The following is a 60,948-nucleotide window of genomic DNA, read 5'->3' as shown; positions in this document are numbered from 1 at the left end:
ACAGCAATCTGGTAGTATTGTAGTCAAGGTCCTTTTGGTTGCGCGAAGGAAAAACTCCCCTCAGACTGATTTTTAAAAAGCCAAAGTGCATCCTAAGGATACCCGAGGAATTGACGGAGTCCACGGCCGGGATGCAGGACTAGAGCCAGAAACCTTCACCACCTCCAGGCTACAAGGCAGCTGCTCTCACCCACTGGCTCTCGTGTCTGTTATTTCTGCTTGTACAGGTCTCGGCTCGTCCACGTGGCACCGGCTCAGGGGTCCTGACTTGCAAGTGCCCCATACGCGCTATCACCCCAGACAGGGACTGGGATGTCTCCTGCCCTTTGCAAAATTCTTTGGATAAAGAATGTTCTTGGGCCTGTTTGGATCGGGAGAAGATCGACCCTGGTCCGATCAACGGGTGTGCGGGGGAGGGGAGGGACGAGGTCCTTGTGTACAAACGGGCCCCACGGCACGGTAATGAGAGAGGCGCCCACCCGCCGCTTCAGCAGTGCTCAGCTATCAGTACTTAAAACAACAAAGACGTCTGTACTTTTCTATTCATAGCGACCTTCCCCTCCAAATTCTTACTGCACTAGCCAAAGCTTCAGAAACGTAAATTACGTACATTTTACGAAGTTCTACTGAACCCCGAAACCCAAGTAGAAAAGGTCACAGAAAGTTGCTCCCTGTTTTATTGCTCTTCACTGGGCTTGGTTGATGCTTGTTTTTAAAATTTTCATCACATCTTACATGAGTGATGAAGACACGCCCAGTTACAAAAGGTACCCCTTTTTACTAACATCTTCTTTTTTTTTTTTTTTTAACAATTTGCATTGATGTCAACATCATGATAAAGCAGGATGTTCAGTTGATTCACTGAACCTATAAAAACCCTGCCAGGGAATCCTATTTTGTGGGCACACCACACAGAGCCTGGCACTCGAGGTCAGATGATTCCAATCCTAATCTGAAAATAAGCGCAAGGAGCTCGTCTGGCTACCAGTCTCAGGCCACACTTTGCTTGTGTCCTACAGTGGGTGGGGCAGAAAAAGTAACACCGTCTCAAACTTGCTATTCTTTTCCTTATAAGAACCTTACACCTACCGACATCTCTAGCTCAGAAGCACACAACGCACACAAAGACATGACTGGACAGTATCTTAACTGAAAGCACTAGTTTAAATAGCCTAGAGTCTTACAGAAAATGTTATTCCAAACCATGCAGAGGCAGCAAGAGTCACCCAAAACCACAGTTTATTCTATGACCTTTACGTTGCTTTTCTGTTATTTAAAGGTTGAAGCAAAGTGAAACGGATGGAAATATTCTGTTAAAAGAACAAAGTGAGTCAATCACAGCATATGCATCTAATAACACCTCAGGTCTATGCCATATGCTCTAAACACAAGGCTGAGTCCAGGAGTGGCTCATGTTCTGGGTTCTTGAAAAGCAAATGGAAATATTGGGAAGAATCAACACATCTCAACAGAGGAGCCATAAATGCCCTGAAAGCAGAAAGTTGACACAAATTTAAATATAATTCATATATATATTTTAAAATCAAACACAATTAAATAGAATATGGTTTGAGCACATGAACACTTCGCTTCAGAAGAATGACAGAGGTGGTACATAGTACCAAAAAGTCATACGCAGCCTCTCTGCTTCTTCTGTTGATGAAACAGCGCGCGTCTATACAACCAAATATTGCAGTGGGATAAATTCTCTGTTCATTCAAGACTTTCTCAAGGACAGAGGTGATTAATAATTATATATTCATATGTGTATATATGTATTTTTTGCAAAGTCTGAGCAAAAGCAGTAACACCTAAGAGAACGTTCCTTCCCTCCGACAGTCCGTGTGGTGAGGCAGCGCTGGCACCCCCGGCATGGAGTGTGCGGCCGACGGGGCGGCCCCGCCCATGGCAGCGAGGTCCAGACCCCGAAGCCGACCGAGTGGAAGTGCAGGGAGGGGCCTCTCGTTACCCCACAGACAGAAGAAAAAGGCCACAACCTGCACACTTCCCAGCGCAGAGCAAAGAAGAGGAGAGAGTCAGAACTGAGTGCCTCTCTGTCCCCACGCCTGCCCGCCCACCTTCTTTAAAAACTCTACCATCTGGGAATAAACACTTTGTTCAAGGAGCCACAGGGGAAAACTGGAGTGATGGCTGTTGCACATCCCTTTCCACAAGTACTGTGAGGGGAGGTGACGTCACCGGAGCCCAGAATCTCGGAGGAGCAAGTCCTACCACTTGCGGCGCAGAGGCTCGCCCTTCCGGCCGCGGGGGAGCTGGTTTTAAGAGTACTGCGTCTCAGGAGCAATTACACCGTGAACACCACACACTGTCACCAAAGGGGAGGACAACGTCACCAAGACTTGACCCACTTCCAAATTAACGCCTCTGTGCAGACCCCGCTCCCTGGAAGAAAAGCCACCTGCTGGCACCACACCGCCTGGCTCCCGAGGGGCCGACTCCCCTGCCTGCTCAGGAGACCAAGCGAAGCCCCTCTGGTACCCGCCGTCTGATGCTGTTGGGGTGGGTCACCGCCACGGGAGGTGCATCAAATACCGGCCCTACGCCTCTGCGTCTCCCATGGCGTGCGGCCCCCGCCTATCCCAGTGGACTAGCTCTTCCACGCATGGGTTATTGCCATTGGAAAACTAGTAATTCTCTAGTAATGTAAACAACACCACTCTGTCTCTACGACTTTCACTGCGTGATCATCGTGTGCAGACGTGTCTGCGCGACACTCTGCCGACGGTGGAAGTCTAGGATTGTCTGCCATTCTTTCTTGGGAACAACAGTGAGAAGAAGTACAGTGCTCTGTTTTCACTGGCTGTGGGGAAGAATCCAACCAAAGGAAAAAAGTTCTCTTATTCTCCAAAAGCAGATTTCCTTTATCTCAGGTCTTGAGTCATAGCTGATGAAAGAAAGGAAAAGAAAAAGGTAAGGTACATTTCTACAACCAGTGACACATTACCATCACAGATTAAGGAAGAAGGGCACCGACACTTAGCGAGCGCCTACTACATACCAGCGCTCACGACAGCCAGAACCTGACTACAATCATGGGAGGAAAACAGCCCTAATTACCTCCGTTTACAGCTGAGTGAACGGAAGCCTAAGGAGACCGAGCAACCCACCTGAAGGTTATATAACGAGGACTGGCACCCAGACTTGCTTTTATCTTTCCGTTTTGGCAACAGATATTAGAACGAAATATCTACTTTTTGACAGATAATTCTGCTTCTAGGAATAAACTCTAAAGCATACTCATAAGAGAGGGCAAAGACTTACATACACATTCATCAAAGTATTGTTTGTAACAGGGAACGATCCCAAACGACCTAAGTGACCATCCACAGGGGATTCATTAGATGAAGACAGAGCCATAATATGGAATGCGCCAAAGCCTTTAGAAAGAAAACAGAGAGCTTTGATCTTCTGGCCTCCTAAGACCAAGCTTCTGAGGCTGAGTCCTCTTTTCCACTGCACTGGGGAGGAAACAAACATCACAGAAGACATGGTCCCTGCTATTTGTGAGATGGGACATAAACACATGAAACAATTCAGTAATGCTGTGAGGTCATTTACATTAAATGCCCAAGTGCTTTCTATAGACAAATGTAGAGTAGGCGATTCAAAGCAGAGAGGTATCCACAGGGGTTAAAGAGGGGTTGGGTACTCCTTTGTGGGTGCAGGACTTCTCACATTCACACATTCATGGAATGAGAATTACAGGGGATCTTACGAGATTTTCTTGTCCAATTTCTCTGATCTACTGATAAGGAAATGAAGGGACCGGAGAAAATTAACTTGCAAAAGGTCACACATACTGACTAGAAACGGACTCAACGAGGTCTGCCAGCCTACTGCGTTTTCCATACCAATACACTGCTGATTCCTAAAGGACAGACAGGACAGTCATCTTGGCCAGCCAAAGAGAAGGTCTAGCAAGGTTAAAAGCAAAATATATCTGTGTATCTTAGAAATGAAAAGCATATGGTAATAAAATCTGAACACACAACTCCAATGAAAAACCTTAAGTTTAAACATCTGCTTTCCAAAATGGTTTCTAAAGAACATTTTCATATTGTCAAATATTTGATCATCAACATGATAACGGGGAATCACAAAAATAACTACCTTGCACTTCTTTATACACCTTTATCATGTTATTTGCTATTCTGGGTTTGACTGAGCCAGTGAATATAGGCAAAAATTATCACCTTTACATAGAAAAGAGGATGGAGTCTGCAAAAGTAAACAGAGCTTTGGTATGAATCAGCTCAGTGAAAAGTTCAAAATTAAACCAAGCTCTGGTAATAACAGAGTAAAAAGTTGGCTACAAAGTTAGCAAGGAAAGGTGATGCTGGACCCAAATCTAAGTTCACGCCTCCATCTGAACATAGGTAACTAACAGAGGTAACTAACATAGTGTTCCCAACTCCTGCTAACGTAGACGACAGAAGAGTAGTTTAACACCTTCACAAAGAGTCTGAGCAGAGGTTCACCTATCACATGAAGTCTTTGTGAGTCAACTCAGGTTACAGAAAGCAAAGCTGGTGGAGGAACTGGGAGTCTTTGCCTGAAGAGATAACTGGGGGTGCTAAGTGGCTGCCTCCAATTTGCTGGGTTATTTGTGTGGCTCTTGTGGGCACAGCTGGTGAAGCCATAGAAAAACAGAGTATTCGGTTGGGGGCAAGTCAGAATTTCCTAATGATTACTGTCGTTGACCTCCAGGTAAAGATGGAAGATGGATCACACCCATTCAATTCACTCCTTCCTAAAGTAGTACTTAAAAAAATAACCCAAACAAAAAAACCAAAGTCACAAGAAAGGGAAAAGTGAGAGAATAGGCAACAACAAAATGGAAGAGTGTAAACGACTTAGTAGATCCAAAAAAAAAAAGTAATTGATATTCACTTTTATCTTTATTACTTCCTTCTTTCTGCTTTCTTTGGGTTTCATTTACTCATTTTCTAGTTTCTTAAGATAGAAGACTGTGACTTTTCCTCTTGTCTAATATAAATATTTAATGCTATAAATTTACCTATAAGAACTGCTTTAGCAGTATCCCACAAATATAGTTGTCCCTTAGTAATGGTGGGGGATTGGTTCCAGGACCCCTGCAGATACCGAAATCCGAGAATGCTCAAGTGCCTTACATAAAATGGCACAGTATTTGCATATAACCTACACACTTCATCCTGTGTATCTGAAATCACCTCTAGCTTACTTATAATACCTAATACAATGCAAATGCTATGTAAATAGTTGCCAGGCCATGGCAAATTCAAGTTCTGCTTTTTGGAACTTTATGGAAATTTTTTTTTTTTTAAATATATTTTTGATTCGTGGCTGGTTGAATCCATGGATGTGAAACCTTCAGATGTGAAGCCCACGAATAGGGAAGGCAGATTCTACTATGTTGTGTTTTCAGTCCAAAATATTTTCTAATATTCCTTTTGATTTCTTCTTTGACTAATGGGTTACTCAGAAGTATGTTGTTTAATTTCAAAATATTTGGGGATTTTCCACGTATCCTTCTTTCTCTCTTTTTTTCTTTTGGCTGTGCCACACAGCTTGTGAGATCCTAGTTCCCCAACCAGGGATTGAACCCAGGCCCTCAGCAGTGAAAGCCCAGAGTCCTAACCACAGGACAGCCAGGGAATTCCCTCCACATATCTTTCTGTTACTGATTTCTTGTTTAATTCCTTTATGGTCAGAGAACAAACTGTATGCTTTCAATCCTTTAAAATTCATTGAAAGCTTACAGTTTGTCCTCCCTACACTTTGGAAACTGCTTCTGGGAAGTGAACTAGGGATCACCTCAATGTTACCTTCCTTTCAAGGATTAAAGCCCTCTACTGCCTGTTGTCTGATATCTGGAAATAGCTGTTTCATTTAGTTTGTCAGTTTTCTAGTTGTTTACAATGAGAGGGCAATTCCTATAGCAGTTAATCCTTCCACGGCAGAAGCAGAAGCTCCCTTACGTCCTTTTAAGTATTTGTATCTCTGGGATCTAATTCTCTTTAGTTTCACACACGCTAGATCAGAACACAAGTCATCCTTACCTTTGTGGACTTCTCTAACGGCTGATCACACTGTGCCTGCTGCATAACATCACTGACTATCATTTTAGCAATCTTCCAAGCTAGCTCTTCCTGGGCCTATAAAAGTAATTAAACTGTTGATAATGGTTATTCGTTAGAAGAATCAGCAAACATTATTAATGTTCTAAACACAGCTGTATATGCATAGCATTTCTATGTACTTAGGAGGAAGCACATTCCCACGCATGAAAGGACCCGGGCCGCCCTCTGGTTGTGATATATCAACATGCTCTTCACTGTCTATCCGACATCACGACTATTTTCATGTTAGGCGGTCAAAACAAAACGTCTTTCTTTTTCCACTCTCATCTTTCAATGTACTTAACTATTCAAAAAAGCAAGTCTCTACTTCTGAAAGTATAACTGACAGTGAGGAAGGAAACGTTTGAGCTTTTGTTTCTACACTGATTACTGGTGCCTGCTGATTAATGGAAACCTGACTGCTTGGATATTTTTCAGTGGCCAGAGTCTCTGGACGGAGGATACCTCCACTGCCTCTACCAGGCAACTGTGAGATGCTAGGAAGGGCCCACCCCTTCCTGTTACCTCGTAGATAAGGAAGCAGTGATGTACCATGCTGCTTAAGCAAGAGAGCTAAGGAAAGAGAAAACTTGAAACCTTGCTTAGAGTAAGTGCCCCTTATAAACAGGAATCTTTTTACACTAAAAGCAGAATTTACCTCATCAGTATTTCCTTGGACCCATTTCTTCATAGCTTGAGAGAACATGGATCCTAGTAAACAAAGCCAAAGTTGAATGTAGACCTCATGCATAATTTTACATTAAAAAAAATGCTCTTATTTAAACATCTATTTTCCAGCTTTTAAAAGATATTCTTTTTTAAAAGATACTATTTTGGGGGTACAACCTCACCCCAAAATTAAGGAATATTACCATTAATAAAAACTAATGATATTGGCTCCATAACAGAGTATTTAACTTGCAAATATTATGGTTTGAAAAACTTTGAAAAGCTGTTTTAGAGCTCTAGATTTTTCTTCTATTCTCCTCACTTGATGAAAGAAACTATCATCTAGTGTTAAATCTGCAGTAAACATTCAAAGATCAAATAAAACCATGACCAGGATCTGGTCTTGAGATAAGAATCTAGCAATACATCAGGAGATGTCATGTATGTAAATCTTTCAGATCAGCTCCTATACAAAAGGGCTTCCAGTGCAGATTATGCTGCTACAGGCTGGATCTCTGGTCTGTGTTAATTTGCTGGGTAGGATCAGAGTTTTAAACAGCCATGCTCTGTCCAGGCCATAATACACCTCAGCTTCCCAGGAGACACACAAGCCTATCTCCATCTGTACTCTAGATGCTGAGGAGTCGCCAAGGACGTAGGTTAGCCTCTATTTCCAGGTATTAAATACACAGCTTATCCTTTCATTAATACATATAGGCTCACATCCTAACTTTGCCTTAAACCAAGTGGCTGGTAGAGTATTTCTTAGGCAAGATCCTGATTAGTTCAATGACTGGGATACTCTATAGTAAACTGCAGCATTCATGAAAAAAAACAAAACCTGGGTCCTTTTCCCTTAATATTTTGTATTATTAGCTAGAAGTCTGAACACTGATCTAGTTAAATTTTACAGCCAAGCAGAGCCAGCAGGGCCACCACACTACATGCTCTGCCTGCAGTCTGTCCTCGGGCTCCCCGCAGTCACCCTGTGGGCAGCCTCCTACTTGTTAACGCTCCCTCCTCCGCGTCTAACGCCCTTTGACTCCTGTGCACCCCTGCCCCCTTAACAAGGACCTTCATCAGGATTCCATTCCCTTCAGCACTTTCTCTCTGGGGCATCTCATCCCCTCCTGTGGCTTTAACTTCCTTCAAAATGCAAATAACTCAAAAACGTGTCACTGGGTGTCAAACCAATACTTACGAATTGTCCTAAGGCATCTCAAACATAACATGTTCCGAGTCGAGCTCTTCTATCTCCCATGTACTCTTTTTCTTGTAGCCTCTATCTCAGAAATTAATTTAATCTTCTATTAAAAATTAACATCATAATGCTTCATCTAGAGAACCCATATGAGAAAACTCATCTGCCTTCCTCATCTGCTCTCCCTATGAAATCTGTCACCAAATTCCCCCTTGGATGTAGTCTCCTGAATTCCCCCTTGGAGGTCTTATAAATCTGACCTTCTAACTCCTGCTACCACTATCTATCCTCGGATCCTCTTTTTCTTCTATCTACATTCCTAGCAAATTATACTACCTGAATCTCTGATACCACTCTCTCCCCAACTCCAATTCATTCGCAGACTACAGCCAGAAAAATGCATCTCACTGCACTCTGCTTAGAAATCCCTGGTGCTCAACAGACAGTACCGCAGGCTTCTTAGTTTGACACACGCGGGCTTTCACAGTGTACACGCGGCTCTATCTCCCACCGCTGCACCGGGGCACGAGGAGACTGCCACTGCAGGGACCACCTTCTCACAACATCCTCTACGATGCCTTCTTGTTACACTTTCTCCTAGATGATTTGAAGGTAACTTTTAAAATTACCTTGCTTGCCCTGAAAGCAAAGTTCTCATATTCTCAGAAGCTTCTGAGATACAGCTGCCCCAAAACGTAGCCCTTTCTTCTGTGCTCTACTGTCAGAGCTTTAAAATCCAAAATGAAACTACAGGTTGGTTAATGACAAACGTTCTTTGCAGCTGCCCTCAGCAAGGAGAGGAAGGGGGAGGAAGCAGAGCTGAGCTGCAAACAACCGCCGTCAACGCGGTATTCTGAACCAAAGCGCGAGGCTGCGCTCTGTCTGCTGTGATCCCTGACAAGTCACATTTTCCCTGACCCTCAACTTCTTCACCTGTAGAACAAGGAGGCGGTACCCACAGACGTATCATCTAAGATTCGAATGAGCCAGGGCTTAGTCCCCCATTCTGCTCAGGCGTCTACTCAAAATGCTGCTTCCTCAGTGAGCCCTTTCCTGACAACCACTTCTAAGACAGCACTACCCATCACCCCTCCAGTCCCTCACTCTGCTTACATGTCTGTGTATAAACACAGACAGACAGACACACACACACTGTATTTATCTGTTTACTGTCCCTCCACTATAATGTTAGTTCCATGAGGGCAGGAATCTTATTTTCTTCTCAGTATTTAGAGCAGTAGATGCATATAGTAGGCACTCTAATGTTAGAATGAATGAACAAATGAGTAATGTGAAGAGACTGAATGAATAGAATAAGCAGAGACAGTGATCTGGGGAAAAGTGTTTTGTACACCTTATCTTCATCTTTATTCATATATCTTTAATACATCTTAATTCATATAATACAAAACCAAACTGCAAACACCAAACACCTATTCTCTGGAGCAGCAGCACGTCTTCATGAGCTGTCAAAGGAGTAAGACCAGCTCCAGAAAAAACCCAAACAGCTCAGAGACTCTGTTATTACTGGAGACCCCATTACCCTCGCTGACAGAAGCTACCTGATGACAGTGGAGTCCTTCCTGACCGATACCTCCAGAGGTTGTCCAGCATTTTCTTTGCACCTAGGCCACCACTGACCTCTTCCTAGTATTCACCTTCTACCCAATAAAAGACACTACTGGACTGTAAGTTTCTTAACAACAGGCTCTGTATCTTCTAACTGCCCCGTGAGTCTGAGTGCACGGAAGCACTCAATAATTATTTACAGAATGAGCTCTGCAGACTTCCTTCGGTCTTTACACTTTCCCAACTGTGTACCTCAGACTTCTCTGGCTAAATAGGAAATAAAATCAATATTTTGGATAAACTTATAAAGACAAATAGGTCAACAGGCCCTTTTCTGGTTTAAATTATTTCAACAATTGTTGCACTTTTTGCTTACTCTGTTAATTTATATCTGACCCCAAAGTAGATTACTCATCAACATAAAAGTGGTGCAGGGCTTCCCTGGTGGCGCAGTGGTTAAGAATCCACCAATGCAGGAGACACGGGTTCAAGCCCTGGTCTGGGAAGATCCCACATGCCGCGGAGCAACTAAGCCCGTGAGCCACAACTACTGAGCCTGCACTCTAGGGCCCGTGAGCCACAACTACTGAGCCTGCGCTCTAGAGCCTGTGAGCCACAACTACTGAAGCCCACGTGCCACAACTACTGAAGCCTGTGAGCCTAGAGCCTGTGCTCCGCAACAAGAGAAGCCACCACAATGAGAAGCCCGTGACACCGCAACGAAGAGTAGCCCCCGCTCGCTGCAACTAGAGAAAGCCCGCGTGGCAACGAAGACCCAACACAGCCAAAAATAAATAAATAAACAAACAAAATCTAAAGTTAGTAACTATTAAAAAAAAAGTGGTGCAAATCATTACCTAAACAATTCGTGTATTAAAAAATAAGATAAACAGAATAGAAATGAAGTTCTATTCAATTCAATAGGAAGACTGCCAATAGCTCTTAATTTTAAACACACTTATCAAAATGGAACATCTTCTTCTAACAAAAGTTAGTATCTTACTCAAGACAATACTGTCAATCCAATCACACTGAAAATTTTCTAGATATTATCTGAATGGACCCACAGTGGTTTCCTAAATCCTCCTGTGTAAACCAACTGTTTGGAAGCGGAGCTCGGTCACAAAGAGTATTTCTGTGTTTAACTCTTGGAATTAACCAAGCACTCTTTTGCTGATTAAACAAAGGATTTCAATTTCAACCTATTAATATTTTCCACACATATTTCATAATAACTTTCAGCGATTTAGAGGAAATTTAGTAAAATAAAGGGTCTCAAGATAAACCTCAAGTCCAACCTGGATTGGGTATTTTGCCTTTAAATCAAAAGGTGACGAGTATCTTTTCATGTAGATGCGCCTTCTGTAATGGTAAAGCAAGTTCAGTAACTTCTGATTCAGAGAGAGACTGTACTGAGACCTGATTACACGAAGCCCTTGCACTCGTTCGTGACTATAAACACAAGGTCAAAGAGATGGCAGTTATTTTGCAAAACAAACAGTTTAAATCTTCAATGATCCTTTACTTACTGTCAATGACTAATGTGAGTAAAGGCTTGATAAAATGTATAAAAACACCACAAACCTTTCGATTTCTTTATATCAGGTTCAGGCTCAGATTCTCGGATGAACTGCCCCAAGTCACTAACTCTTCCAAATGTCATCTTCCTAAATAAGTATGAAAAGAACATAATTTCTAAAAATCAATTTAAAATTTTAAAAAAATTAATTTTTAAGCATCTTATCTAGATCTAGAAAGCTAGAAATACAATTTATATCTATCGCATGTTACTCAAAGTGGGGCTAATTTCAAAAAGAACTGTCTCCACAGAAAGCAATCTTTAATTCAATGCAATTCCATTCAAAATCCTCAAAAAGTTTATGAAACATGAGTTAACAGATAATTCACAGTTCTAAAATTCATACAGAAAAGGCACAAGCATAGCCAAGATAATTTTGTAAAAGAAACAAAAAGGTAAGACTTGCCCTAACAAGATAAAAATATAATTATATACATTATAAAGCTATAGTAATAGAAAACAAAGTTAAAAGGCAAAGAACACAGTGACAGGTCTTATTTTTAATAGATGCAGTATCTGATAATTAATAACCAGAAACGTACAGAATTCCAACAAACCACTAAGAAATTACCCAACAGATAAATGTGAAAAAGAGATGATGGTCAATTCACAGAAGAAAAACCTGAACAACCAACAAACATGACAAAAGAAGCTCAATCTCATAAGCAACAAACCCAGATTGGTAAAACATTTAAAGTTTGATATTATTTATTGTTGACAAGGATGTGGGGAAAATTAGTATCTTTATTAATGATTGGTAAGAATGTAAAATGTACAGATGCTTTTAAAGGTAAACTGTAAACTGGTTAAGGGCTATGAAAATTTTAACTCTGCTTCTTGGTACAAGGAAATATAAAAAGGAAGTCTTTGCTATACTGTGTATCACAGTAAAATTGCAAGCAATTTAAATACCCCATTTAATACCAAAATAGCCAAATAGTAACATACCACATTATGGAAGATTTTGCCACAGTTATGAGCTATAATTAATATTATTTATGGAATACTACAACATAGTTAAAAATGAGGTAAATATGCACAGACTAACATAGAAAAATCTCCAAACTCACTATGAGTGAAAGCACAAGATACAGCATAGAGTGTAATATCAGTTACATAAAAATAAGCAAACAAAAATATACAGCATAACGTAACAGTGATTATCCTGAGAAGGAAGGGGGGAAAATAAGCATTGGTGTGTAATCAAAGGGCACATAAGCCTTATCTGTAAATTTAATTTTTATAAGAAGAGATTAATATATTTGTAATTAAAAGTTAAAAGAAGAAAAAAGAATCCTATGCCTATGTATTATTTCATTTCTGGCAAAGTGAATCTTATTTTAGAGACAGCCTTCCTAATAAGTCATCAATGAATATATGGGTGCCAATATAGCAACTGATACAAATTTGTTTGCCTTTAGAAAAATTTCAGGAAGATGCTAAAACCATAAAACTAAAACACTGAAAAGTATCTCTAAAGATGGAGAAAAATCATTATTTCTCTATTTATGACCCATTTTATAAATTAAAAAATATGCATATTACACACTATATATTTTACAAATTAAAATATATTTATATATTTATTTTACACACAAAAAAAACTATAGAAGTAAAACATCTTGCAATTGATAGACTTTCTTAAGTCAGGTTTGAAATAAATGAACCAACCATTCCTTAAGAATAAATATCATCTTTGGGAATTAACTCATTTAGGCTTACTGTCCACCATTTCCTAAAAGAAGAAATAAAGATTACTACAACACTGATACAGCTGAAGACAATGTGGTCAAAATAACCTTCTATTTACTTCAAAGTATTTTCCAGACTTCTTGGTCTCCCAAATATCAATTTACTCTCTGGTAAAAGCAATTAAACATGTTGAAATCCCTTTTTATGGTACTGCCAGGACTGGGGTACAGTAATCATGTCTTTACACAGGTTTCTGTGTTTTCAAGCCATCTTTAGGGAAGAGGAAGTGATTTTATGATTTGATCTGTGGTAAGGATCAAGAAGTGCTGTAACACAGGAATCACTGTCTTTCTGTTACAGGATAAAATAAACAACCAAGTTAATTCTTAAATACAAAGGAATCATTTTATTCCATTTTTCCAAGTATAGTTGGTTCTCCGTATCTGCGGGTTCCACATCCATAGACTCAACCAACTGCCGACTGAAAACTTCAGGGAAAAAAAAGCCAGAAAGTTCCAAAAAGCAAAACTTGAATTTGCTGTGCATTCCAACCATTTACATAGCATTTACATTGTATTTACAACTATCTACATAGCACTGACATTTTATAAGGTATTATAAGCAATCCAGAGATGATTTATACAGGCTTAAAATACTAGGCCATTTCCTACAAGGAACTTGAGTATACTCAGATTTTGGTATCCGAGGGGGTCCTGGAATCAATCCCCTGCAGTTACTGAGGGATAACAGTAATAGTTATACAGTCCATGATAAATGAAATCGGCCTCTTTGTAGTTTAGTTCTGGTTTTAAGACAGAGACTTTGAAATAGCTAACATATGAATCCAATGAAATGTGGAAGAGATAGCCTAAAACACACTATGTAAATGAGACACTCATCAGAGTCATATATGGTGGTAGAATAATGATGTCAATGATATTTACCGAGTGCTCACTGACATCCGGCAATGCTTTAAATGCTTTTCACGTATTATCTCATTTAATCCCCTCACCAGCCCAAGGAAGCAGGAATATTATCCTCATTTTACAGATGAAAAACCTGAGACACAAAGAGGTTAGGTAGCTTACCATAAGCGGCTGAGCCAAGATTGAAACTCAGGAAGTCACTCCTGAGCCTTCACCCTTAACCATGCTCTACTGCACTGCAGGCATATTCAAGAGAGTAGAAAACAATTTCTAAATTAAAAATAAAAAAGACGCTCACCCTGCATACGCCCGTTGATACAAGGACTCTGGATCCAGACTTGCAGCGTCCACAATTATCGCTTCATCAAAATTCTTCAGGATTTTAACGCCGGCTTTTTTCACACCAGACTACAACAGAAATTGTGAAATCAGTAGTATGCTATGCAGGAGTCAGATCAGTCCTGGGTTTGGAATGACAGATTCGTACAAAGTCTTCAGTGTTTCAAACACATGCACTTTTCACTCAACCCTGTCACCAATGAGATGCTTAACAGCGACGATTCTGAAATGTCATCTTGAACATAACTACAGGAGGGAAGCACAATACTAAAGCGTACGACACGTGCGTCTGTGTGGCAAACGTATCTTCCTTAATGACTGAAGTTCCAACAAACGTGCTTACGTTCCCAAACGTGCAAAACTCCCATTCTTCCAGGCATATGTATCTTGCCTAATAAATGTAAAGCCCAACTTTTACAGGATAAACGTGAATGCTTTTGATTCTCAGTGTGGCCATGTGACAAAAGAGAAGATAAAGGAAACTTTCTAAAAGGACCAGCATTCTACCTCCTATTCCTCATGCCCATAAAAAAAAAAGCAAGTCACAATTGGTACTTCTGTGAAATGCAGAGGCATGGGTTGACCCAGAAATTCCACTTCTAAAAATTCAATTATAGACAGACTCACACTTATGCAAAATGACTTATACACAAGAGTATTTATTGCAGTATTGTTTCAAGTAACAAAAGACAGGAATACGTTTAACATCCATGACTAAAGCATAGGTTAAATTAAAAAAATAATTGAACAGACACTTATAGAACACTCTATAGTAGGGGTAAAAAGGGCTCTCTTCACATGCTGAGAAGGGCACATAATTAAAAAGAAAGAGGCGAGGCTTCCCTGGTGGTGCAGTGGTTAAGAAATCCGCCTGCCAATGCAGGGGACACGGGTTTGAGCCCTGGTCCGGGAAGACCCCACATGCCATGGAGCAACTAAGCCCCTGCGCCACAGCTACTGAGCCTGTGCTCTAGAGCCCGTGAGCCACAAGTACTGAGCCCGTGCGCCTAGAACCCGTGCTCTGCAACAAGAGAAGCCACCACAATGAGAAGCCCATGCACCGCAGCGAAGAGTAGCCCCCGCTCACTGAAACTAGAGAAAGCCTGCGCAGAGCAACAAAGACCCAACGCAGCCATACATACATACATAATAAGTAAGTAAATAAATAAATAAATGTTTAAAAAATAAAAAAATAAAGCAAGAGCTGCAGTGTCAAGCAGAATAATGGTCTGAATGAAACAGCAGGACATCTTACAATATGACACACTGTTAATCATCACAAAGACTTTGGTTAGCATATATAGTAAGTAGGCTAATTTTCTCTCTCCTTTGTTTCTTCTACCACCTAAAAGCTACAAACAGGATCTGATGCTAAGATCTGAGCGAAACAATCCTGGCACAGGGGCACAGGGGTCACTACCTGCACGGCGGAGCTGTCAGCCGCCCCGGGGTGGGAATCCTCGGTGGGGCCGGCAGAGCCCAGAGCCGTCAGCAAGACACCTCCTCCCAGGAACTCGTCTCCACGAACCGAATGGATGAGATCATTCAAATATTTATAATAAAGGTTGCTGGACAAAAAGCCAGGCAAAAAGACCTGAAGAGAGGATACAATTTATTTTAAAGTTGAAATCAAATACACTAAACTTTATTTTACAACAAAATTTTACCTTCAATGCTACCAGTTAGCACACATGATTTTACTCCTCCTCTTACACTCCAAGTATTATCCCTTTGTACACAGTTTACATTGTAACTAAAACTACAATGTGTACAATTTATAGATTTTTTTCCCCCAGAAAACTTGCCATGAAACTACTGAATGGACTTGATTATCTAGACTTCTTAGATACCAGGGAGGGATCTAATTTGAAACTAGATTTTTCTTGTTTGTTATAAATATTGAAGTCTTTGTGTATATACTGATTTTCACTTTCGATCTGATTTCCTTAAGATAAATTACCAGGAGTGTGATTACTAAGTTAAATGATACGAACATTTTAGCTTTGATAAATGTTGAGGATGCATCACTACCATTATCAAGGCATCTGTTTCGACACGGGCTTCCCAACACTGGGTTCTGTCTTTTCAAATAGTTGTTAAATAAATGTCTAATGGTACATGGATGCTTTTATTTCTATTTAAAAATTATTAATGATGTTAAGTTCCCATCTTTATTATTGGCATTTCCTATTACCAACTTTTCCTTCACAGCATTTAGCACAACTGTAAATATTTACGTCTATGTTTAATATGCGCTCTTATAGACAGAGCTCCAGGAGGGCAGAAGCTATGTTTCTTTTTTTTGCTTACCCCATAACAATAATACCTAGCAGAGAAATACTCAAGGTATTAGGGAACGAAGCATACATATCTTTTTCCCATTTACCTACTTGATAGTACTCTTAAAAATTAAAATTAGTATAAGTTCCCTAGATACACAGTTAGTGAGAAATATTTTTACATTTAGTTTTTCTCTGTATTTTAACTTATTACCCAGAAAGTTTACATTCTTTATATGATACATATCTTGAACTTTTCCTTTAAGATCAGAAAATTTTAATTTTAATCATGAAAAAATTATCAACCCTGGACAACAGCCGATAGTCTATCCAGTTTACCACCAGCCTTTCAATGATTTGATTTTTATGTGTAACTCTTCCATTTTCCTGAAATTCAGTTTTTATGTGTGGTATCGTGTAGTATCATGTGGCAGTGCTTACTTAATCCCTTTCCACCTAGATGCACAGGACATATATGAGCAAAATAACCTCATGGGCTTATCCTGGGCTCTTGCAATTCCTAGTAAAATCTGCTTTAGTTCATCAGAAGAACAACTGAGTCACAAATTCCAACACTTTATTAAGCAGCTATTAGTGATACCCTAGAAGTGATCATGATACAGAAAACTAGTGCTCCAACCCTGCTGGAGGGTTTTGGTGAAATATTTGGATCATCCCTAAGCTAACTTTGCTCAATATTAATTATCTAAAAGATGTTATAATAACAGTAATAATAGCAGTTAACATTCTTTAATGCTTACGTTACTAATAAGCACTCTCCACGTAGTACCTCATTTTTATCCTCAAAATAACTCTAAGTATTTGTATTAGCCCCATTTCACAGAGGAGGAAAATGGCATTAAAGGACTTCAGTAGCTGCCTGAGGTCACTCAGCCTATGAAGGTTAAGTTTGATACATACCAAGTCAGACTCAAAGCCCCCGCTCTCATCACTGCTGCACTGCTTCAATTTTCCACTGTTCTTTTCTGTTTGCTTTTTCCCATGTTCTATTTTCTGAGTTCCACCAGTTAAAAACTTCTTGTAGTTTAACGCTTTTCAAGTTTTGGTTACCTTCTCCATGGTTGTCCAGGCCTGACGTAACGGAGTGGTGAAACAGTTAGGGAGCGGCCCACCTTCCCTGCAGATGTTGGATTCAATTTCCAGTCGTACAACATCATCGAATCCAAGAGGATGTGTGGCCTGGAGGGAGAAGTACCTATGGTAGAAAGGCAGCCAAAGTAAACCCCAACTCCATAGCAATCATAAGCAACTTCTGGCACCTACACCAGAGAACCTTCTATGAGGCTCCTGCAGACCTAGGACTATAGAGCTGGGTTGATGACAGCCCTGCTGCAACCTGTATTCCCACCGCCGAAGATATATCTGAGCCAACGTGACCCTCCCTATCTGCCTGCCACCATCTTCGGTTCTTGTTTAAGATTTTCCAGGTCAGGTTACAACTGAGGCAAAGAAACCAATCGCACACATTTAATGGGCACCTAGTGCTCTGTTCAGCGCTTGGGAGAAAGAAACAAATTTAAAACAGGGTAAGACGTGGACATGTCCCCTGGAAAGAGAACAGAAAAGATCCCTGTACAGGGTACAAAGGAGAACATACCAGCATAACTATGTGGCATACATAATATACATGTAGGAATTCAAAACAAAATAGCATTGAGGGTGAAGTGGATGAATTTGATGTATTTAGGTAGAACAACAAGATTTGCTAATGATTTGGTGTAGAAAGGAAAAGGAGTAATCAATGATAACTCAAAGATTTCTAACTTCATAGGATATAAAGCAACTAGTGTTTTGGTAAACTGGTTATAAATTGAATACAAAAAAGGCATTAAAAGCAGAAAACCACATATGTTGTCTCTTGAGCATTCTGTGGCTTCTAACTCCTGTGCATGATACAAATACAGACAGGCTGATGAGGCATGATATTAAAAAGTAAAAATAGAAAAACAAATAAGCAGGAACTGGTAAAATGACAGTGCCGGGAGGACGTCACACAGTAATTTTCATTTAAAAATGGCTCCCAATTTGAAAATGGGATCCAGTGGGAAAACAAGGTCTCTGCTCTGCATGGCACCGAGCTCCGGCCAGGACCATACTACTGCCACTCTTCTATTCCGGCAGGAAAAAATTCTTCTTTTTTCTTGCTATCAGTATTTTCTTAACAGAAAGTGAGTCTCCCATCTTGCAACAACTAAGTTGGCAAATATTCCTCCACGATTTGAATTTTGGGGCACCCCAGACCTTTTTTTTGGGGGGCCATGTTGTGCGGCTTGTGGGATCTTAGTTCCCCAACCAGGGATTGAACCCAGGCCCCAGCAGTGAAAGTGCGCAGTCCTAACCACTGGACCACCAGGGAATTCCCTCAGATTTCTAAATGGAAATGCTTGCTACATTAACATCCATATAACAATGTTTCTTATATAATATTTTCCCACAAATATATTGCACAAAAATAAACACTGGACAAACATTAGAACTGCATCCAAGTTCTGCCACTAATTTGCCCTGTGACTTGGAGAAAGTCACTACCCCTGTGGGCCTTAGTTTTCTCATCTGCAAAATGGGAAAATCAAACCAGCTCCCTAATCTGGCTATTCGTCAGAATCAGATTCCTGGATCACACCTCAAACCTGCTGAATCAGAATCTCTTAGAGAAAAGGATTGGAAACCTATTTTTGACAAGCTCCCAGGTGACTCTCATGCCGACAGGAGCACGGACCTGCCCGGCGATGTTCGGGAACCACTGACCTAGATGCTCTCAGCTCTCCTCCAACCCTAATATCCCATGGATTTTTCTCTGCCTCTCAAGTTATCTTCTTAGTAAGTGCTCACAGATACAAATAACACATTACTTTTCTTTACAGAACGAGAAAAGTTCGATGAAAGGGGGGGCAGACACAGTTTTCAATTCTGTTCACTAAGATTGTGCTGCCCTCTCATTTTCAGTGAAAACTAATGAAAAACTACTCTTCACCAAGTAGTTAATCTGGCTGAGCAGACTTGCACCAGAAAACATGGTATACCCCACACAGACATTTAAGACCCTTTGCAACAGATTCCAGCTAGTTTCATCTTCTCCTGTTCCCTTGACCAAGTGTCAATTACGCAAAGTTTCTATGGCACTGCTCGTACCGATGACTCTGCCAAGAGTGTCCTTCCCCGCTAGCAGAATTCAATCCATTTTTCAGGCGCCAGTCAAATCTCCCTTCTGTGAAACCCTCAGTGACCTCCACCAACAAACATCGTCCTGCTTGCCACACACAAGCCTCCCCCTGCCCCGCCAGCAACTTATTCTAAGAACCCCCTACTCTGAACACACCAATGAAAGGCAGCTCTTATGCGGCTCCCTGTGAGCTCCCTGGCGGAAGAGACCAAGGTGACTTCTGAAATACGCATCAAGTACTCAATATTCGCGGAAAGCTGGATACGTCTATCACTAAGACTCACTTGTCATATAAAATCATGGCGTCGTTCTGTGCCTCCTGTCCGTCATACTGGCCCTTTTTGGCAGCAAGCTGAGACTGGAAGTTGTCTGCTGCCAACCAGAACTGTAGAATATTCACTGCGTCCTCTTTCTCCATGTACTGGGAAGGAAAAACACAAAAGAGGAAAATCAGGCTATACACAGATTTCTCTCACTATCTCTCGTCTATATCTAAGCCCCAACTATTAAAATACAGGACATAGAGAAAAAAAAAAAAAAACCCACAAAAGAAACCCCCCGACCCCAAAACAGATCCACTTGTTCAGTTAATGCCAGTCTGCAACTTACAGTCATTTGAGATTGAATAATTTTTAAATATTCTTTTAGGGGGAGAAAAACAAAAAAAACTAGCAACAACAACAAAAAGCAACCACTACACAGCTGAATGCAAACTTTAGTGAACTGGAGTAAAAATTAAAGATGGATTAGTGGTTCCTCGCTGGCAAACATACAAAAGGTAAAGCAACCAGACCAAATCTTTTATACCTGATCATTCCCACCACTCCACGTGGCCATGCCAACCTGAACAAATGCTGACTTAAACTTAAGCAAAGAGAGGGAGTGAAAACACAAATCAGCTGAATAACTGTATCCTTGTCAAGAGGCAAGATGCAAGTGTGAGTCTAAGTTACTGCTTTGTGAGACTGGGAATCCTCTTATCTCGACTTAATAGTCATTTGCTTTGCAACAAAATAATTTCATTTGCTGAAGCCTAACAAAACCCATCACTCTACACTGTATGCCTCAAAGAGATGAATATACTCATTGCTTGTTGCAAACGCTTCAGTCCTATCAAGGGCAATCCTATCAAGTGGCTAAAGTAAAATGAAGACAGTAGGAAAAAATTTACTACTTTTCCTTCTCTCTTCTGAAGTCTGCTCTGCAAACACTTATGCACTGGAATCAAGTATCAAATTTCGTGGTTTTAAAACAGCTCTAAATAAGTAAAAATCTGCATTCTGTTATAAGTAGTTTAATTAGGTTTTTCAAAATTAGAGTTATTTTACTGTGAATTTTCATGTTCTCTTTAATCTGACTAATGCCATTCAAGTACTCTTGCCATTAGATACAACTTAAAACAGTAATCACAGTACTTAAATCCACCTGATCAGTTTGGAAATGATTTGTCTCTTCTATGTTATTTTCTATAGACAGGGCCCAGCATGTACAGCTTAAAGGCTGGAATGCTCTAACAGAGTGTGAAAGGAAATGCAGACTTTACCTCAGAGAAATAAAAGAGGGCTGACTCACAGAAGAGAATGTCAGCCAGGTAAACAGTTCCACTGGTCAGCACTTCAATCTGGTATTTACAGAAATGGTGACTTCGTAGAAACTCACTAAAGTGCCTGCACGTGGACAAAAAGGTAAAGTTTGAGGGACCGACCAAGGAAAGAGCTCAGCTGGGAAGAACACACTCTTTGCCCACTGTGCCTACTGCATCTTAATGGCCTAGGTCAACGTGACCTCCCTTCCCATGGCGCCTTCCTGATTCCTCTCCCTGTAACCTGTAAGTAATCTCTCCCACCTCTTAATGACGTGCAGCTCTCCCCTGATAGCTAACTCACGCTACCTCCTATTACAGTAACCAAAGAACATGCCCTATTTCTCTTATTAGGCTGCAATTTCCTTCAAAGCAGGCACTACATCCAAACTGTGCATAGCACCCTTTTCATAAATGTTAAATGAAAGAATGAATATGGAGATTTTTTTTGAGGGCATGCAGCAATAATTAATCTAAGAAAACTTTGGAGGCAGTTTCAACAAATCTATGTGGATTTAGTAATATGGCATCCATTAAGCTTAAAGCATGCACTAACAAATCAGGATATCCACCTGAAGACATGCATCGTTTAAACAGATAAACCAATTACTATGTCACACTACAGTCACAATCACCTCTAACGACTTTGGAATTAAAAATAAATTCTTTTAACTTAGGAAATACTAACATTAAAAATAAAAATCTGTTTTATTTTTAGAACTCACATAATTTATATTTAAAAGAAACCATTACCCAAGATAGTCTTAGGGAATGTCTATAAGATCCTGTAAACATTCAAAGTATTTAAATCCTCAAAGATAGTTTGGTTTTAGTTACTCGTGAGACTGAACCCGAACTCCCAAGAGTGCACAATGCGGAAATACGACATGGACGTACTCGTGCTCCATTGCACTGAAGACTATGGACTGTGCTGAGACAAAACAGTTGGGATCCACCTGCCCATCTTCTCCACAAATCTTTGCTGTAAAAGAAATGGTAAATAATTTTTCTCTAAATCCAAACTATACACATTTGTAAATCAAAGTAGGAAGTAACTGTAAAGGCATAAAGATTAGCAGGTTTTAAATGGAATTAAGACAAAATACAGGTGAACAGCTGATTTTGAGGTAGGGAAGGTCTTTCTAAGCATAAATGCAAAAGCAGAAATCAAGAGTCAACAATATAAAATAAATTTCTATACATTAAAACACCCCCAAAACCAAAGGGTAAACTGGGGGAAAAAATATGCAGCATATATGACAGTTTATGAATGACAGATTATTTTCATTCATGTATCAAGAGCTCTTACAAACTAACAAGAAAGTCTTGAGAGAAAAATGGACAGTGGACATGAAAAAAAATTCACTGAAGAACAAATATAAAATGGCCAATATAAAAAGATATGTGTGCTCACTAGTAACCAAGTAAATATAATTATAGATTAGAATGAGGAGGCACACCACCTTTTGTCTAGTAGCTTGGCACCAAATTGTTTTAACAATCCATAAGCTTAATTGTTTAATGATACATATGCTTGGGCAAGGGCATGGGAAAACTGACACTTGTGTTAGTGGGCATATAAATGGGTATATCTTTTTATGGAGGGCAATCCGGCAGTTTCTAGCATAAGCTTTAAAAATGAACATACAAAAAAAAAAAAAAAAAAAAAAAATGAACATACCCTTGCAATCAGCAATTCGATCTCTAGGATTGTAACCTAAGGAACTACGGAATTGTGAAAGAATTATCTGTTTATCAAAATGTTATTTGGTAGAAATTTTGAAACATAAGATGGGCTAAAATTAGGAACTGCCTAAATAAACTGCAACAAATCAAAAAGCTGTTTACTAGCTAGCTCTTAAACATGGCTGGAAAAAGTTCAGGACCTTAGTGGGACTTTAATGAAACCCAAGGATCACGCTGCAGTTACCTGGTCCATTACAGCACACCTCCTCTCTCTGTAGATGTCTTAACGCCTCTTGCTCTATCCTCTTTGCTGAAGACTTGGAAAACAAGCAACCAGAAAACAAATTCCATCCGCTCCCACCACCTCTACCGACTCACCAGCATCACTACCTCTGCAATCTCTCCTGCTACTACAGACAAACTGTCCTCACTCCTATCTGGAAAACTCTAAGAGCACTGGGTCCCATCCTCTCTTACCTCCTCAAGGCACCTCTTCTACAGCAACTGCCCCCCTCCCTACTGTATCAACTTCCTCCTACTGCCTCATTCTCACCAGCTATGAACTGTTTGTATGTTATACATATATGTGTGTTTGTATGCTGTCATACACCTTACATGCTGTGACACATCACCTTAAAAACAAAACCCCAAACCACTGTCCCTTGACTAACACCCCCTGCCAGCTCACCTTTGAGTAAAATGCCTCTAACAGTTGCCATACTTGCTGTCTCCGCTCCTCCTATTTGCTTTTAAGACGCCTCCACTTAAGTTCTGTCCCTAATGGTCCACTGTAATTAAGATGCCCACCACTGCCCAGTCCATCCCATTCCTGGTATTCACCTTACTTAACCTGTCAGCATGACGTGCCATCTTTGAGCACTCCCTTCCTCCCAGAAAGAGTTTTTCACTTGGCTTCCAGAAAAAACTGCTCTCTTGATACACAGCTGCTGCAGGAAGGCCTCCACTCCTGGCTGTTCCTTCCAGACGTCAGACCTGCCGCAGCACCCAGTCCTCAGACCTCGCGTCCTCACGCACCACACTCCTCCCAGGGATGCTCCTCAGCTTCATGGCTCTAAACCCAACCACAGGCTGATCACTTCCAAACATACATCTCCAACCCGGACCTCTCGCACGAGCTCCTGACGTTAACATCCAACTGCCTACTTGGTGCTCAGCATTTGGATGTCTGAAACCCAAACTCCTGATGTTCCCTGTCAGCCATTACTCCTGCATTGACTTCACCTTACAAATACTCCCCCAGGTATTCAGGTTTTAAAAAAATGAAGTCAGGGCTTCCCTGGTGGCGCAGTGGTTGAGAATCCGCCTGCCAATGCAGCGGACACGGGTTAGAGCTCTGGTCCAGGAAGATCCCACATGCCGCGGAGCAACTAAGCCCGTGCGCCACAACTACTGAGCCTGCGCTCTAGAGCCCGCGAGCCACAACTACTGAGCCCGTGTGCCACAACTACTGAAGTCTGCACGCCTAGAGCCCATGCTCTGCAACAAGAGAAGCCACCGCAATGAGAAGCCCGCGCACCACAACCAAGAGTAGCCCCTGCCAGACGCAACTAGAGAGAGCCGGCGCGCAGCGATGAAGACACAATGCAGCAATCAACCAATCAATAAAAATAAAACTATAAAACTTCTAAAAAATATATTGTTAAAAAAAAAATGAAGTCATGCTTGATTCATTTTTTCCTCTCACACCACTCACTTCCAAACCATCAGCACATTCTGTCAACTGTACCTCCAAAATATTTAAAAAATTCCACCACTTCAAGGATTTGTGGAAGATGGAACAGGCAGTGGAAGCACAGTTTTGAGGTCAATCTAATTCCCCACATAAAAACAAAGAAATTAAATAGCAACTCCAAAAACCCAGAGATAACATCTACAACAAAACTAGGCAGGTGGAATACACAATAAAAGCTTAAGTGTAGGCTTCTTCAAACTATAACTTACTTAAAGTACAGCTATATTAAAATATTCCACCTTGAAGAGGAGACAAATAATTAGGGCAGGATTCAAAAGAATGAGGTCCAAAGAGGAAAAGTGAGTGGTCTAAAGACATAGAGGTAATTAACATTTTAAAATGCATAGTAATACACACTGGAATGGAAACTTCTTGATCACTAAATGTTATCAACTTGATCCTTCAGATTTTTCCCCTCATGGGATTACATCGTTAATTTGATAAAGTTTAAGGAAAGGAAAATTAGAACTGCAGTGACACTTCATCTTAAAATGTGACTCAAAACTCTCTCCTTTTCTCACTACCCCAGACAGTTTAGTTATCAATTGGTACAAACACCCAGTGGAATTACTAGCCAACCAATTCCTCAAATAGCCAAATTCTAATCTGTTCGGACACCTACCAGTTATTATTAGGCACAGTTGGTCTAGGAAAGTCTAAAAGATGGTAGCAACAAATTTTCAGATAGAAATAGAGGAACTACATAGAAAAACCAAAATCCCATGACAACATCTGCAACAAAACTGGGTGAAAACTCCAAAATACAAGCAGACAGGGACAGCCACCAACAGCCACAAGACCCGTGTGTCACAGGCGTCTGCGAGGGACAAGAAAAGGGGGGCAATGCGGGCAGCAGCCGGCAGCCTGCGGCCGACAGCAGGTGTGCCCTGGAAGTACGCGGCCAGTTCAAGAGGCTCAGCTGGGACCGGGAGGGGCTCTGCTGTCCCCAGTGACGAGGAAAGACCGAAAGAGCCCCACGCTGGGACGACTCTGCTAGGAGCAGAATAATAGGCTTTCATTCAGAAATCAAAAACACTTAATTTTTGTATTAGAAACTCAAAACCTCGTGCTAGGACTTGATGGGAGTATAATAAATATCTGTTCAATGAGTAAATCAACCACTTGTATCTGTGATTACAGGTGTACCTGAAGTCTTTCTGATACAACATAGTCAAAGCTTTCAACCATTTTTATTATGACCTACAGAAAAATATATTTATGTGACTCAGTATATATATGTACATACGATAGAAACAATTTTCTGAAGTGGTGTGTATTTGCCCTTACTACTGTTAAGCTCTTTGATTTTTCTAGTCTAGTCTTTTTTGGCAGGGGGGTGAGGACCTATGAGGAGACTGGTCCCAATCCAGAGTTTGAAAAACACTGCCAAATAGTGTCCTAGTTACCATGTAGGGGCCTGGTTTCAAGTCCTAACTGCCGTGTCTGAGCGGTCACCTTGGGCAAATTACTTACCTTCTCTGTGCTTCCTCACTTATAAAATAATAACTGTATTTATGCTGCAAAGTTCTTTAGAAGATTGAATGAGTTTGTCAATGGGAAATGCTTAGAATATTGTCTGGGACACAGTAAGTACTCAGTAAACATGTGCTACTGTTATTCAAGTCAAAAATCTCATAATTTGGGTCCAACAAGTAAGAGGGAAACTTTTGAAGTGAGCTACAATCAGGTATAATAAAGTACCCTGAAAACAGACAAGAAAGGTATATGTTGAATTACATGTTCATGAAAAATTCTCTTAATAATAACCAAAAATAGGCTTTTTTTTTTTTTTTTTTTTGGTGCCACAGCTTCAAGCACTGCTTACCTACGATGTCATTTCTCATTGCTTCTGTAATTGGTATTGGCTTAGCAGCATCTGGAGATATATATTTGGTAAAAGTATTTACTGCATCTTGTTCTATACCTGCAAGGGAAGAAGGGGACAACTTCAAAAATCAAAAAGCAACTTGGACCAGTAACGGACCATATTCATGAATAGCAGGGTTTGTTTGCTGTGCGCCCAGGCACACACACACAAACATATCTTTTATTACAAATAAACATCTTTGTAAATATACTTAGGACAAAACAGCCTCCATGGTAACGTTGCTCCTGCACTGCTTGGTTCTAGGAGCAGAGGAGCTACATGTGACCCCGTGGCCCTGCTCCCCTCAGCTGACGAGCTGATGAGTAACAGCAATCACTGTACACATCCTCTTTCCATCTCTCCTCTCCAAAGTCTTAACCTGAAGAACTTACATAGTGGGAACTCAAAACTCATTTTTAAATCTACATTTTATATATTCTACCAAATTTCATATTCATGAATACATTCATTTAACCTTCAACAACCCTGGAACGTTAAAACAGTGAATCTCAAACTTTCTAGTCTTGGGACTTTGAAATCTTAAAAACTACGGAGGCCCCTAAAGAGCTTCTGTTTATGTGAGTTTTATCCATAGATAGTAAAAGGTATTCAACATTAAAGTGAGAAAAAATTATTCAGCTTAAATTAACAATACGAAATCTGTTAAAAGTTAACATAAATACCGTTTTTTACAGAAAATAACTGTTTCCCAAACTGAAAAAAATTAATGAGAAGAGGGCATCATTTTACATTTTTGCATCTCTATTCGTCTTGATAACAAACTGTTAGATTCTCAAATCTGCTTTGGCATTCTATCTGTTGTGCTTTTTTGTTTTGGTTGAAATATATTGTGCTCTCATGAGAAGAAATGCATGTGTGTGTGTGTATATATATAGTATGTATGTGTGTGTGTGTATATATATATAGTATGTATGTGTGTGTATGTGTGTGTATATATATAGTATGTATGTGTGTGTGTGTATATATATATAGTATGTATGTGTGTGTGTGTATATATATATAGTATGTATGTGTGTGTATGTGTGTATATATACATATAGTATGTATGTGTGTGTGTATATATATATAGTATGTGTGTGTGTATATATATATAGCATGTATGTGTGTGTATGTGTGTGTATATATAGTATGTATGTGTGTGTATGTGTGTATATATATATAGTATGTATGTGTGTGTATATATATATAGTCTGTATGCGTGTGTGTGTATATATATATAGTCTGTGTGTGTGTGTATATATATAGTATGTATGTGTGTGTGTATGTGTATATATATATATAGTATGTATGTGTGTGTGTATATATATAGTATGTATGTGTGTGTGTGTGTGTATATATATATAGAGTATGTATGTGTGTATATATATATAGTATATATGTGTGTATGTGTGTATATATATATAGTATGTATGTGTGTGTGTATATATATATATAGTATGTATGTATATATATATATAGTATGTATGTGTGTGTGTATATATATATAGTATGTATGTGTGTGTGTGTATATATATAGTATGTATGTGTGTATATATATGTATATAGTATGTATGTGTATATATATATAGTATGTATGTGTGTGTATATATATAGTATGTATGTGTGTGTATGTGTGTATATGTATGTATAGTATATATGTGTGTGTATATATATATAGTATGTATGTGTGTGTATATATATAGTATGTATGTGTGTATGTGTGTATATATATAGTATGTATGTGTGTGTGTATATATATAGTATGTGTGTGTGTATATATATAGTATGTATGTGTGTGTGTATATAGTATGTATGTGTGTGTATATAGTATGTATGTGTGTGTGTATATATATAGTATGTATGTGTGTGTATATATATATATAGTATGTATGTGTGTGTGTATATATATATAGTATGTATGTGTGTGTATGTGTGTATATGTATGTATAGTATATATGTGTGTGTATATATATATAGTATGTATGTGTGTGTGTATATATATAGTATGTATGTGTGTGTATATATATATAGTATGTATGTGTGTGTATGTGTATATATATATAGTATGTATGTGTGTGTGTGTATATATACTATGTACGTGTGTGTATATATAGTATGTATGTGTGTGTATATATATATATAGTATGTATGTGTGTGTATGTGTGTATATATATATAGTATGTATGTGTGTGTGTATATATATATAGTATGTATGTGTGTGTATGTGTGTATATATATATAGTATGTATGTGTGTGTGTATATATATATAGTATGTATGTGTGTGTATATATATAGTATGTATATGTGTATATATATAGTATGTATGTGTGTTTATGTGTGTATATGTATGTATAGTATATATGTGTGTGTATATATATATATAGTATGTATGTGTGTGTATATATATAGTATGTGTGTGTGTATATATATAGTATGTATGTGTGTGTGTATATAGTATGTATGTGTGTGTGTATATATATAGTATGTATGTGTGTGTATATATATATATAGTATGTATGTGTGTATATATATAGTATGTATGTGTGTGTATGTGTGTATATATATATAGTATGTATGTGTGTATATATATAGTATGTATGTGTATGTGTATATATATATATAGTATGTATGTGTGTGTGTATATATATAGTATGTATGTGTGTGTATATATATAGTATGTGTGTGTGTGTATATATATAGTATGTATGTGTGTGTATGTGTATATATATAGTATGTATGTGTGTGTATATATATAGTATGTATGTGTGTGTATGTGTGTATATATATATAGTACGTAAGTATGTGTGTGTGTGTGTATATATATAGTATGTATGTGTGTATATATATGTATATAGTATGTATGTGTATATATATAGTATGTATGTGTGTGTATATATAGTATGTATGTGTGTATGTGTGTATATGTATGTATAGTATATATGTGTGTGTGTGTATATATAGTATGTATGTATATGTGTGTATATAGTATGTATGTGTGTATGTGTATATATATAGTATGTATGTGTGTGTATGTGTGTATATAGTATGTATGTGTGTGTATATATATATAGTATGTATGTGTGTATATGTATGTATAGTATATATGTGTGTGTGTACATATATATAGTATGTATGTGTGTGTGTGTATATATATAGTATGTGTGTGTGTATATATAGTATGTGTGTGTGTGTATATATATAGTATGTGTGTGTGTATATATAGTATGTATGTGTGTGTGTATATATATAGTATGTATGTGTGTGTATGTGTGTGTATATATATAGTATGTATGTGTGTATATATATAGTATGTATGTGTATGTGTATATATATATATAGTATGTATGTGTGTGTGTATATATATAGTATGTATGTGTGTGTATATATATAGTATGTGTGTGTGTGTATATATATAGTATGTATGTGTGTGTATGTGTATATATATAGTATGTATGTGTGTGTATATATATAGTATGTATGTGTGTGTATGTGTGTATATATATATAGTACGTAAGTATGTGTGTGTGTGTGTATATATATAGTATGTATGTGTGTATATATATGTATATAGTATGTATGTGTATATATATAGTATGTATGTGTGTGTATATATAGTATGTATGTGTGTATGTGTGTATATGTATGTATAGTATATATGTGTGTGTGTGTATATATAGTATGTATGTATATGTGTGTATATAGTATGTATGTGTGTATGTGTATATATATAGTATGTATGTGTGTGTATGTGTGTATATAGTATGTATGTGTGTGTATATATATATAGTATGTATGTGTGTATATGTATGTATAGTATATATGTGTGTGTGTACATATATATAGTATGTATGTGTGTGTGTATATATATAGTATGTGTGTGTGTATATATAGTATGTGTGTGTGTGTATATATATAGTATGTGTGTGTGTATATATAGTATGTATGTGTGTGTGTATATATATAGTATGTATGTGTGTGTATGTGTGTGTATATATATAGTATGTATGTGTGTGTATATATATAGTATGTATGTGTATGTGTATGTGTGTGTATATATATATAGTATGTGTGTATGTGTGTATATATATATAGTATGTATGTATGTGTGTGTATGTGTGTGTATATATATATAGTATGTGTATGTGTGTATATATATAGTTTTTATGTGTGTGTATATATATATATAGTATGTATGTGTGTGTATGTGTATATATATATAGTATGTGTGTGTATATGTGTATATAACATGTATGTGTGTGTATATATATAGTATGTACGTATGTGTGTGTGTATATATATAGTATGTATGTGTGTGTGTGTATATATATAGTATATATGTGTGTGTGTATATATATATAGTATGTATGTATGTGTGTGTATATATATATAGTATGTATGTGTGTGTGTATATATATAGTATGTATGTGTGTGTGTATATATATATATAGTATGTATGTGTGTGTGTATATATATAGTATGTATGTGTGTATATATATATAGTATGTATGTGTGTGTGTATATATATAGCATGTATGTGCGTATATATATATAGTATGTGTGTGTATATATATAGTATGTATGTGTGTGTGTGTATATATATAGTATGTATGTATGTGTGTGTATATATATAGTATGTGTGTGTATATATATAGTATGTATGTATGTGTGTATATATATAGTATGTATGTGTGTGTGTATATATATATAGTATGTATGTGTGTGTATGTGTGTATATATATAGTATGTATGTGTGTGTGTATATATATATAGTATGTATGTGTGTGTATATATATATATAGTATGTATGTGTGTGTGTATATATATAGTATGTATGTGTGTGTGTGTATATATATATAATGTGTGTGTGTATATATATAGTATGTATGTGTGTGTATATATATATAGTATGTATGTGTGTGTATATATATATTTATATAGTATGTATGTATGTGTGTGTATATATATATAGTATGTATGTATGTCTGCGTATGTGTATATATATAGTATGTATGTGTGTGTGTATATATATATATATAACATGTATGTGTGTGTATATATATATAGTATGTATGTGTGTATATATATATATAGTATGTATGTGTGTGTATATAGTATATATGTGTGTGTGTGTATATATATATAGTATGTATGTGTGTGTATATATATAGTATGTATGTGTGTGTATATATATATAGTATGTATGTGTGTGTGTGTATATATAGTATGTATGTGTGTGTATATATATATAGTATGTATGTGTGTGTGTATATATATATACAGTATGTATGTATGTGTGTGTATATATATATAGTATGTATGTGTGTGTATATATATATAGTATGTGTGTATATATATAGTATGTATGTGTGTGTATATATATATAGTATGTGTGTATATATATAGTATGTATGTGTGTGTATATATATATATAGTATGTATGTATGTGTGTGTATGTGTATATATATAGTATGTATGTGTGTGTGTATATATATAATATGTATGTGTGTGTGTATATATATAGTATGTATGTATGTGTGTGTGTATATATATATATAGTATGTATGTGTGTGTGTATGTGTATAGATATATATAGTATGTATGTGTGTGTGTATATATATATATGTATGTGTGTGTGTATAGATATATATAGTATGTATGTATGTGTGTGTGTATATATATAGTATGTATGTGTGTGTGTATATATTTATAGTATGTGTGTGTGTATATATATAGTATGTATGTATGTGTGTGTATATATATATAGTATGTATGTGTGTGTATGTGTGTATATATATACATATAGTATGTATGTGTATGTGTATATATATATAGTATGTATGTGTGTATGTGTGTATATATATACATATAGTATGTATGTGTGTGTGTATATATATATAGTATGTATGTGTGTATGTGTGTATATATATATAGTATGTATGTGTATGTGTGTATATATATATAGTATGTATGTGTGTGTGTATATATATATAGTATGTATGTATGTGTGTGTATATATATATAGTATGTATGTGTGTGTGTGTATATATATACATATAGTATGTATGTGTGTGTATGTGTATATATATATAGTATGTATGTGTGTGTGTGTGTATATATATACATATAGTATGTATGTGTGTGTGTATATATATATAGTATGTATGTGTATGTGTGTATATATATATAGTATGTGTGTGTGTATATATATATAGTATGTATGTATGTGTGTGTGTGTATATATATATAGTATGTATGTGTGTGTATATATATATAGTATGTATGTGTGTATGTGTGTATATATATATAGTATGTATGTGTGTATATGTATGTATAGTCTTTGTCCTGGTTCCTGGCGCAGAGCTCCTAAAACCCTTGCAATTTCCTGAGTGGCAGGGGCCAGAGGAGCATCTTCTGTTACTTATAATAAGTCTCTGATTTCAACCAGGGGAAAAGTTTATGGTAATGAGGTGACTCTTGCAGAGTGGGGGCTGGGTGCCAATGAAGCAACCACGGAACTTCAACCCCACGCCCCAGCCTCTGGGGAGGGTGGAGGGATTGGGGACCACCAAGCTAATCACCAATGGCCTATGATTTACGCAACTGGGCCCACGTGATGGAACCATAAAACCCCTAAATGAAGTGGTTCAGAGAGCTTCTGGGTTGGCGAATGTATCCATGTCCCGGAAGGGCGATGCACCCCAACCCCACAGAGACAGAAGCTCCTGCACTTGGGACCCTTCTGGACCTTGCCTTATGTACCCCTTCATGTGGCGGTTCATTTCTATCCTTTACAATGTCCTTTATAATAGACTAATAAACATAAATAAAGTGTTTCCCTGAGTTCTTTGAGCTGTTGTAGCAAATTATTGAAAGAGGAAGGGGTAGTGGAAACCCCTGATGTATAGCTGGTGGGCCAGAAGTACAGGTGACAACTTGGGACCTGTGACTGGCATCTGAAGTGGGGGGACAGTCTTCTGGATGGAGCCCTTAAAGGCGGGGGGGGGAGGAGGGTCTGCAATAACTCCAGGCAGTGTCAGAATGAACTAAACTACCGGGTACCCAGTTCCTGTCCACAGAGAACTGGAGCATTGCTTAGTGTGGGAAACCCACGTATCTGGTGTCATAAGTGTTATGAATAGAGAAATGGTTTTCTTTTATTTATATCAAGAATAGCTGGCCTCAGAGATGTGTAATTGGGAAAAGGAGTATTTTAATAGCTTTCTGAGATAACTGTGGATATATTCTTCTTTGATATTATACCAAAACTTGAAAAGTGGTAGTTTCTTAAAGCTTAATTAGAATGTAGAATCTGAAACCATACAATGAACTTGTTGTATTGTTACATTAATATCTATTGGTCTATCTCCCATGTTTAAAGAGTCTTTTACTCATGATTGATTTTATAACATCATACATTTTCAAATATTGTAGAAAATATTGGTTTGCTGACTTATGAAGATCTTACAAATGTTGATGCATTGCATCATATGGTATAAAAAAAGAAATCACATCATTAATATCACAATGATCTTATCAGAACACTCCATAAAGCTGTTAGAGCACACAGTGGTGAATAGAAGTTTTCCAAATTCTAAGTTTCACTTGAAAACTTAAACTTTACCACTGGGCAACAAATACTGTCAGCTGTTTTCCACGAAATGACACCGCATTTTATAGGGCCAGAATTACACTGATGCCAAAACTAGACAAAAGCAGTATAAGAAGACTACAGACCAATATCCATCTAAACAGATGCAAAAATGCTCAATAAAATATTAGAAAATCAAGTCCAGCAACATATAAAAAGACTAATACACCACAACCAAATGAGGCTTACCCTGGGAATGCAAGCTTATTCAGTATTAAAAAAAAAAAAAAATCAATGTAATCCATCATATTAACAGACCAAAGAAGGAAAACCACATGGTCATATCAAATGATGCAGAAAAAAATTTGACAAAATTCAACACCATTCACGATTCACATAGCAACAACTCTCAGTAAACTATTAAGAGAAGGGAATGTCATCAACCTGATAAAGGGTATTTACAAAAACCCACAGCTAACCTCACAATTTATGGTGAAAGACTGAATACTTTCTAAGGTCAGGAACAAGACAAGAAACTCAAGCTATCTACACAAAAGCTCCTAGAAATAACAAGTGAGTAATAAGGCCACAGAATAGAAGGTCAACATATAAAAGTCAATCATATTGATATTTCTATGTACAAAAAATTTTTAAACATACTATTCACAATAGCACCAAATAACAGAACACATTAAGGATCTGTATGCCGAAAACTATACAACGTGGAGGAAAGAAATCAAAGACCCAAGTAAATGAAGACACACGTCATGTCTGTGGATTTTAAGGCTCAATACAGTTAAGATGTAAATTCTCCCCAAACTGACCTATAGGCTGAACGCAATTCCAATAAAAATCCCAGCACGGTTTCTTGTAGATATTGACAAGATTATTCTAAAATTTGTATCGGGGGGGGGGGGGGGGCGGACACCTAGAATAGAAAAAACAATTTTGAAAAAGAACAAACTTGGAGGACTCAAACTATCCAATCTTAAGACTCACTACAAAGCTACAGTAATCAAGACGGTGTGGTACAGGTAAAGGAACAGACATATACACCAACGGAACAGAACAGAGAGTCCAGAAGTAGACCTACAAAAACATGGCCACGGTACGAAGGCAAGTCAACGGCGTAAGAGTCGTCTGTAACTAATAATGTACGGAATGGTCCACATGTGAAAGGAAAAAAAGAAAAAAAAAACTTGACCTAACCACCACCGCTTATACAATATTAACTGAAAATAGATCATATATCTAAATGTTAAGTAAAAAATCATATTACTTTTAGAAGAAAACACAGGAGAAAATCTTCATGACCTCTGATTAGGCAAAGAGCTCTTATGCATGACTCCAAAAGCACAATCCATAAAGGAAAAAAGTTGATAAATCGGACTTAATCAAAAAAGTCCTTTTGGTCTCTGAAAGATACTGTTAAGAGAATGAAAAGTCAAGCTATAAACTGGGAGAAAACATTTGCAAGTCACATAGCCAATAAAGGTCTTATATCCAGAACATATAAAGAACCTCAAAATTCAACAATAAAATATTGGGAAAGACTGGAACAATTTACCGAAGATACAGATGGCAAATATGCACATGAAAAAACATTCAATACCCTCAGACATTAGGGAAATGCAAAGTAAAACCACAATGAGATACCACCACACATCTATTAGAATGGCTAAAAAACCCCCCACATAAACAAAAAGCTGATTACACCAAGTGCTGGCAAGGAAATAAAGCAACTAGAACTCTCATATATTGCTGCTGGGAATGCAAAATGGTGCAGCCACTCTACAAAACAGTTTGGCAGTTTCTTATATAATTAGACACACGTTTAACACATAAATCCACTACTAGGTATTTGTCCAGAGAAATAAAAACTTTTGTCCACACAAAAACCTGTACACCAATGTTTATAGCAGCTTTATTCATAATCAAAAGCTGGAAACAATCCAAACGTGGTTCAACAGGTGGATGGACAGAACACCCATACAGCGGAACTTAGCTACAGAAAGCAATGACAGAAACAACATGGGTCAACTTCAAAGCCATTATGCTAAGTGAAAGAAGCCAATCTCAAAGGCTACATACTATATAAATTCACTTATATGGCACTCCAGAAAAAGCAAAAAAAAGAGACCAATAGATCAGTGGTTGTCAAGTGCTGGGATAGAGGGTTTAACTACAAAGGTGACAGAACTGCTCTTTATCCTGATTGTGATGTGTGGAATTAAAGAAAGCTCAGCTAAAGTTGGAGTGGGGACAGGCCTGTAGGGTGAGCTCTCACGACCCCCCCGCGAGGCATCCTCATTACCCCAAACAGGAAAAGACCAGCACCTACGTCTCAACGGGAAGGTGTTGTCTATTCTATCATCCAGCAGGAAGAAGAAAACTTTTCTCTGCCCCAGGGCAGCCTAGCCAATCAGACACTGTAGCAGCCCAACCAATGAGAAGGCTCCACACTTTGGACCCCCCAGCTTCCTCTGATGGTCTCCGGTTACTACCGGCGCCCCCACTTTTCCATATAAAAAAAGCAAGCTCCCCTTCTCTGGATTTGCCTATGGTCCACCACAATTCGCGTATCTCAAACTGCAATTCCTCTGGCTATTTCCAAGTAAACTTGCTTCTGCTGGTAAAATGACTGGCTATTATATTAAAGTTAACAGATGACAGTTACAGGAATCTATGCATGTGTTAAAACTCAAGTACACATCAAAAGGTGTCAAATTCACTGCATGCAAAATTTTTAAATAACAAAAAATGAAAAACTAGTACTGTTTTAATGACTCCACTGCTATTGAAATAAATTAACACCAAAACAAAGACAGTTTCCAAAAACAATAAACTGTATTACAATCAAAGAAACAGACTTCGGACTTTCATTTCCAGAAACAGGCCTCACTAGATGTTCAAAGAAACACTTCCTAATACTGAATTCTCCCAAAATGCTTTTGAAAACTACATCAGAGATTGTGGGAAATAGTGAGAAACAGAAACAAGTACAAGCAGTCTCCTTATCTGAAAGTTTTGGGACCACTAATATTTTAGAATTCGGAATTTGAGGTTTTTACAGAGGTAACGCACTGTGTTCATATATACCATTTTAAAAAAATTTTAGTCTTTATTGAATTTGTTAGAATACTGCTTCTGAAGTTGTAACCACTGGACTCCCAGGGAACTCCCTATATATACCATTTTAATACCCCAGCAGCATGTGAGACGATCACATTCATGACTCTGCAATAAGCTCACATCCCTTCAGGTCAAGTTTTGTTCATTTAAAAAATAACTTGTGATAGGCAAAGCTTTCTGGATTTCTGGACTGCAGACAAGGTATTGTGGACCTGTAGGAGTCAGTACAAATCAAGACGGGCAAAAGTACAAGAGAGAGGGCATTCACCTGAGAAAATCCACCAACTCCAAGAGACTTGAGGCTCGCACTTTCAAGGGCAGCTGCCCAGGGCCCAAACAGGGTAGATTAGACCAAAACCAGGCAGAAGGCCTTAAAGAGTTTAGGGCCTGAAAAACCCAAGACAAAAATTCAGTTTTAAGTGGTAATGTGATGGTAATGAAGCTGGCCCCAGAAGCATGGCAAAAGCAAATGCAGGGGCTTCCCTGGTGGCGCAGTGGTTAAGAATCCACCTGCCAGTGCAGGGACACGGGTTCGAGCCCTGGTCCAGGAAGATCCCACATGCCGCAGAGCAACTAAGACCGCATGCCGCAACTACTGAGCCTGTGCTCTAGAGCCTGCGAGTCACAACTACTGAACCACATGCCACAACTACTGACGCCCGCGCGCCTAGAGCCCGTGCTCCACAACAAGAGAAGCCACTGAAAATGAGAAGCCCATGCACCTCAAGGAAGAGGAGGCCCCGCTCGCCACAGCTAGAGAAAGCCCACGCACAGCAACGAAGACCCAATGCAGCCAAAAATAAATAAATAAATATTTTTTAAAAAGCAAATGTAAATACACTCTGCAATAACGCAATTTAATCAGAGTCCTCAAAGAATTACCAAAGATAAAAATCCTAAGACATATATTCACAGCCAAAACCCATTAAAATCACAGGCTACCAAGAGTGTGAATCTGAAGAAACAAATAAATGCTGATTCAAATACACAAAAACTGGGATACTGGGCTTCTCAGATAATGAATATATGTTTAATAAATTTAAATAAATAAGAAACAGGCTCAAAAGTGGGATGGAGGGCTAAAGGACTAAGAAATTAAAAAACGACCAGGCAAATCTGAAGAAACAAAATTTCTAGAAATGAAAAATTCACTAACTTTTAGATTAAAATAACATGTTAAAGACTGACTCAGTAGCAGATTAGACCCATTTTAAGAGAGAATCAATAAACTAAAAGATATGAAGAAGTCACCACCAATCTGAAAAGGCTACTATATATGATTCTAACTACATGACCTTCTGGAAAACGCAAAACTGTGGAGAGAGGAAAAAAATCAGTGGTTGCCAGGGTCAAATTAGCAGGTATACAGAGATGAACAAGTAGAGCACAGAGGATTTTTAGGGCAGTGAAAATGTTCTGTGTGACACCATAATGACAGTTACATGTTGTTATACATTTGCCCAAACCCAGAGAACATACAATACCAGGAGTGAACCCTAAAGTAAACTACGGACTTTGGGTAATTACGATGTGCCCAGGCAGGTTCACTGATGCCAACAAGTGCTCCACCCTGGTGGGGGTTATTCACAGCTGGGGAGGCGATGCATGTGCGGGGGCAGAAGGGCATAAAGGAAATTTCTGTACCTTCCCCTCAATTACGCTGTGGACCTTAAAACTGCCCTCATAAAGTCGTCATAGAAAAGAGAAAAGAAAAAAACACACAAGGAAAAACCAGAAAAGAAATCATCTAGACCTCTGAGAAAAGAAAAGATAAAAGAGAAGAGGACAAGCACGGATTGGAAGCTGTCTAATCAGAATTCCAGGAGGTGAGAATTGAAAAGTGAAGAGCCTGTTATTTCCAAACTAACAGAAAAGAGAAAGAGGTGCTGCTGTCGAGATGCCAGGGCTTTAATCCCAGCTCCCACTCGATGTGTAACCCCGGAAGGCTCCTCCACCTTCCTAAACCATGGCTTTCTCACATGTAAAACAGGGTAACCGCCTACCTCACAGGGATGCTGTGATTATTCCATGAAATCCAAGTACACCCCTAGCACAGAACTCAATTAATGTCACCTGCTGGCAATTAAAAAATAATTTTATCTGCACACTACTGTAAAATAGTAATAAAACTAAGACTGAGACAGGGCTGAAATCAGCCTATCTGGGTAAGGATCTGATTTCAAAATCTGTGGAAGGGAAAAAGCAGGATGACCCCAACCCTTCTTCACTTGTTAATTCTGCCAACGTCTTTCTTAGAGGAACCAATCACTGTCGACAGCCCTTCTGTTCCTTTTTCATACACCGACCCTACTCCAGGGCACTACCCAAATACTCCCAAATCTGCAAGTGAGTGTGGGAGAAAACTATTCCAACCCTTTTATTCCCCATCTCAAGTTTCACTCTGTAAACAGATACAAAAAAATTCAAAAAAAACACACAACAAAACAGGATAAAGAGAGACAAAAATCACACACTTACTTTTCATTAATTTTCCTGATAATTCCTTTAGTGGAGAAGAGGGACTACTTCTACTGGCTACTATAAATCTGGAGGATTCCTGGGTTTCCACGGAACCCCGATGAGCTCCTGTTCTGGCCGTTTCCAGGCGGAGAGAATGGGCACTGTCACATTCCTGGGAAAGCAGCAAGTGAGTCTGCGTGTTGCTAGTTCTATTATTCAGGTCAATTCCTTCCAACTGGGCTGAGCTAGAATCCTCCAATCTCTTGTCAAGAGAGTCAGTTACAAAAGCTGCTGTAGTTTCGTGCTTTTTAGAAGGAGAGACAGGTTCAGCCAGTGAGCTCTGCTTCACCGTGTTCAGACTGTGTGCTCTTATTCGGGACCAAGTTGTAGAGTGAAAACTTTCAGCCTCTAACCAAAACTTAACCAAATGCTCCATTCTCCGAAGTTCCATGAATTGAATGAAATAAGGGAGGACAACAGTGTCATGCAAGACTTGTTCAAGGGTCTTTGAAAGACTCGATTTGGTCTCTGGAGTCTGGTAGTCCAGACAAGATCTGCCTAAAAGAAGCAGAAGAGTTAGCAGTTCAGTAACAGACAACAACCGCCAAAACTTACAATAAAAATATTTAAAAACTCAACCTCATTAAAAATCTCAGAAAAGCAAATTAATAGAAGATAACATTTTTGCCTGTCAAACTGAAAGATGTTTTTTTAAAAAATAACAAGCACTAACCAGGGCATAGCAAAACGGATGATGAGAATGTAAAATGGCAAGACCTCTTTGGATTTTCAATCCAGTAACTCCGTTTCTAGGAACTTACCCTGAGGAAAAATTGTGGATGTGTGGATATAGCTAGAAAGATGCTATGAACTCTTAGCATTATTTATAACAAAATAAAGAGCTAGCTCTGCGATTTTATCTTGAAAAATAAAACCAAACTTAATAAAACTTAGAAGTTTATTTTATAGTTAACTAAATTTAGGTTATGATTATAACCACAAGCTAATTATCAGAATAAAGAAAAAAATAAAAAAATTTTAACTTTCACAGCATGACATAAAGAGGCTCATTTTCATAAAATTCACTGAGGGCTTCATCAGTTTTTCAAAAGGGCTTTTCTTGACCCTTTGATGTTTCTTCTGAAGCACTTCGCGTATCATCATCCTTGCTAACTATCCTACTGGCAATGTTAGCTAGTCCATCTCTGCCAACATCTCTTTTCATGAACTTCAGGAAATCTCAACCCATTGTAAGACATAAAGCACTTTTTTAAATTAAACTTCCAATTTTGAGATACTGGCAGATTCACGTGCAGGTAGAAGAAGTAACACAGAGAGAACCTGTGCACCCTCTACCCAGTTTCCCCTATGGTAGCACCTTTCAAACTGCAGTTCAATATATCACACCAAGATACTGACGCTGACACAATCCACCAACCGTATTCAGATTTCCCCCGTTTTACCAGCACTCACTTGTGTATTTAGTCCTATGCAATTTTGTCCCATGTGTAGATTCGTGTAAACACCAACAAGACACGGAACAGCCGCGTGACACAAAGGTGCCTCATGCGGCCTCTCACAGCTGCCTCCTCCACCCCAGGCAATGGCAAGCGCTCTTCTGTCTCCCATTCTACCTCTCCGCCATCCCCAGAACAGAGTAACATTTCTCTCTCAGCAGAATCCCCTTGAGATTCGCCCAAGCTGTTATATGTATCAAGAGTTTGTTCTTTTTTTTTTTTTTACTGCTGAGTAGTGTTCTGCGGTAATGGATGTACCGGTTTGTTTACCATTCACCTGTTGAAGGACACCCAGTTTTTGGTTTTTAAGCTGCTATGAACACTGGTGTACAGGTTTTTTGTGGACATAAGTTTCCATTTCTCTGGGATAAATGCCTAAAACTGCAACGGCTGGATCATATGGTAACTGCATGATTAGCTTTATAAGAAACTGCCGAACTGTTTTCCAGAGTGGCTCTACCATTTATTCCCACCAGACATATGAGTAATCCAGTGAAACTTACAATTTTACTTTGTGACCAACACAAATGTCATTTGCAGTGCACTGCTGAGGGTGACCCACAAAGACTTTGACACCTCAGCTCTGAACACACACAAAAGTTAAGCAGAGAGAGGTATCAAAAGAGGGACTAATTTTAGTAAAGTCAATCCATTCACAGATTTTTTTCAATTTATGATAAACTGACATACAATTTTTATAATACAGAAATTTGGGCAACAAATATTCAGAAAACAAGGATCTCCTGCACGTCTTTTCATTTTTTGTGGGGAGAGGGAGGAATTATTTTAACATAACAGAGATCCTACTACATATACCACTACGTGACCACCTTTTTTCACTTTAACATATCTTAGACATTTCTCAATGTCTTCTGCAGGCTTTCATATAGCTACACAGTATTCCAGAGTATGGGTATATCACAATTGGATTACTTCTCTATTAATGGATATTTGTATGTTGCTCCTAATTTTTTGCTATCATAAACATTACTGCAATGAATAGCCTCACACATACTTGTACATACATTTTTGTGCAAATATGGGAGCATATCTGAGGGCTACATCTTATACTTTATCTTTTGATAAATACTTGCAAACTGCCTTCGAAAAAATCTTTACCAATTTATACTTCCGCTATACAGGAGTGGTTATTTCTCTGCATCTACATTAACATTCCAATTATCAAACTTTAAATATTTGCCAGTGTGTTAGGGGGAACATTAACTCATTATTTTAATTTGCATTTCACTAGTATTACTGCAGTGAGGCATCCTTTTCATATATTTAGTGGCCAAATGTATTTCTTCTTCTGGAAATGGCCCATTTTTCTACTGGGCATGCTTTTCATATTTACAGAAACACAGCATGGAGTCACCCATTAATTACACTTATAGCTGTTATTTCAGTTAAAACATTTTTTTCAAAGTCCCATCCAATTACACAGTTCGGTATCCTTTGGCAGGAATTTCACATGTTATACTCATTCCCTCCTCCTAGGAAGTCAACAAAAACTGAAAGTCACTTACCCAGGTCACCAAAATGAGCGGCCTCCATGTGGCTGGGCTGCTTCTTAAGTGTTGCCGTCCTACTACTTGAAAAGGAGTCCATGTTGGCAGAAATGGCATTGATTGCAACGTGACTTGGTCCTGCAGCCTCCAGCAAGGCATGATTTTTAGTGCTTTTTGGTGGGGAATGTACGGATACTGAAGCTATAATTTTTCAAAAAATTGTTAAAAATTAAACACAATTTGATAGTCTAAAACTGTCTCCTAAGAGGACTTTAAGGGAACTTTAAAAATTAGATTTTGTAACACCTCTCTTAAGTATATACACTCAACAAAAATACTTGGGGAAACGGTTAAGTTAACCAAGCAGCAGAAAATTGGAAAGAAATGTCCTACTATTATTTGTAATTCTCAAAATACTGTGCCAAAAATGTAACTTAAAAGAGAGATCTTTGAGTTCTCTTTGAGAACTCTTCTGAAGACAGAAAGTACCAAAGGTAGCAAACATTCTGAAACATGGACCCTTTTCAATTCCTTAATACTTGCTTGCTGAAGGAACAAAATTAAAATTCCAAAATAAAAGCTTATGGGAAAAAAATTAGAAAAATACTCTTCAGGATCCTTATTTTACTTTTTAATTGAGTAACAAAATTCCACCATCTAATAAAAACTGATCAAAGTTCAAGCTGCCTAAAGATGAAGCATACTTAAAAATTCACAAAATATATTTTCTTTAGTAGTCTGAAGAAATATTAATATCATCCTTTTGACTCCAGAATAAAGAGGTTAGTCACCAATGTGTTAATAGGAAATCATCAACTCCATATTATAATATGGTCAAGGTAACCCTATGAACTTGTTGCTACAGCTGAATTAACATTCCACCTATTCCATTTATTCTACACAAATATCAAAGACTCTCATAAAAGGTTTTTAAGAAGTTTTGGTTTAGTGCATTGCTATAGCAAGAAGGCTAGAAACATACAGGTCACTGAGCATTCCACACCCTCAATATAAATACTCTCAGATGACTAAACTTCTGTCTACTAGCACCACTTATTTTATTGAGCAGCCAATTTATGATAAATTGGTCAACAGATAAGTGCTCTCAATCTTAGCAAACGGTTCCCGGACACAGAATCTGAGTGACACCACGTAATACCTCCTATGAAGAATACATAGTACTGTAATTCAATCTATTACTGTGAGATGTGTTTACAGGATAAAGCAGATGAGAATGTTTATCTGAGGAAAATGTATTTATCAGTCATTCAATAAGAGTTGGGAGAATTATGCAATGGAGTTGTCTTCAAATGATTTTTTCAATTTTAGAAGGAAGCTGTTTTTTGTTTTTATTTTTATGATAAATTGAAGGGAGCAGAATCATTTTGGTAGGTTTATAAACAATAATATCTAGTTTTTTGTATAGACAAGCTACAAATACCATGCATCAAGAACAGTGAGACTATATGTATGACTGATTCACTTTGTTATGAAGCAGAAACTGGCGCACCATTGTAAAGCAATTATACTCCAATAAAGATGTTTAAAAAAAAAAAAAAAGAACAGTAAGACTTTCTGATTGTTTCCTAATTAGACGTGTATGATGATGTGAAATAATACTAACTCATTTGTGCAAGCCTTCTTCTCTCTTTCTTAACTTCTCTGTTAGAACAACTTCCCTCACACGCTCCTTCCTCACATCCCATCTCCCTGAGGCCTCTGTGGTCCCGCACTCTCCTCTCTCAAGTGCTCCTCCCTCCCCTTCTCTTTAATGCACATATCAACGCCCATACATCACTCCTCTGCTTCCCAAGGTTCTCTGTTCTTCTTTTAATCCTTCTGCTAGAAAGCACATTTATTCTCAAACCTTCAGTTATTACTAGAGCAATCTTTTTTTTTTAATTAATTAATTAATTTATTTTTATTTATGGCTGTGTTGGGTCTTCGTTTCTGTGCGAGGGCTTTCTCTAGTTGTGGCGAGGGGGGGCCACTCTTCATCGCGGTGCGCGTGCCTCTCACTGTCGCGGCCTCTCTTGCTGCGGGGCACAGGCTCCAGACGCGCAGGCTCAGTAATTGTGGCTCACGGGCCCAGTTGCTCCGCGGCATGTGGGATCTTCCCAGACCAGGGCTCGAACCCGTGTCCCCTGCATTGGCAGGCAGATTCTCAACCACTCCGCCACCAGGGAAGCCCGAGAGCCATCTTTTCCAAACTTTTTTTTTTTTAGCTGTAAGCTCCCCCCACCCAAATAAACTTAAGTGGGACCTTGATATGTCTGTAAAATAGATAAAACTTTAGCTAAAACAGATATCTAAAATCTAAATTGTTATCTAAAATAGACAGAACAGAGTGAACTGTAACTCTGGCTGATTCAAGGGGAAAGTCTCACACACGCGCTTGATTCGGGCCCTCCCAGCGCCAGCTCCAAGGGCTCAGCCCTGCAGAGCTGGAGGCAGAGGGGACCCTGACCTGATCTCAGGCTGACCTCTGAGCTCGGCTTCCAGCCTGTGGCTCTAATTATTTGCTACTAACCAACCTCTCATTTGTCATCTTTACCATCTCAAGACCAATTTTTCCAAACGTCAAACTTAAAACATCTTCTTCCAGACTAATTCTCCTTCTCTAATTTTCCTATCTCTGTCAATCCACCAGTCCCTAAAGCTCAAGATCTTGGACCCATTCTTCCTCACTATACCCGTTTACTTGTCAAGATCTGTTGACTTTTCCTTCAAGATACTGACCTGTTTATTTTCAACACCACACCCTTAGTACAGGTCTTCTTGTATCACAGCAAAGCACATCTAGGGTCTCCATCCTATATGACTCTTCCAGGCTAACCTCTATAAATGCCATATGTAAAGCATCAGCATCCTGCTCAAAAGCCCATAGTGGTTCCCTGTTTTCTCTGTCTCAACTCTTTTCTGGTCTTTAAGACCCTCTACTATCTGACCTCAATCTATCTTAAAAATTTCCTTTTAGTAGTCTGAAGGTCCTTCTGCCCAGTATATACTCAAAGAAATAAGCAGCTGGGCTGGTAGGGGAAAGAGGAAGAACTGACTCTTTCATTCAAATCCTTATCATTCAAATTTCATACACATTAAGTCTCATTTCTATGAAGGCTTCCCTATGCTCCAGAAACCATCTGCTGATCTCAAATTCCTCTGAACTCCCTGTAATACTAATAACTAACAACTAATCCAACATATCAAGGGCCTACTCTGTTAAAATGGTAATAGCTACCAATATAAAACCTACTATGTATGAGGCACTGTACTGGTTTCTTTTCTTTTTTTCTTTTTTTTAAAATAAACTTATTTATTTTTGGCCGTGTTGGGTCTTCGCTGCTGCGCACAGGCTTCCTCTAGTTGCGGAGAGAGGGGGCTACTCTTGTTGCAGTAGGCAGGCTTCTCATTGCAGTGGCTTCTCTTGTTGCGGAGCACGGGCTCTAGGCGTGCGGGCTTCAGTAGTTGCAGCACATGGGCTCGGTAGTTGTGGCTCATGGGCTCTAGAGCGCAGGCTCAGTAGTTGTGGCACATGGGCTTAGTTGCTCCGCGGCACGTGGGATCTTCCCGGACCAGGGCTCGAACCCGTGTCCTCTGCATTGGCAGGTGGGTTCTTAACCACTGCGCCACCAGGGAAGCCCTGTACTGGTTTCTTGATGTACTTTTTTTGGGGTACATTATTTCATTTATCTCTCACAACAATGCTGCAAGACCAGTATTTACCTCATTTTGGAGATGAATACACAAACAGAACAAAGTTAAGTGCTTTGCCCTAAGTCAATGAGGTAGTAAAGAGGCATTTCAACAGGCAGGATTTCAACCTCGGTCTGCTAGACTCTAGAAAATCACTCTTTTATCTGGTTACTCGGACTGCAGAATTACTGTGTGGTTAAGATAATGTGTGTAAAAGGACGTCTCAAGAGCACCTCCCAGCCAGCATAGCAAAAAGGAGCAGGTACTGGCCCGGTGTGGTTCTGCACCAGCCGCAGTGTTAGGCCTGCCAGAAAGCTGGGTGCCAGCCTCAGCTTCCTCGCCCTCACACCTGATGGAGAACAAAGCCCTGTCTACCCCACCTCCCACACAGCCCTGTCCGGGTCTCTTTATCCCCATCACTGCTGGTCTAGCCCAAGCCGTGTGTGCGTCATCTGACCCGTGTTCCTCTTCCTACCACCAATGTGTACGTTCAACGAGGGCAGGATGTGGATCCAAGGCTTTTTTGTTCACCGTTACAGCCACAGTTTTTGTCTAACACCTAGAACAGAACAGGTGCTCAATAAACTATAGTTGTTATGATTCTGGTTTATTTGCTACTGTTCTGGGTCTGAGTTTGTCCTTCTAATCAGACTGCAAACTTCTTGAGGGCCTGTTTCCCTGCTGCGTCTGTGTTATTCTAAAGTTAAGGCAGTGAATGTGAGCACAGACTATGTACTGTCATAAATGGAGTACAAGCATGGAGTGTTTTAGTCTGGGACAGATTGAGGAGTTAGGGAGGCCAATCCCCTCGTTGTACAAATGAGGAAAGTTCCCCCAGGTCACACTGTCGGAGGCTGGTGTGCCTCGGACATCAAAGTCCCTCTTGCTACTACAATCAAGGCTAGTCTTCACAAGCCTCTGCTTGCTGAGGGCTTGAAGTCTTTACCAACATCAATCAAATTCTCCTTAAAAAAGGCAATATGAACCAACTGGCTTTAAATTATCAGAAATAAGCAGAAAATAAGGCTGTAAGCTACCCTACTTCTTCCCTAATTTTACAAACCTCTGCCTCCTGAGGGCTTGAAGTCTTTACCAACATCAATCAAATTCTCCTTAAAAAAGGCAATATGAACCAACTGGCTTTAAATTATCAGAAATAAGCAGAAAATAAGGCTGTAAGCTACCCTACTTCTTCCCTAATCTTACAAACCTCTAAGTTATAATTAGTATCCCCCTGGCAATTTGAGCATATGGAGTTACTAGCCACACAACATACAAACATTTAAAAGAAAAATCTAAATAAGTGGCAATCTTTAGAATTCACGTAAATAAATTACATCTATGAAATTTGTAGGTAATGGTCATGAAAGTAATTTTCATTATAATTTTCCCATTTCAATTTTTGTACATTGACATAATGAAATCAGTCAAAACTACAGCAGAGATTACAATCTAAAGAAAACATGCTCTTACCTATAAATAAGGACAATATATTGATTCCAATAAAGGACTCCAAATAAATTTTAGGTTAAGGCCATTCATCCAAAGTAATAAGGAAGTGAAAACTGTAAGCAACCATACTTCCAGATAAACCACAGAAAACCAGGCTTCGTAAGTCAGTGGTCAGACTGCTCAGGAAAGAGTATTTTCTGCTTTTTGTTTTTTTAAAATACAGTCAACTAGTTGCTTGTGGGGAACAACCAAATGTGTGATTAGTACGGATGACACTGGTTCACCGGAATCACTAGGACAACCAATAAACGCTTAGTAACAGCCTATTACATGGTGGGTGTTGAAGAGTATATAAGTTAAGTCACAGTCATCAGTAATTATAAAAGAAGGCAGAGACGATTAATGGCAAAAGAAGGGAGAACGTAACAGGATGAAAGAGTTCATCACTGCAACACGGTGACTCACCTTTAACTGACTTGACATCTGAGGTCTTCTCTTGCTCTCTGCCTTTCACTGGAAGAGAAGAGAGCACCATGACCAACTTCTACAACCAGAAACCCCCTTCCAGGCCTTGTAAAAATCACACCAGCTCTATTCTGACAGGTGTGTTCAAAGTTCCCCAACAACGGGCGAGCTGCCCTGGAGCAGGGCGGGGCAAGGCAGTTGTCAGGGGAAGTTTCTCTCAGGAAGTGATCTTTGAACAGCATTTGGTCAAGTACGTTCAGAGCTTAAGGAGAGACAAGATCAGAACACCTGGGTTCAAATTTGGGCTCTGCCATTCAATAGCCATGTGATGCTGGACAAGTTACTTTAATTCTCTGGGTCTCAACTTCCTTCATTTACAAAACTAGGTCACTGTTATGAGCTAGTCAAGAGTCATTTCAACAGGCAGGATTTCAACCCTGGTCTGCTAGACCCTAAAAAAATCACTCTTTTACCTCTGGTTAAAAACTCAGACTGTAGAATTACTGTGTGGTTAAGATAACGTGTGTAAATGGACATCTCAAGAGCACCTCCCAGCCAGCATAGCAAAACCGAACATGTACTTGCCCAGTGTGGTTCTCCACCAGCCACAGTGGAGACTACCTGAGAGGGTTGTGGATGAAAACATAAGTACTTGTAAAGGTCTTACAAGAGGAGCTAGGACACAGTAAACTTAAGACGCTAGTTAACATTATTACCATGTGCCACTCACTACTAGATGCAACCTGAAAAAAAAGACAGAGTTCTCTGGTTGTGTAACATCTCTGACTTCCTGTGTATCCCTGCCACAGCATCAAATACAAATATTCTAAACTTACAAACATTCTAAAACTTCTACTACTCAAGCTTTAACAACTGTCTCTTAAAAAATTATACCATTTCGGGCTTCCCTGGTGGCGCAGTGGTTAAGAATTCGCCTGCCAATGCAGGGGACAAGGGTTCAAGCCCTGGTCCGGAAAGTTCCCACATGCCGCGGAGCAACGAAGCCCGTGCGCCACAACTACTGAGCCTGCGCTCTAGAGCCCGCAAGCCACAACTACGGACACCCGTGTGCCTAGAGCCCGTGCTCCGCAACAAGAGAAGCCAACACAATGGGAAGCCCACGCACCACAACGAAGAGTAGCCCCCGCTCTCTGCAACTAGAGAAAGCACACACACAGCAAGGAAGACCCAACGCAGCCAAAAATAAATAAAATAAATAAATTTAAAAAAAAATTACACCATTTCTCCTCTATTACACAAAACACTGGAAATTCTAATGCAGACACACTAGCAAGATCACATGCAAGAAGGAAGGAGCATGGCAGCTCAAGCCAAGTGAGAAACTTACGGGATCTGACACAGCCCACTTTACTTTTCTTATGTTTTTTCTTTTTAAAATTTTTTTAATTAATTAATTAATTTATTTATTTATGGCTGTATTGGGTCTTCGTTTCTGTGCGAGGGCTTTCTCTAGTTGCAGCAAGTGGGGGCCACTCTTCATCGAGGTGCGCGGGCCTCTCACTGTCACTGCCTCTCTTGCTGTGGAGCACAGGCTCCAGACGCACAGGCTCCAGATGCGCAGGCTCAGCAACTGTGGCTCACGGGCCTAGTCGCTCCGCGGCATGTGGGATCTTCCCAGACCAGGGCTCGAACCCATGTCCCCTGCATTGCCAGGCAGATTCTCAACCACTGCGCCCCCAGGGAAGCCCATGTTTTTTCTTTTTAAAAAAAAAATTAATTATTTTTTGGCTGCGTCGGGTCTCTGTTGCTGTACGCGGGCTTTCTCTAGTTGCGGCGAGCGGGGGCTACTCTTTGTTGTGGTGCCTGGGGTTCTCATTGCGGCGGCTTCTCTTGTTGCAGAGCACGGGCTCTAGGTGCGCAGGCTTCAGTAGTTGTGGCACGTGGGCTCAGTAGTTGTGGCTCACAGGCTCTAGAGAGCAGGTTCAGTAGTTGTGGCGCATGGGCTTAGTTGCTCCGCGGCATGTGGGATCTTCCTGGACCAGGGCTCGAACCCATGTCCCCTGCACTGGCAGGCGGGTTCATAACCACTGTGCCACCAGGGAAGCCTAGATTTTCTTGAATATTCTATGTATGCAATCATATTATCTGTGAATAATGACTCTTGTTCCCTTTCCCTCACAAAACTTAACTTTTCCATCTTTTTTTCATGTGTGTGCTATTGTGAAGACTATGCTAGCTTTCCTTCTGTTTGTATATCCCTGATATGCTTCTCCAGCCTTTTACTTTTAACTTTTCCATGACCTTTTTAACATTTAAACAGTACAGAACAGGAAACCAATCTGAAGATCACCATCTTTTTATTGTCTGGGTTAACCCATTTCTTTTTATTGTGATTACTGCTCTTTATTTCTAAAAAAGAACATTCTTAAAACTCTAACTATGATGACGAATTTGTTGACTTCTCCTGGTAATTCTGTACATTTTGTTTTATACATTTTGAAACTGATTTAGATACAAACAAGTTCAAAATTTTATCTTCTTAGTACCTTTTTCATTTTATCATAATTTACAGGCCTTCTTATCCCTAATGGTATTTTATGCTTTAAAGTATTTCATCTACCACACAAACTTTCTTCTAGTTAACATTTGCCTGATATATCTTTGCATCCATTTATTTTCAATTTCTCTATGTCCTTATGTTTTGGTTGTGTCTCTGGTAAATAGCTGCATTTTGGTTTATTACCCAACTTGAGTCTTTACCTTTTAGTCCATCTTTATATGGACTTTTGTAAGATTTTTTAGCAATAGAGATTTTATTCTATTTACATTTATCGTGGTTTGTCATCCTATTTTGCACTATTTCTTCTATAAAAATAATAATTTATTATTATTATGAAACATTTAAAACAAAGGCAAGACTAGACCTTAACATGAGGAACACTCAGGTTTAGCAAATCTTAACATTATGCCATATTTGCTTCAGAAGAATTTTTAAAAGAAATAAAACACTGCAGTTACAACTAAAGTCCCTCCCTCAACTCATTCCCCCTCTTCCTAGAGAAAAATTTCAGAAATTGAATGTTTATGGTTTCCATCATTTTTACTCTTTAATATATTTACGTATTCATAAACAAGTTATAGCATTGTTTGAAAGTTTTTAAACTTTTAAACAAGTGGTTGTATCGATTGCCATTTCCAGCTGCAGTGTATCCTAATCAAATCTTGATACAGCCAGGCTTTAATCCCAGCTCCTAAGGTCTTTTCAAGAACTTCACTCCTGAAAGTAACACCTCTCTTCGGTATCATTTTCTCCCTCTCTACTGGCTCCTTCCTAGAACAAACGTGCTTAGCATCTTTTATCTTAAAAACAACAACCCCCCACCCTTACCCCAATGGCCCCTTCCAGCCCCTTCCCCGTTTACCCCTCCTTTTTGATGTATTATCTTCTCTTAGCTTCCATGATATTGTACTCCTGTATCACTGGCGTTTTCTTGTCGATTCTCCTTTGCCAATGACTCATGTTCCTCAACTTCTAAAAGCTGGATTAACCCCGGAGCTCTCTCCTTGTCTACAGCATGGCAGGAGATTCTACCTGGCCACTGTAGAGGGTTGTAGAGGGTTCTACCTGGCCTTCCTAGTAAGAGGGTTGTATCCTGGCACACAACTGGCTAGCTTCTCTCCATTTCCCAGAAGCCCCTGAGTTAATTAACTGTGACCATATGACTCGGTCCTCAGCAATGAAATGTGAACAGAAGAGGTATGTGCCATTTCTGGCCAAAGCTTCTCTTTCCCCTTATCAGGAGTCAGAGAGCTGACAGAAAGGACCATGATCTGGCTTTGATAACACAGACTATACCCTAAGAGAAAGAGGAGTAACACAATGGGAGGAAAATGATTCCTGAATGATCGTGAAGCAAAGCCACCTGATGACCAGGGACTTGGACGGTTACACAAGACAGAAATAAAGGCCTACCTTGTTTGAGCCATTGTACTTAGTGTCTCTTTGTTACGGTACCATAGCCTTTCAACACAACTAATTCATATCCCATATGTACTCCACAGATGAGCTCATTTAGGCCTGTGTCTTTAACCATCATTTATGCAAAATACTTCTAAGTCCAGATTCAGAACTCAAATTCTGATCCCCTCCCAGAACTACAGACCTGTACATCCAACTGCCTCCTTGACATATCCACACGGACGTCCAAGAGTTTCCGCAAACTCACAACTGCCGGAAGAGAGCTCTGGACTCCTCCTACCCCATGTCTAAGCTTTCCAAAGCTTTCCCAGTCTTCCTTCACTCCAATCATTACTCAAGTCATGCTATCTCTATCTCTGAAACATGCCCCATCGCCCTCCACTCCCAGCACATTTCAGCTTTCTTTCTGTCCTTGAACAAACCCCGCTCTTTCCTGCCTCAGGATGTTTGTACTACCAGTTCTTTCCAGCCAGAATGCAGTTCCTTTTACCTTTGCAAGGCTGGCTCTCCTTCCTCATTGACACCTCAATTTAAATACCATCTGCTCAGAGAAGCCTTCCCTCACTATCCAAACACAAACTGTCATCTGGTGATCTGCTCCCACATCACTGTTTAAATTCCCTGCACAGCACTTATTACTTCCTAATATTTTTCTTACTTTAATTATTCAACAAATATTTACTAATTTCCTAACTATATCCCAGGCACTAATCTAGACATGGGGATACAGCCATGAACAGAAATCATCTTCCATCCTAATAAAACACACAGTACAGCAGATGGTGACAAATGCTACAGAAAAAATAAAGTAGGGTGACGGGATGGGAGTGCAGGGCCTGGGGACTACAATCTTAAGCGAGCTGGTCAGAGAAAGCTTCACTAAGATGTCAATTAATCAAAAACCTGAAGAAGATGGGGGACAAAATAAGCACATATCTGTGGGAAGAGGTTTCCAGGCAGAGAGAGTAAGTGCAAAGGCCCTGAGGTGGGAATGTACTTAACAACAAGGAGGCCAATATAAATGGAAGAATGATGGAGAAAGAAAGCAGGAGATGAGCACAGAGAAGAAATGGGACCTAGATTATGGAGGGCCATGTACAGGAAGCCACTGAGGGAATCTGAACAGAGGTGTGGCAGAATGCATTTCGAAAATACACCACAGGCGTCAAGAATGGAAGAAGGGAAACCAAATTGAAGCCTATAGCAAAATAATGCTGCTTCCTTGATCTTCATAAAACCGGCTTCCTCTTGACATTTAAGCTGAGATCTGAATGACATCCCTCAGAGGACTTCCTTAACCACCCAACCTAAATAGAGATGACTCCCTAGACCAGGGTGTTAATGGTCACGGATGGCGAGAAGTGGCTGGATTTGGGTATATTCTGGGGTAGACCTAACAGATCAGATATACAGTAGGAGAGAAAGAGGTTCAAGAAGGTATTAAAGTTTTAGCCTGAGCAACTAAAAGGCCAGAAATGTAATTTGTTAAGATGAGAAAAAGTGATGTACAGGTTTAGGAGGACTAAATCTAAGGGGAAATTTTAGATACAGTAGGCTAAAGATTTATCTATTAGACATCTATTAGGTAGAGGTATAAAGTGGACCAACGGTTGGATACACAGTTTGGATTCAGGGCAGAGAATCCAAGCTGGGGATGTAAATTTGGGAGTCATCAGCAGATAGGTGGTATTTAAAAATGGTATTCAGAGACTGGATGGGATCCCTAAATAAGACCATCTCCAGTTTCTATTCTTGCCACATCCAGTTTCCAAAAAGCATCTAGAATGATCTTTTGAAAACATAAAAAGAGAGCAAATCACCCCTCTTCAAAATTTTAAAAGTAATATTGTTTCTGCACTTGGAATAACACCTAACCGTGACCTACAAAGCTCTGAATCATCTGATCCTTGTCTACCTCTCTAAGCCCGAGTCACAGTGGGCTTCTTTTCTTTCCTGAAGGACACCAAACTCTTGCCTCCCAGCCTCTGAACACGTTATTCCCTGAGCCTAGAATGCTCTTCCCTGGCGTCTATACGTTACCTCCTGCTGTTCCTTCAGCTCTAAGTTTCAAGGTCACCTGCTGAGGCCTTCGACTAACATCAAACCGAAATGTTTCTTCTCTCAAGCTCTTTCATAACACTGTATTCAATTTGTAAACAGAGAGAGGGAGACAGAGAGTGAGAGGGAGACAGAGAGAGAGAGATTTATTGTCCGTCTACCCCAGCAGACAACAAGCTCTATGGATATAAGGATTTTGTCTTGTTCAGTGCTTAATACTGAGGGCTTAGCACAGTGCCTGGCAAACAGTGGACGTTCAAAAGTATTTGTTGAATAGAGACAACAGTCTATTGTGCAACATGCAATTTGCCTCATTATACACAGAATGCTCCCCCCCCGAAAAAAACACTACAACTAACCATTCCAACACTCAAACAAATTAGAGAGCTATTAACTATACCAAGGTACCTTACCAATAGAGCTTCCTTGTACCATTTTACCGCTTTCATTCATTCAGAGTGGTTTGCATTCACTCATCATGGTTTCATTCACTCATCACATGGCATCAGTTATTAAAACTCTGTGCGTACTTAAAAGAAATTCCTTAATTTATAGAGTTGAATGGGGCCTTTAGGAATCATTGAATTCTCAGGTGAGAGAGGAAAGTGGGTTAACATTTTTCTGTCCCAGGTGACAGAGTTAGTAGCAGAGCTGTCACGTGAACCCAAGTCCCTGATTTAGTTTAGTGCTTTCCCAAAAACCCGTTTTTGCCTGGTAAATTTTCCCGGAAGCAACGAGAATCGATACAAGAACCACTAATCAACCCAGAAGGCCCACACTTGTCCACTCTGGATATGTACCGGTAACGAAACGCCAACAACCTTACCCAGGCTCAAAATCAAGCTGCCTCTACTCAAAAATTGGGCAGCTACTACTGAAAATCATAAATATAAGCAGTTTGTTTCTTAAGTTTGGGTTCCAGTACTTAGTAAACTTGCTAATTCATCAAAAGGAGTCGTTTTCGTTAGGGGACTTTTAGCCATAAGTTAAGCAGTCACTTTACGGACAGCAGAATCCCGCTCCCCCACCTCACCCCCCGAAAAAAGGGGAAACTGGAAAAGAGCACTAGTTGAAGAAACCAATTTTTTCACGTGTTGCTTTTAGACATAAACCCCTCAATATTCTGACAAGTCCGAGACTTCCGTAAAGAAAGTACGGAAGGAATTCCCTTCTTCTGGTACAAACTCACACACACGCACCGCCCCGCCCCCGAAAAGCTGTGTGTCCGCAAAACGCACCACCCCGCGCGGGTCCCGGCACACACTTCGGAACCGGCTGGGTGCCCGCCCGCCCGCGCGGAGGCCCCGCTCCCTCTCGCAAGACCGCGGGTCCGGTGCACAGAGCGTCCTTCCGCGCCTCAGCCTCGGCCTCGCCGCCACCCGCCGCCCCAGGCCCGGCCCCGCGCCCGTCCGCGCCCCTCGTTACCTTTCCGCCGGAAGAAGGACATGGCGGGGCCCGGGTCGGGGCGGAGGGCGCGGGGGGACTGGCGCGGAGAGGACCCGGCTCCCCTCATTCAGCAACCGGCCCGGACTTCCGGGTCCGCAGCGGCCGCCGCGCTAGGCCGAAAAGAGACCCGTCTTCCGGGTGTGGGCCCCGCCGCCTCCTGGAGACGTGCCGGTAGCTCCCGCCGCCATGTTAACAACAAGCCGCCCGCCCGGAATTCCGGTCCTTCCCCGCGCGGGGCTTCACGGGAGGTCGCGCGCCGACCCCGCCCCCTCCCGCGGCGGGGCGCGCCCGCGCCGCCCACGTGACGCGCGCGCGCGCGCGCGGCCTGCGTTCGGCTCGGGACCCTCCGGCTCTCGCGCGCTGGGACTGCGCGGGCGCTGCCCGAGCCGAGCCAACCCTCCCGGAAGCGGGGCCCCTGCCACAGCCTAGTGTGGCCAGGGCACTGGCGGCCAGAGCGGCCGCACCCCCGCGCTCCTAGCCAGCGGACCCCGGAGCGGGCCTCGAGATGCGGGCCAGGTCCCGGGATGCGGACTCCGGGCACCACCTGCTCTGTGCGGCTCCGCGGTCCCCGCGACCTCAAACGTGGAGGAGGAGCGTGGGCCTACTACAGGACGCGATCCCTGCGAACGCTCAGCTCTGAAAGGGCAGCGACATAAAAGCCTCGCCATTATTTACCGGGCGGACTCCAGTGGGTCATCCTTCCAGCCTCGTTCAAATGCCATTTTCCTATGAACCTCTGACCGCCCTGGCCTCTAAAGCAGAGTGACCAGCCTCCCGCCCGTGGGGCCCCTCCCACAGGACTGCGTAATCCCTGTAGCTGGGCGCTCCTGCCAGGGAGGAGCCTGTAAGATCAATAAATGGGTTTTTCAAATCAATGACGTCGATCAGGTGACGGACGGAGCAGCAGAGGTCCAGAGAGAAGGGGCAGCTGGTCCCAGATTATTCAGCGTGTCTCTGCTGAGACTGCAGTTGAGATTGTAACCAGAACCCGGGGTCTTTTCAGCATACAATCAGAGCAGGTTGATACATTTGTCTGGGTTCGGGGCATGTAAGGTAATCACAGCTGATGCGTATTGAAAGTTCTCTGAGCGCAGGTGCCAAACCCTCCAGATTGATGATGGTCCTTGGGGGTGATCTTGGTATGGGGGAAACCGGACACACAAACATAACCTGCCCAAGGTCACGTCCTAACTGGAGGCGAAGCCTGAACCTCAGAGTCGGCTCCAGAGCCAAGGTCAAGCCTCTCCCTGGGTGGGGAGGGTGTCCGGGCGGGAACAGGAGACCGGCCGCGGCTGTGGCTGCCCGAGTGTGTCCCCGACCTGAGCAGGTGCTGGGAATGGACCTCTGTCTGATGGTGGAGGCTGCAGCGGGTCCGAGCGGCGCCCCCGGGTCAGCTGTGCGCTGACACCAGCCTGGCTCAGGGGGACCACTCTATGCGGTCTGTAGCCGGTGAAACCCCGGATCCTGCCCCTGCTCCTTGGAAAGGGAGATGGAGCTGATGTCCAGGGCGAGCGGGGCTGGGGTGGGTCTCGGTGGGTTCCCACTGGGTCGGTGTAAGGAGTCAGGGGCATCTAGCGGGGGCCTGAGCGCAGGGCGGCTACCCTCCAAGCTAGAAGTGCGGCGCCCTCTCTCCAGAGTCCACAACCCCTTGGTAGGGCTGTTTCGTGTTTGTTGACTGGTTGATTGGTTGGAACGCATGGGACGGGACGGAGGAGTGCAAGACAAGCCCCGAACATCTCCGCGATGGGAGCAGCGCACAAGGGGTGCGGGGGCGGGGAGAAGCGCTCCAGTCCCTCTAAATCTCCTTCCTCTTTTCTTCAACTACGCAAAGAATCAACTTAAAAGCAGGGTCCTGTCGCGCCTTCCAGCGTGATCTCTGTTCCGGAGCCCCTCCTAACAGAAATTCTGCAGCTGCCTTTATTCCCGAGACGGTTAAATGCATCCCAGTCAGCTAATAATAGCCGTCATTATTTATACAGTACTTATCACATGCTCTCAAGGGACTGAGTGATTTAGAACCGCAGTCTTAGGTAATCCTTCACCTCCCCCACAAAAGCCCTTGTGAGGTGGCTACCATCATTACCCCCAATTTACAGTTGATGACTCCGAGGCTCAGGGTAACTTACCCAGGATCACAAAGCTTAGTAAGGGGTAGGGACAGGATTTCAATCACCATCAGTCTGACTTCAAGGCCATTTGCTTGTACCACTTCCTCCTGTCTTTCCCTCCACCTGCTGCTAATTCCCACTTATCCCATGTTCCAGCGTGAGATGTCTATTTATTGGGCAAGAATGAGGGGATGAGAGATATTTAGCAGTGCAGACGCCTTCTGAATCACCACCTGTTAAAGTGTTTATATGCTTAGGGAAGCCTTAAGAGAATTATTTAATCTTTTGGAATGTGATGATCCACGTATGAATAGAGGTAAAATAAAACAACAATATCAAGATAAGCAAGAAGATTCCATTAGCCTGAATACCCAGTTGAGACAAATTGACACTTTGCATTGCATTTCTAAGTTAATTTGTTAGAGCCACTTTAATTTACACGTAAAACAAATTTAATTTTTGTGAAACAAAATTAGTTTTTACCAGAAGGAATTTCTTTCATTATGTTCCTAATTTTAAGAGAATCCTCACAGGCTTTTTCTACCAGTTGTATTAATTACAACAAATCAGCGAGGTAAAATCAGCAAGTTAATTATCACAAAGCCAGTGAATAAAATTAATCTCCTACGACAAATACGATTTACAAATCAAATGAATGGTGTTCTACAACAAATATTCGAACACATTAGTTTTCTATATCAAACATTCATAACATCAAGGAAACTATTCAAACAAATTGTTTGATATTATAGGAAAAGAAAGCTCTTTGTACTTTTTTTAAAATTTATTTATTTGTTTTTATTTTTGGCTGTGTTGGGTCTTTGTTGCTGTGCGCGGGCTTTCTCTAGTTGCAGTGAGCGGGGGCTACTCTTCATTGCAGTGCGCGGGCTTCTCGTTGTTATGGCTTCTTTTGTTGCAGAGCAGAGCACGGGTTCTAGGCGCCCCCGCTTCAGTAGTTGTGGTGCATGGACTTAGTTGCTCTGCAGCATATGGGATCTTCCTGGGCCAGGGCTCGAACCCATGCCCCGTGCATTGGCAGGCGGTTTCTTAACCACTGCGCCACCAGGGAAGCCCTCCTTGTAGCTTTTTAATAAGCAGATAAAAACTCAGATTTTTAACAAAATTCAGAATATATATTCATATAACTTAAAATTCTCCTCAACTGTCTAACAAAGGCTAATTCATAACCCAGTGTTTTACGTTATCAAAAGCATTTATATCAATAGCTCTGTAAAATTTATCTCTAAAAAAAACTGTGGCCTCTGATTTTAGTTTTAATCGAAGGTGAATCAAAGCAATTTGGGCTTAACAAAATTTATTTCTTCTGTAATCTCTATATCATGCCAAGTAAATGGGAGTTTAGCGCACATTTTTCCCATCAAAGGAACCCAAAACAAGTAGTCAGGAGATTATAACAATAATAATCTCTTACATTTGCATAACAGAGACTTTCACTTCTAATAACAGTGGAACAGGTAACTGGGACCAGCCAGCCACCTGCTGAGGAAAGCTGAAAAGGGTGAACAAAATCTTAAAAGACATTGAAGAAATAAGAAGGTAATAAAGAATTACCAGGTGAAGATAGAGAAGAAAAACAAAATCCAGTGAATCATGTCCTGTGTTTGGGGCCTCCTGCTCTGGGAGCATCCACTGTTCATGGAAAAGAGACTGAGAAGCTGAGTGATGCTTTTGATAGCAACACAGACTAAAAGGACAGAAGTTGGAGCCCAGGGCCTCCTTTGGGTTGGGATTCTGAAAAATCTACGCCAGCCCTTGCCAGGATGCAACCCAGCTTCAAGTCATCTGTGTGACTCAGGAAACCTTAATCCCTAACAGTAAATTAAGAAAATCCTGATTGTTAGTGCTCCAGGTGCCTGATAGAAGCAAGTGCAAATCCTCTTGGAATAAGATACTAACATCCAAATTCTCAAATTATTTCCACAAACAATTTTTCAAAAATAATGCCTAACACACAATCACAGATATCAGACACATGAAGAGATAATATGTCAGGAACAAGAGCCAAGAGAAGTGGCAGGTAATAGAATAGTCACACCAGAGCGCCAGGTAGTGGAATTATTGGACATAGATTTTAACATAATGCTGCTTACTATGGTCAAGGATATAAAAAACGACTGGAAATTTGGGCAGAGAACTGGAAATTTGGGTAGAGAACTGGAAACTATAAGAACTGACAGAGTATATACGAAAAGGAAGCAACTAGAAATTCTAGAACTGAAACACAAAATAACTAGATAGATCTGTAAACTGAGTTACAGCTAAAGAGAGAGTCTGTGAAAAGATGAGTCAGAAGAAAATATCCAGAATGAAGCATGTAGTGAAGTTTAGAGAAATAGAGAATACAGCGAGAAAGTTTACCATATGTTTGATCAAAGTCCCAGAAGAGGAGAAGAGAGAATGTAGCAGAGGAAATATTTGAAAAATTAATGGCTGAAAATTGTCCTGAAGTGATGACAAAAACCAGCCTACCAGGACTTCCCTGGTGGCACAGTGCTTAAGAATCCGCCTGCCAATGCAGGAGACGTGGGTTCCAGCCCTGGTCTGGGAAGATCCCACTTGCCTCGGAGCAACTAAGCCCGTGCGCCACAACTCCGGAAGCCCGTGCGCCCTAAAGCCTGTGCTCCACAACAAGAGAAGCCACCGCAATGAGAAGCCCGCACACCACAACGAAGAGTAGCCCCAGCTCACCGCAGCTAGAGAAAGCCCGAGCCGCAGCAACAGAGACCCAACGCAGCCATAAATAAATAAATAAAGAGGAAAGCCCGCGTGCAGCAACAAAGACCCAATGCAGCCATAAATAAATAAATGTATTAAAAAAAAAAAAAAACCAACCTACTAGTTCAGGAAGGACCATGAACTCCACACAAAAATAAAGGAAAAGAAATACACACCTAGATTATTAATAATGAAACTTGAGGAAACAAAGAAAAATTATCAAACGTTGCTAGGGTGGGGGAAATAGATTACCTTCAAAGGAATGACACTTTGGCTGCTGATTTTTTTCAACAGCTACAATGGAAGCCAGAAGACTGTGGAATAAAATCTTCAATGTGCTGGAAAAAGTAACTACAAACCTCATCAAAAATATATTTCAAAGATGACAGAAAATAA

At 40.0% G+C, this 60,948-nt stretch overlaps 1 protein-coding gene across 9 annotated transcripts; it reads right to left on the bottom strand.

The window, feature by feature from the left end:
• Nucleotides 1-788: 788 nt before the first annotated feature.
• AKAP10 (A-kinase anchoring protein 10) lies at nt 789-55,947 on the bottom strand. 9 transcript variants are annotated; one of them, XM_082441058.1, is made up of 16 exons: nt 55,688-55,946; nt 48,265-48,312; nt 42,673-42,855; nt 39,648-40,187; nt 26,407-26,505; nt 21,980-22,124; nt 21,104-21,227; nt 19,845-19,981; nt 17,448-17,592; nt 15,518-15,691; nt 14,057-14,166; nt 11,146-11,228; nt 6,781-6,833; nt 6,063-6,158; nt 3,283-3,398; nt 789-2,905 (listed from the first exon to the last, which is right to left on the bottom strand). In XM_082441058.1, the coding sequence occupies exons 1-15, from the start codon at nt 55,773-55,775 to the stop codon at nt 3,333-3,335; spliced, it is 2,091 nt and encodes a 696-aa protein (XP_082297184.1). In that variant the 5' UTR covers nt 55,776-55,946; the 3' UTR covers nt 789-2,905; nt 3,283-3,332. The 9 variants fall into 9 exon arrangements, with proteins under 9 accessions (XP_082297184.1, XP_082297185.1, XP_082297188.1 ...); XM_082441059.1 differs by having other exon boundaries at nt 22,040-22,124; XM_082441062.1 differs by lacking the exon at nt 15,518-15,691 and having other exon boundaries at nt 55,688-55,947.
• Between the last annotated feature and the right edge of the window lie 5,001 nt (nt 55,948-60,948).

Source organism: Balaenoptera physalus (genome assembly GCF_965194825.1).
Source record: "Balaenoptera physalus genome assembly, chromosome: 20".
Taxonomy (NCBI): Eukaryota; Metazoa; Chordata; class Mammalia; order Artiodactyla; family Balaenopteridae; genus Balaenoptera; species Balaenoptera physalus.
The sequence above is the reverse complement of the archived record's forward strand: the minus strand, read 5'-3'. Positions and strand labels throughout refer to the sequence as shown.

Coding starts and splice junctions, on each gene's coding strand:
- AKAP10 (XM_082441058.1), bottom strand. CDS start 55,775: ATGAGGGGAGCCGGGTCCTCTCCGCGCCAGTCCCCCCGCGCCCTCCGC. Junction 48,313..55,687: donor GTCCTTCTTCCGGCGGAAAG/GTAACGAGGGGC, acceptor CTTCTCTTCCAG/TGAAAGGCAGAGAGCAAGAG. Junction 17,593..19,844: donor GCCATGATTTTATATGACAA/GTGAGTCTTAGT, acceptor TTTCTACCATAG/GTACTTCTCCCTCCAGGCCA.